Below are 72,089 nucleotides of genomic sequence, written 5' to 3'. Positions count from 1 at the left end.
AATCTCCCAGCAACTCTAAAGAGAGCTATATTGCTCACATACATTTTGTGGGGGGGAAAAATGAAACTTCTGTTCAAAAGGGTATTTTATCTAATGCTTTTTATTTATTCATTTCAGGGAGCTCTGGAATGAAATGAAAGCAAGGTTGTTCTTTTTCGGTTTCTAGGTTGAACTCATAGAAGCTAAAGCAAAACTTGAAATAAAACTTTCAGAAGAAATAAGAAGAAAGAGACAATTTGGGGTACTTACAATCATTTTTGCTGAATAGTTGGTGAGTAGTTACATATTGCAGAATTCTTAACTGAACAAATCTCCTTGTATTTGGTTACATTAGTGACACTCCTTGGAACATTACTAGAGAAAGAAATTCAGTCTCACTGAATGTTAGAATACTTTATGAATTGCACTGATATTGATACAAAAGAATTCCTGTCCCAAATTACTGCCATTTTTTTTCTATTTTTCTTCTATTTGAGTAACTTCTACTCTCATAGGAGACTCAGTATAACACAACCCAAAACAACTGCATGTAGGATTGGATACACTGGTGGAGTCTCCTTTTAACAGACTGTTTCTTAGACCTTCAAAAACTGACTGATGAGGGCTGGGAAGGTGGCTCAGTGGTAGAGTGCTTGCCTTGCATGCCTGAGGCCCTGGGTTCGATTCCTCAGTACCACATAAGCAAAAAGAAAAAAGCAGGAAGTGGCGCTGTGGCTCAAGTGGTAGAGCGCTAGCCTTGAGCTGAAGAGCTGAGGGACAGTGACCAGGCCCAGAGTTCAGGCCCCACGACCGGACACACACACAAAAAAAGAACTGACTGATGATGTGGACTGTGGAGGAAAGGATGGAAAAACTGAGTGCTGTTCACAAAAGTTAGTGTCAGATCAGGGAGAGGTACTCACATGCCTACATGGTTTGTTTGGAGAGGACAGAGCCAGTCTAATAGTGAGGACATTGAATTAGACAGGACTCCTGGCTTGCTGGACACTTCCTTTACCTCAGTGTAACACAGGGACTGAAGGCATGGTTCAAGTGGTGGAATGCCTACCTAGCAAGTTCAAAGCCCTGAGTTCAAACCCCCAGCGCTGCCAAACAAGAAAGAAAAAGGGAGAAAGAGGGAGGGAGAGAGAGAGAGAGAGAGAGCAAGAGAGAGAGAGAGAGAGAGAGGGAGAGAGAAGGAGAGAGAATCTAGGTCATATCAAGCTGGTGGTTTTGGGCGATCCACATCTTAAGCTTCTCAGGGATGTAAGAGGATAAAAGGTGGTGAGGAAGAGCAGAAAGCTGACGTGGGCCAGGGCTTCCCATTGTGCAGATCACAGGCACGTTTCATGAAGATCGTGTGATCCATCTGATCTATATGATCTATCTGAAGTCAAAGCTATATGTCAGACGAGAACATTATTACATCTGAGGTTCAAAAGGTAACGTGTTCTCAATGAGTCTGTTAAGCCCATATTAATGTTTTCAACAAAACTGGCCTCTTTCACATAGCCTATTTTCAACCAAAACTCCCACGGGGGTCAATATTTAATGAGAATGTCATGCCAAATTTGGCCTTTGGTGCTTTTGATTTATCCTAGCTTTTACGGGCATCTTCTCAACAGTGACTATAGTGGCAAAATCTGGTCTACATAAGCGTCTTAGAACCAGGGTCCAGAAGAATTTCTGGATAAAGGTCAAAGAAAATATGCAGCCTTGATATTTGTCCTACTTCCTTCTAGGAGGGACAAAAGAAAATGAATGTCTCCTTTTGCAGTTAAAAAAAAAACCTGGCTTCAGGTAACATCAAACCTAGGGCTATAAATAAACCCAGCTGAGGAAAAATGAATCCTCGGAGAGTCTGTGTCTCGTCAGGTACATCTGAATGTCATAGAATAGTTCCCCAATTATAATCATCAGTGCAAAGGAAGTCAGAGATCCAAACAGCTGAGTTTAAGAGGGAAAAAAAATAAAAGGAACTGAAGAGAATATGAACTGTGAAGAGACTAGAAAAAGAAGGGGCGGTCGAAGGCATGGGGATGAGCTCTGTGTAAGTTTTAGTTAATGACTCATAGTAACTATAATAAGAACATCCAGAAAGGAAAGTTGAGCAGATCTTACAAATATCACACATACCATCCTAGACCCTTTCTGAGCACAGATTGTATCAAAATGCCATGATGGAAATTGATGGTTTAATCTGACTTCAGGGGTAGAAGGAAATGGAGAAGAATATCAGAGAAAAAAATTATGTGCAAGCATAAAATTCTTTTCCCCTCTCCGGATGGTAGGGACCAAACCTCTATACTCATAAATGCTAGGTAAGTGCTCTACCACTGACCCACACTCCAACTCCACAAACATAAAATCAATCAAGGATAACCCAGATAAATTACAGACTTTGAGGGAGGGAGGGTAACATAGTGCTTGAGGACAAGATAAGGTTCAAAGTCCTTGGTCCACATAAACCATGGGCAGCTTCACAGAGACTGAAGTTGTTTGTTAAGACAGAACCCTGGAAGTTAAATGACCAAAAAAGCAGGGAAGAGAAAGACTCACAGGCAAAAGACCCGACTTTGACACTGCAGCAAACTGTGTAGCCCACTTAGGCCAGCTCACTCTCACTCTGCTAAGAACTCATTAGGACTGAGCCTAGCCTGGAAGCCTGGAAGCGCTAAGTCTGAGCAAGGGGTGTGAGACATTTCCTTTCATTCCAAAGATCTGAGCTCTCGAGATGGCAAAGTATTACCCTAGTCAGGGCTTCCAAACATTTGTGGATGCTTTTGGTCTTTAATTCAATAGACACTGTTATTGGCATAGCTTGAGAAGAAGGATGGTTGTGCAGTCACAGTCAGAGGATGGAGGAGACACTTTGGTTATTGACCTTGATCTCTATCCTTGACACAAGAAAAGAGGACCACTTAAAAGCCAACCAGTGCCCATGATTGTCATGTAAGCGAAGGCCTACTGCCAAGACAGCTGAGAACAAACTGACAGGATATATTGGTTTTATCATCACTGTGATCAAATACCTGACAGAAACAACTTAAGGGAAGAAAGATGTATTTGGCTCAAGATTTCAGAGAGGTCAGGCAGAGAGTAGCAGGACAGAATAGTTCATATCATGGCATCCAAGAAGCAACATAAAAATATGCATGCAGGAAGGGACCAGTATAAGCTATACCTCATAGGACCCACATCTAGTGACCTACTTCCTCTAAGTAGACTCCATTTCCTATCTTTCACTACCTTCCTATAAGGATATCATATTATGAAATAATCAAAGGATGCATTCATCCTCAGCATCTAATTGTCTCTGGAAGTGTTATCAGAGACATATCGAGAGATGTGATTTACTAATCCCTTAAATATCCCTCCATTTACTCAAGTTGACGATGAACATTAATCATCACAGAGGTGCATCTAGAAACTTCATGGACCCCCAGTATCTTCATGGACCCCCCAGTACCTGTCTTTTCCCCAAATATTCCATGAAATACTGAAACAGGTGAGAATTAGCTACCTGGTCTGAAGCCATGGTCCATATTCTGTTTTCCTTAGATACACTCAAGGAGATGCTTTTGGAAATGAGGTGTTGTAAATCTTTTTTTTTTTTTTGACAGTTGTAGGGCCCAAACTCTGGGCCTGGGCACTGTCCCTCAGCTCTTCAGCTCAAGGCTAGTGTTCTACACCTTGAGCCACAGCACCACTTCTGTCTTTTTGCGCTAATGTGGTACTGAGGAATTGAACCCAGAGCCTCATGCATGCAAGGCAAGGAATCTACCACTGAGCCACCTTCCCAGCCCATGAGGTGTTGTAATTCTTTATTCTATCATAGTACATTTTTTCCTATGGATTTGATTGCTTAGAGAAGTCTAGGAAAACTATTTTTATAATAGGTCAGGTAGGGAGTATTTTCAGGTTTGTGGGACAGATGGTCTCTGGTCCAAGCATTCAGTTGTAGCTCTGCAATTGTAAATCAAAACAACTATTGACAATAAAGAAATCAAATGTAAGTGATAGGATTTGGTACGGAGGCCCTGGTTTGCTCATCCTGGTAATAAGTATCTAGTGATATTCTATTATTTTCTTCTTCCAATAGTCCACTCCTTGGAACTCAGTTACATCAAACTTTGCCACATATGCTCAACTTACAGATTTTGTCTGACTAAATCTTGGCCAGAAGAATATTATTAAACTTCTCATTTCTAAGTAAAATATTTTTTTCATGTCTTCTGAAAGTAGGGTTTCAAACTCAGATATGGTATTTAGTTAGCAATATTACCTTTTTCATCATTTCAGATTGAAGCATATGTATTCCAAATGAAATACAGTCTTATATTTCTATGTTGTAGATGAGTAATTTTGGAAGAAAACTATGACCTATTAAGATAATTGTTAATTTAAAACCATTAGCTTTTCAGAGGTTTAATTAAGTTTTTATTATCTTTAAGTAATTGTACAAAGGAGTTGCCATTTAACAAAGCCATTTATGAATACAATGCATCTTGATCAATGTCACCCTATTCAACATTCTAACCTATCCCTCCCTTACTCATCCCTTCCCTTTTCTTAATTTTGTAAGATATACTATGAATTCTTGACTACAGTTCATGATTCTTCTCCTCTTCATTCATATACCCTTTTCCTTTAACTTCACCCATTCCTTTTGTTGAACTTTGATTTTTTCCTTTCTAATGATAAGAAATGCTGGTCAGGATCCTGCCTAAAGGGAATCCCATTGGTGGGAATGTAAACTTGTTTGACCACTCTGGAAAGCTGAATGGTAGTTCCTTAAATAAACATAGAACTACATTATGCTCGCAATTCTATTCCTGAGCATTTATCTGAAAGATTACAAACCATGAGACAGTAAATCCACCTGCACAACTATGTTTGTTGCAGCATTATTCACCATAGCTAGAATTTTTTAATTTAATGCTTTATTTTTGCTGTTTTTATGTCATTTTCACATTTAAGAAACAAAAGGAGGAAATTCTTACCATATTGTCTTCAGTCTTGAGTGATTTCTTCTTTGAAAACTAGAAGGAGTTTTCATTCAGAAGATTTCTTGCTTCTGTTGACCATGTAGCAAGCATTCTCCAGAACTGAATGGTTTCCATTGCACATAACAATTTTTACTTGTCTACAGGCACTCATTAAGATTCATAGGCAACTGAGAAAACTAGCATTTGAAACCATCACTTTGATGTAGTAGAATGTATGTTTGTACACAGGATTTTGACACTAAGCTAGGATGTTTTTGTCTTCCTGTGTAGTAAGTCAACTGTTGTAAAAACAGTAACTTCTCCAAAGGAAGACAAAGAAATATCTTAAAACTAGTGATGCTGAATATGAGGATCACCACAGGAGTTTGCAAGGGTGGTTGACATGGAATTTGCAGACTGAGTGCTTAAACGACACAAATTAATTTCCTTACAGTTCTGGAGATGATAAATCTGAGATGAAGGAGTTGGCAGGTTTGATTTCTCCTGAGGCTTCTGTCCTTGACTTGCAGACAGATGGCCGCCTTCTTGCTGTGTCCCCACATGATCTTTCATCTATGTGCACACGTCCCTTGTATCTTTCTCATCTTATGAGGACACCAGTGTTATTGGATTAGAGTTATAACAGCCTCATTTTATCTCAAATGCCTTTTTACACACCCTGTTTCCAAATGCCACTGTACCCTGAGGGGACAAGTCTTCAACGTCTGACTTTGGGGGGTATATAATTTAGCCCTTAGCTGTCCAATTTATGTTCTTTCAGGCCTACAGAATCCTCTCTGAGATCTAAACAAAAGCTCAGCACCTAAGGATAGATATGAAAGTCCAGCCTGAGCTCATGGAGTCTTGTGAGAGGAGGTGGTACTAACTTTGGATTATAAAACCAGAACATTTCCTATATATTTTAAATACTGCTTCCAAAATCTTTTCCCCATAAGAGAAAAGGCAACCATGAAAAATGAGTGAGCCCCACTGTGACCCAGTTGCAAACTCTGATAATATTTCTACTTAACCTGCAACCTGTGTCCTGTCCAGATTACTTTAGACAGATCAGACACAGACTCCAGGACAATTCAATGGGGACTTCTCATTCATTGTTGGTTGGGTGGTTTGTGCAAGTACTGGAGCTTGAATTTAGGACCTTACACTCTTGCTCAGTTTTTTCAGTCATAGCTGGTACTCTATCACTTGAGTCACACCTCTAATTCTAGATTTTTTCTGATTGACTGGAGACAAGAGTCTTGCAGATTTCTTAGTCTGAGTTGATTTCCAAGTTTGATTCTCAGATCTCAGCCTCATGAATAACTATAGTTATAGGTATAAGCTATCTATACCCAACTTGGATTCTCATTCTTACCTACGCAAACATACTTTGCTGTTTTCTGTTATAGACTTTGTGGAGAATCCCTCCCTTTTCTTTTCTGGCTTGCCTGTCCAGCTCAAAAGACCCCATTTTATAGGAGGAGTTTAATGGGATGTGTGTTAGAGCAGTTAAACTGTCCTGGTGAACCACCACCAAACCATGATGAGTTAAAACAATAACGTTGATTTATATTCAAGTGAACGACTATTCAGAATCATTCCAAAAACCATGTTCCTTTCATTTTGTGATGACACAGATAGTTAAGAAATCACAGGCTCACACAAGTAAAAAGTTGTGTGGCCAAGACTTGAAATGGTCTACTTCGCTAGGACTCCAGGCAATCAGCCAGAATTCTATCACAGGGTCTCAAACCATCTGCAAGAGTGTTGAGAAATGCAAATTATCATAGGTTCCCTCAGGTTTTTCATTGCTTTCCTGAACACACAACTATTGTCTGTTTCTGTCACTTTACAGATACAGTTTCAGCATAGTGTTTTATTCTTACAAAGAACATTAAGATTATTTAATAACCCATACTAATTGGTTTTCTCAAACTCTTATAGAGAGATAACCATACTGTTGTAGGAGAGGAACAATCTACAGGCAATTAGAACATTGAGATCCAGTAGTTGCTCCTACTTTGGTAGCCCTTTCTTGCCTTGTTTGGACACTTTTTTTTTTTTTTACCGTTGAAAGTAGTATAAGAGAATTCTACCTTTATCATTATGCACTTTCAGAAATCCGAATATTTTCTCTAGACAATCTTTTAGGGAATTTCAGATGAGGATAGGACTCCTCTACAGGAACCTTGAAAAAGGGTTCCAACTTTCTTGGGGGGGGCATGATGGAGAGATTAGTATAGAAATCTGACTTAATCCAACATGGTGACTATAGATCCATTGTCCTCAGCATACACCCTCTCTTTTTAATGTTTAAATACAAATCAGATCCTCCTATGGGGAGGTGCAAAGTCTTCAATAGGTAGGGTCTGAGATGAGAGGGAAATCTGGCTGTGACATGTCACCCCATTGATTGCCAGAGTTGATTCAGCTGATCTGACTAATGAGGCAGGTGTCCCCTTCTTCCCCCACCGCCCTCTGTGCATCCCTCCCAAAGTGGTGCACTCAGTGGAAGAGGACCACAATCCCTGATAGAGGAGGACTCATCTTCAATTAAGGGTGGACAAGTAGCTGTGCTCCCCTGCTAGAACCTCCACACAAGCTCTCGAGAGATATGGACTAGTAGATGCAATTAGGTCAATAGCAATATGTTGCTCAAGGGAAACTGGGATCCTGGCTCTCTCATACCACTTCCCAGCTGCCATGAGGTGAGCAGCTCATCCATCACGCACTCTCTCCATAATGTACTGTGCTAATACAAGCTGGAAGCAATGGGATCAAGTGCTCCAAAAGCCCTCTGAAAATGTGAGCCAAACTAAAGCTTTTCTCCTTCTAAGTTGATTTATCTCTGGTATATGTTACTATGATAAAAAGCTAAGGCAGAAAGTATTAATTTTTTTAAAAAAATAATCACTCCTTAGAGCTAAATGTCAGTGACTAATACCTGTAATCATAGCTACTTTGAGGAGGCTAAGAATGGACTAATCACACTAAAATGTTTAGAAGACTGTTTCCCAACTGATAGCTAAGTAGAGTGGGTTCTTCTGTCATTCCAAGCTAGATGGAAGACAGATTGAGAAGATCACAGTTTCAGGCTAGCTGGGGCAGAGAAGTCCACTGGACTCTGTCTCCATGGAGGGGAGCTGGAAGAGTGTTATATATCTGTCATTGTAGTAATGATGGGAAGTCTGTATCCATATGCAGATTTTGGCTCAAATCCATGGCTGACCCCAAGGGAAACTCTATCCTAAAAATAACCAGTGGAAAAACAAGGGTGGAAGCATGGCTCAATGGTACCATACCAGCTTAGCAAGCATGAGGTCTTGAGTTCAAACCCCCAGTACCTCTCAAATAAAAAAAGTTACTCCTTCTTACCAGGTGTAACTACACATAACAATGTGATTCAGAAGCCTTGAAAATTTGTTTATGGGAGGAGTTTTTAAAAGTTCAGAAAAACAGGCTAGAGAAATTGTAGATTGTTTTAAGGATTGCTTAGCTGGTGATTCCACGGAGGGCAATGAACAGTTAACATACCGATGAAGTTTCAGATGGGAATGAGAACTCTACTCTAAATTGTAATACAAGCCATTCTCTTTACAATGTGACAAAGAACTTGAGTGCATTTTGTCTATGCTCTGAGACTTTGTGAGGCTGAATTTAAAAGGTGATACTCTAATTATCCTGGTGAAAGAAACTTCAAAGTAGCATGGAATTAGCTATGGGATTTGTTTTACTAGCTGTTTTAGCCAGACTTACAATAAAATTAAGAGCAAAAATGAGAGCTGAAATATTTTAAAGCTTGGTGTTTAGCCAGAAATGTGGCATGAATAAATTATAACCAACAAGGATGCAGTTGCTAGATTAGCACTATTATAAAGTTATTGAGTACTTTCTACCAGAAAATGCCCTACTGTATCTTGAGAATAATTGAGACTCCAACCATTGTAAGCTCATGTCCAGGCACCCAGAAGCAACAACAGCTATGGTTCCTATGACTCAGGCATGGCTTGCACCTGTAACAGACCTTGAGATCATCCAGATGATACTAGGTTTTTAGATATGTAGAATGTAAGAGATGTGGAGTTTATGGAGGTTTCCACTGTGAGTTCAAAAGAAAGCCTGGAAAGATAGTTAGTTAGTGGCAGGGTTCAAGTCCCATCAAGCAGCCAAATATGTGATGAAAACATCAGGAAGATAAAAATATGGAATACACTCCAATACATTCCAAGAAAAGTTGGAGAGCCAGACCACAACAATGGTTATGTAGGCAATAGCCAACAAGACCATAGAGGAAGGACTATCTAATCCATATACAGATTAAATTATGCTATTATGGGTCCTATGTGCATGGCAGAGAATTATAGAACTTAATATTTTTCCAGTTTGGGTTTTTAATTTTGAGACTTTTTAATCTTGCTTTGATCTGGTCTCCCTAATTATTTTCCAAGTCTTCCCTTTTGAAATGAGAACATTTACTCAATACAATTTTGTCTTGGAAGTGTGTGACCTATTTAGTACTTTGTTTCTTCTTAAGTTTTACAGGAGTTCACATATAAGAGTGTCAGAGGAGATTTTGTAGTTGGACTTTTGAGAAAGCCTGGGAGTCTTAAGATTATTGGGACTCTTGGAGGTGACAAAAATGCATTTTGGATAGTGAAATGGATATAAACCTTTTAGGACCAGATGTGGAATGCTATAGCTTGAAGGGATCCCTCAAAAGACTATAAGTTAAAGCACTGGACACTAGCTGGTGGTACTATTTAGAGATGGTATAATGTTTAGGAAGTGGAGCCTAGCAGAGGAAAGTGGGAAAGTTGATGCAATGCCCTAGATAGACAAATAGGCAGATAGATAGATGGTATAAGTAGATACATAAACATAAAAAAAAGTTATAGAAATAGTTCATTGAGGTTTTTAGCAACTCCACTGTGTTTTCCCACCATAACGAACCATTCCACCATAGGAACCAGATGAAGTGAACATGAACTCAAACCACAGAAGCTGAGAGACCAAATAATCCTTTCTTCCTTATAATTGACTTTTCTCAGATAACTGGTTTTGAAATGATCTTTAAAGTCGTACAGAGCGGTTCCAATTTAACATGTTAATTTTTGAGTATAATGCATCTTGTTCAATGTCACCCCTTCTCCCATCCTTCTTCTGACTTTTCTCAAGTATTTGCTACAGCAATGGAAAGCTAACACAAATCAATTTGTTAACTACTTAGAATTTTCTTTTCTTTGTTTTAGTTTTCTTTTTCTTCTTAATATACATATTTTTATTGTAAAGATCCTGTATGGGGGGGGGTTAGAGTTACATGAGCAAGGTAATGAGTACATTTCCTATGGAGCATTGTTACCCCCTCTTTTATTCTTTAATTTTAATTTTTTTCCCTTTCCCTAAGGTATTGTGAACACTTTTATTAGTTTGGATATGTGGTATTTTCTGCCTGATTATTATTCTAAAATCAGGAGGAAACATCACTATTCTTGTGACTTCCTGCTGTCTAGTCTGGATTCGGAAGCTAGGAGTAGAATTGAGGCTATGAGGCTAAAAAAGACAGAAGGGGACCTCAGGAGATGAAACTCCAGCCTTGCTCAAAAAGGCAGCACCACCAACCAAATGCCTGGGCCTGCTTGCATCAAATGAAGGTTTTCAAACTCTAACATGGCATGTAGATGGAAATGCATCTTCATCCATTAGCAACTTAAACAACAGATTCAACTGGACAATAATGCTAAGGGCAACAAATCTCATTCTTCTAGAAAGCAGGAATATGTTTATGTTCTCATAACATTAGGTTCAGAGTTTGTGTGCCAGGGAAGTACATCCCACATTAAACTCAGAAGGGTCTAGGCTCTAAGCTCATCTTTTGTCTTGCAGGAGCTTCAAGTGCAGCTGGCACACATCTGAACAATGATCTGAAGGAACAGGTGACCCTGGTTGAGCAGAGCAAGTCTCTTCTTCAGTCTGAACTAGAGGAACTGAGGTCCTTGCAAGGACAGACGGAGTATGAGCACAGGCTTCCAGAAAAATTGTTCCCAGAGGTCACAGAATCAATATTTTCTACAGCCAGGTAGGGCCTCTAAACTCCCTTCATTAGTTGACTAAATAGTTCCCAAATCGGATCAGGCTTAGGGCGTGCAGGGTTGCCATGTCAAGTCTTGAATGAGACACAAAGCACAGGGAGTGCTTATGCAGCAGAAGAGTGATCTTATTCAGAAATACATTAGATCCCAGGGCCGCAATGAAAAAGTACCATAAACTAGGTGGCTTTAAACAACAGGGGGTTTCTTCATAGCCCTGTCTATTGCACATCCAAAACCAAGGTTAAACTCTGTATGAAACCTATGGGATAATCTCTGTTTGCCTGTTCCTACCTTTTGGCAGTCTTCGGTGTTCCAGGGCTTGTCAATGCATCACTTGAATCCCTTATCGTTATGTGACATTTCCACTGTGCTCACATCATCTTCCATGAGTGACAAGCTCTATCCAAATTTCCCCTTTTCATAAGGATGCCACACTATTGAAATCATTTTAACTTGATTACATCTTTCAAGGCCCTATTTAGAAACATGATCACATTCTGAGATGCTAAAGCTACAATGTTTGTTTTTGGAGGGAGATACAAATTGACCTATAACATTAAGCTTTCCGCCAGAAAAATAGACCGTCAAGACATCCACTGGGAAAGAGATGAACATTTGTCCAATTCTAGAATAACTTGCCTGCTTCACCTGCCCTTTCTACTCTATGTGCTCTCAGACGATTTTTAAAAGAAATACTCCTTCCTCAAAACCAAGAGATATCTTATCTAGCAATTTTGAATGGTTACTGATCTGATGGATTGATCTGTCAGAACTCTGGCTTCTCATGTGTGAGTATGTAAGAAACAAAATTTTTAAATCTTTCATCATTGTCCTAGAATCAGGAGAAGCCATAGAGGCTTAGACAAATACTTATAGTGAATAGTGAATGGTTCACATACTTAGCAATTTTAGGTCTACTATAACTTGGATTTGTAATCCAGTAGTGATATACGTCTGCTTTTTTCTAAAACAGATGTAGGGCACTGTTGAGTATTGTGATGGAGGAAGTGCCCCTTCACATAACCTTTATTGACAATCTTAGAATTGGGTAGGTGTAGACCATTCTTTGTCTGAGTTATTATACATGGAAGGAGTCAGCCAGCTAAACAGAAGCTTCAGGGAAGAGACCTGGTAGAAGAAAAACTGGGATCCTTAAGGGACATTCAGACACTAGAGCATAGAGTGGGTAAGAGTAATGAGCAGGAATGATGCTAAAGACAAGTAAGGCCAAGTCAGCAGAGACTTTGAGTCTGAAACTGATGGGGTTTGAATATTTCTGTGCAGATAATGAGGATCCAGTGAAGAATTTTGAGTAGCTGAGAGTGAGGTTATCAGATTCACACTTTAGGTATTTTACTATGCTGATTGCTGTGAAGGATATATTAGAGCAACTAGAGACAGACTGCCACAGTAGGGTATGGAACAGCATCTGTGGGGACATTTTGCTTGCTACAGTGACTGGAAAGTGCCACTGATGTTTAGTAGGCATAGTCCAGAAATATTACAACATCTTCAAGGTGCCAAATAATCCCATATCACAAAGAATTGCAGGTTGTCCCCTACCTATAAAGACTGCATCAAAGAAAGTAGAAACCTGAAATGTACCTAAGGAAAGATGCTGTCATTAGTTTGTGTCTACAGTTTGACTTTTGTGTCCATGTGCACACTATGCTATTCCTTTTGTGCACCATGGAAAGTAGAACAAATAGGCTATCAGCTGTGCTTAATCCCCTAGGCAAAAACACAAGACCCAGTGCAAAAATAAGCAAAAAGGGCTAGGTTCAAATGACAGAGCAACTACCTAGTAAGCAAGAGGGCCTGAGTTCAAACCCCAGTACTTAGTGCCAATACAGAGAAGAGGGAGGAAGTAACTTTCGATGACAAAGCACTTGCCGTATGTCATAACTAGTAATACAGAAACCACTGAGGCATAAGGGAGCTAGAGACAGACAGACAGACAGAGAATGAGAGACACAGGAAGATTACAACAACCAAAGGAAATGCAAGTACAGAAACAACAACAACAACAACAAAATTTAAGAACAAATAAAATAATTAAAATTAGGCTCTGGAGACCTGATTCCTAGGGCAGATTTTCCTGTAGCATAATGTTTAAACGTCTTTAAGCATTCTTAATGTTAAAAGTCTTTAGTCTCACCACGTACTTATGAAATTGTAAGCTGTGGTAAGACTCAGGAATCCAACAAGTTACCTACTCCTGGCCCCAAGACATTCTTTGACCAGTGCTGGTCTATGTGACCTCTTGCATTGAGCCAGCACATGCAGCCAAACTTATCTTTGGCTAGTGGCATGAACTTCCTTTTCAAACCTGAAACGTGACCCTCTGCATGAAACTCTTGGCCTGCATACAAAAAAAAGTACCCATCACAGAGCTATTCAGCTTGCAAAGGTTTTAAATACTATCTCAGTGGCAGATTTTGATTGGAAACATAATTCCAATGCTTATACCTGTGCCTTCCTTTACAAAGAGTTCCTATTGAATTATGGGCAGTGAATTCATAAAACACTTCATGTAAATACACTTACCTCCTCTAGTCCATGCCCAGGGGGCGGGGATCCTGGCTCTCCACAGGACAGAGGGGAGCAGTCTTGATGATCTTTCATGCCACAGAGGGGGCAAGCAGAGTCAGTGAGGCTGGCATGTCTTTCTCTCTGCTTCCAAGCCTTAATCCTGCCCCTGAGAGAGGCTCTAGTTAGAGGAAAGGGAAAGCATAATATGGAGGATGAAATGAAAGAAGAAATAAAAGCTAGAAAGCTGTGCCTTTTATACACATGCTCTGTGCTAAGGCTTCACACCCTCAGAAAAGCTGTGCTTCAAACACTGCCCAGATGCAGCAAAGGGAGCTTTGGCCTCCAGTGTCAAACTCAAAAAGGAAAGAATTAGGGCATCCCCAGCTGCAGTGCACAAAGCATCCTCCACTTAATAGGGTCCTTAGGGCTGGGGGATGGGGCTTTTGTGAGCTGCTTTTCCCACCTCCTCCTCACTGCAGGGTAAGCAGGAAGGCAGAGGGATAAAGAAGAGAAATTGGTTTTCTCTCTGGAGCAGCATGCTGGAACTGTGACTTTTGTTCTCAAACCTCTTGTTCCCCAGGGGGCTGCAGGTGACCCCAACTTCCTCTTGGAGACGCTTGTTTCTAGCCCGTTGAAAAGCAGGAAAACATTCCTCAAGAAGTTAAAAAAATCAAACCCTTGTATGGGCAATAGGTTATCTGGGACCTGTTTCTCCTTTCTGACTCAGGCTGCCATGTCTTTCATTCTGATCCTCTAAATAGACAAAATCCCTTCCATTCACACATGCCATTGACATCAAAAGCCATCTGGGGTTGGAAGTCTTGCTTAAGTGAACATGACTGATAAAATTGTTCCTGTAAGAACTACCTTCATTGCAAAGCCTGAACAGACTAGCTTGCATTTTGCATTGCAGATCTCAAGTTGTCTGACAGCAAGACTGCTTTTCCTTAGAATATAAGTATCCTCAGCCAGAAGAAGAAACTGGAGGATGATGTTGCTCAGATACAGAAAGAAGCTGAAGAGATGAAGCAGGGATGTCAAAGAGCCAAGAGGGAGCAGCTGCGGAGGTGGATGTGTTGACTACCTGCTCTATCCTGCCTTCCAGAGTTTATAGGAGCAGAAGCCTAAAGGCAGGAGTCCATTTGCTGCCCCCAAAGATTCCATTGATTCCCCATATGATCAGCAGGAGGCTAGCTGACCTCTGTGCCCTACTCTGCTCAGCCTGAACAATTAGGCCAATTAGCTCCTCCCTCCCAACCTACCAGGGCAATGGAAAGGGGCCAATGGAAAGAAGCAGTTGAATTGCTATAAGCAAAATCTTGCAGAAACAACAGTTTCTCCCTTATGTTTTAAATCAATATATCTAATGTCTAGAAACAATTCTTCCTGTGTTTCTTTACAAATATCCTTTTTGCTGAGGCCTATAATGGTTTTATGATAGTGATCTGCAACAAGTACTTGAAGTCACTTATGTTTTACACTCCATTATTACATTTGAGTAGCAAGATCAGAACTAGTGGATCCTGTTTTATTTGAACATTTAAAGTTGTTGATGGCTGTGCTATCCCTAAGTGACACTAAGCATAGGCTGGCTTGCAGCAAAGTATCCTTATGGGAAACTGGAAAACAGCAACCCCTTTGTGCATCTCCTGTAGACAGACACAGCCTACAGAGAAGAGAGTAAGATTCAGGTGCCACTGAACCTGAATGGAGAGAGGGTGTAGGGTAGAATCCATGTGAAGGACCCAGAACTGAAGGTTTCAACTTTCAGTCTAGGTTTACAATTCCCACTGAATGACTTTCGTGCTATCCTTCAGATAATGCAACCAGGTGCAGCAGCCCCAGCCCTGCTGTGTGAAGAGAGGCTGATCCACTGGTTAAAAAGAGCACAGAAGGTGCAAAGACAGGACCACATTTTAAACTCATTTTGAATTCAAAAGAGGTATGGAGCTAGTGTCTATATTTGCCTACATTACTTAGCACTTGGGTGATACCAAAAGCTTTTGCATCAAAATTCAGCCACAAGCCCAGGTCATGATAGAACCCCTCCTTCTCTGGCAGTGGAGAAGCATGTATGATCTCTCAGCTATTTCTCATCAAGGCAGCCTGATAGAAATGAGGTGTGATGTTTGAAGACCAATAGGGACAATTGTAGGCATGACCTTTATGTAAAGCTACATAAGAAGAAAGGAATAGAGCAGTTTTTACTCCTGTTTGCTGTTATATCATGCATTATGAAGAAACAATCTGCATAACCTTGCTTTTCTAAGATATTCTTTTTTAATTCAATTTTTTATTGTAAAGGTCATGTACAGAGGGGTTAGTTACATAAGTGAGGTAATGAGGAGTATATTTATTGTTGAACATTGCTACCCCTCCCTCATTTTTCTCCCACTTTCCCTCTTCCTCGACTTCCCCCTCCCTAAGTGTAAAGTTCATTTCCACCACAGTTTCTTGTGAGCATTGCTGTTGCATTAGTTCACCCTTTGTCCTTTGTTTCACCATTTTGTTATTTCTCTTCCCTTCCCCAAGCCAGATAAATGAATATACAAGACACAGGGTACCAAAATCAAAAACAGTTATGACAGGGGATAAACCAAAGGAAAAAATAAAGAAAACATAATTGCACACAGTCCATTAAAAACAACAACAACAACAACAACAACAAACCACTTGTTTCCATATCTTGGAGTTTATTTCAATTAGCCTCATTTTATTTGGTCATATGTACATAGCTATTGAGCTGTTGTGGTCCTTTGCTAGGACTATCCTAGACATACACTAATTATTACAAATGACGGAAACCATGGAGCCTATGTTTCTTTGGGTCTGGCCTACTTCATTTAATATGATTTTTCCCAAGTCTTTCCATTTCCTTACAAATAAGGCAATGTCATTCTTTCTGATGGAAACATAGAATCCATTGTGTATATATACCACATTTTCTTGATCCATTCATCTACTGAAGGACATTTGGGTTGGTTCCATCTCTTAGTTATGATAAATAATGGTATAATTAACATAGTTGTGCTCATATCTTTAGTGTGGCCTTGTTTGTGATTGTATGGGTAAATGCCCAGAAGTGGAATTGGTGGATCATCAGGAAGCTCTATGTTTAGTCTTTTGAGGAACCTCCATACTGCTTTCCATAATAGTTGAACCAGTTTACATTCCCACCAACAGTGTAGTAGTGTTCCTTTTTGGCCACATCCCCACCAGCATCTACTATTATTTGTTTCCTTTATAATGGCCATTCTAACTAGGGCGAGGTGCAATCTTTTTTTTTGGGGGGGGGGCGGTCCGGTCCTGGAGCCTGAACTCTGGGCCTGGGCGCTGTCCCTCAGCTCTTCAGCTCAAGGCTAGCACTCTACCACTTGAGCCACAGTGCCACTTCCGGCTTTTTTCTTTTTGCTTATGTGGTGCTGAGGAATCGAACCCAGGGCCTCAGGCATGCAAGGCAAGCACTCTACCACTGAGCCACCTTCCCAGACCCTGAGGTGCAATCTTGATGTAGTTTTGATTTGCATTTCTTTTATGGATGGAGTCTATTATGGATGTGTCTATTGGCCATTCTTATTTCCTCTTCAGAGAAGTATCTTTTTAATTCTTTATCCCACTTATTAATTAGGTGGTTGTTTCTTTGAGGGTTTTTTATTGGGGGATTTAATTGTCTAAGCTCTCAGTGTATTTTTGATATGAAACCCTTGTCAGTTGCATAGCTTGTGGAGATGTTCTCTGAATCTGTGGGTTTTCTATTTATGTTGCTAGCTATGTACTTTGCCATGCAGAAGCTCTACAGTTTAATGTGATCCTATTTATCTAGCCTTTCTTTGATTTGCTGTGTTTCTGGATCTTTATTTAAGAAGTTTTGCCCTGTGCCAAGAAGCCCTCACATACCCCCTCTCCATTCCTGTAATGTTTTCAGGGCATCTAAGATACTCTTAATGATAAATGTGTTAAAGGTGAATCCACTGTCTTTTCCCATCCTCCCTTTTTACATCAGTGTTGCTCTGAGTTCCAACTCCACATATCAGATCTTGCAATTCATTCTTTAACGGCTACACCAAAATCTCCTGTTTTAAACAGATGGTTGGTAACTGGATAGAGAAGTTTTGGGTAGAAAGACAGTGTTATAAAATTAAATGCGCTAAGCGATTCATGAAATAGTTCTTTGAAATTGCAGCAATACTCCAAACCTTTGTATACATAGCCAAAGCCAGAAGCAGCCTTCATGGTTAACCTTCCTCATTCCACAGTCCTGGCAGTGAGAAAAACAGAGGTTGCCAAACTCCTGGAGCCTAAATGTGTTTCCAATAGTGAATCCCAGAGCTATAGAAGTGAGATGGGAAAATAGTGTGTGTAGCATGCTTCCTGCCATTCCCGGGACCCCCATGTGACATCAGCTACTTTATTCAATAATACATGATGTCCCAGTGTTTTATTTAATTAAAAGCCATTGCTTCATCTGGTCATCGCTCTTTGCCATACAGATGTTGTATCATAATGTTTGTCTGGTACTTCATCTTTGGTCCGTTTCTACCCTCATTTTTGTCTCTGCTGTTTTCTATATCATCTCATTTTACAAAGCTGGAGGGTGGCTGACTTGTTAGGTGGAGAAGGGTGGGAAGAGATGACATGTACAGAGACAAGTCATGGCAGCCTGTCAGGCCCAGAACAGTAGCTCATCATCAGAAAGGTGAATGACAGATTGGCTACGGGGCTAGCTCTGTGCCTTTCCTTCTTCGAGGCCATACACCTCTCAGAAGCACTGACCTGCATGCTTGGAGAGGATGGGGAAAAAGATGGAGCAGACAATGGAAGACTTGCAGAAAAGAACGGATGAAACAGAACAGACTTTCCTGCTGGGGAACAGAAGGCAAATCCAGAAATGTAAATATGAAAGCATAAGAACCCCCCCAATTCAAAGTCCTATTGTCCTGCAGTGTCACAGTATATGACATCTCTGCTCTTCACTTTTGCTAATAGCACTGCCAGATCTCCAAGGGTGTCTAATCTCAATAAATCCATTCATCCTTGCTTCAATTTAGGTCAGTGAGTACGACTTTTATCACTCTGAATCAGCTGGGCCTTCTCTCGTTCTCCTGTTCTGTACTAGTTCTTGTTCTCAACAGGTAGCATGACCCACTAACTCCAATGCAACCTTGAAGTTTTGCTTCTGTGCCTCTACTCCTGTCATTTACTCTGCTGAGAATGCCATTTCCTAACAGCTGAAGAAAAGCAAAACCAATCCATGATTTACAAAGACTTAGTGCAGCTAAAACAAAAGCTGACAGTAATGATGTAAAATCTATTATATAAAGCTTTTAAACACATAGAAATACCTATGGTTAAAAAGTATTAAATTCTTTTCCCTTTTTTTTTGTCAGTTGTAGGACTTGAACTCTGGGCCTGGGTGCTGTCCCTCAGCTCTTCAGCTCAAGATGAGCACTCTACCACTTGAGCCACACAGTGCCACTTCTAGTTTTCCAAGTGGTTTATTGGAAATAAGAGTCTCACAGACTTTCCTTGCCTGGGCTGGCTTTGAACTATGATCCTCAGATCTCAGCCTCCTGAGTAGCTAAGATTACAGCATGAGCCACCAGCACCCAGCAAATTCTTTTCCTTTTTAAGGAGGAAGGGGCTTGTCAATACCATAAGCTGTCAATACCATATCATATGAGCCATGTCTGACCCCTTTTAAGCTTCAGTTTTCTTTTTATAGGTAAAGTCGTATGCTTGTGCTAGGCCAGCCACAGAATTCAATCTTTCTACTTCTCTCTGGGCAGCTTTCAGGCTATCTAGACATGGTCTAATATACCTAGTCTAAGTTATTAAACCAATTTCAGTGACTATGTACACAGCTTATGATACACACTACAAAGAAGGAAAGAATAGTTTGTTTGTTTTTTCAAACCAGGCCCAGCAAGAATTAGATAGTTCAAAAGGGCCTTTGAAAAATAATGCATCAGCCAAGTGCTGGTGGCTCACGTCTGTAATCCTAACTACTAAGGAGGCTGAGATCTGAGGATCGGGGTTCAAGCCAGTCAGGACAATAAAGTCTATGAGACTCTTATCTCCAATTAATCACAGAAAAAGAAGTGGTGTTATGGCTCAAGTGGTAGAACACTAGTCTTGAACAAAAGGAGCTCAGGGACAGTGCCTTGGCCCAGAGTTCAAGCCCTAGCACTGGCAAAAATAATAATTAAAAAATAATGTATCATTTTTATACACTTATGCTACATCCATATACTGGACTACCAATGTGTGGTTTTGATACGTGCAAACAGTGAAATATCAGCACACATTTGCAGACATTCCTATAACAATGCTATAGGGTAGAAATGAAAATGTGTGCTAGCTTAGGTCCTGCAGGTCTTACACACACACATAGTCTCTAACAATGTGATAGTAAATTGCAAAGCAATGTGATAGTAAATTGCAAAGCACTGTGAAGGCACATACTCTTTTATGCAATAAAAAATTTAAAAGTTAAAAATATGTACATAGTATCTTATGTTTTCAATAATAAATATAAAACTATGTTTATAAATATGAATATTTGTATATCATTTATAGTTTAATATAAAATCTAATAAATTACATATCAATGTATTTTATTAATTACAAATTGAACAATAATTCTATCATAAATTATAATAGTACTTATAAGCAAAACTGTATGAATAGTTTATTCATTATAATATTTATTTATGTAAATCTATTTAGAATCCATAAAAATCCAATAAAAATACTATTCTTAGGAGAACAGAGATGAAAGTTTGACTTTCTGAATGCCTCATATTTGGTTGTTTTGATGGCATAGTAAAATAAGTCATTTACATGCTTCAAATTTTCAAAAGAAGTTTAAGTCAAAGATCAAAATACTAGAAATCGTTCCAATTTTAATCCCAACTGAAGCCTGTGAAGCTGCCTATGTACCAAAGCAAGGGCATAGAACATATACAAACAGAAATTACTCCCAGCGGCTTCTGAGCACAGGCTTTGGTCTACATATCCCTCATGAGATACATCTTAAGGACAAAAAAAAAAAAGCAAATTTTACTTATATTTCAAAATATCATTATTTGGTAAGACTATGTAATTATTTTAAATTCTCCGAAAAGAACTTTAACTCTTTTTATTTTAATTCCTATCTTAAAGGCATCTTTTTGTTTTGGTTTTTAAAGTGACTAACGTACTTCCAGGTGCAAAACTGCTTCATTAAAGCAAATCCTTGAGGTCAAATAATTCCACCTGAAAATGCTTTTTGACAGGAAAATAGAATTGAAACCGCTTAAACAATTTAATTCTCAAATGCATATATATGCGCATGATATGTAGAAGGGGCAGGCTTTGGGAATTAAGATGCGGTCATGCAGGTGAGGCCCTCACCATGGCTTTGGTGGCTTAGTACCCTCACCCTGTCTCACCCATGAAACCCTCCATCACATACGATACCACAGCCCCCAGTCTTACCCAACTAACTTCCTGGCCCCCATCCTGTCAATTGTTCTTCATAGCATATGTCAGGGTGTAAGGAAGAGGTTTCTGTCTGTTTTGGTCCATGGCTCGATCTCTAGATTTGGCTTATCGCACACAGCAGCAGGCACCTGGCTGAATGAATGCTAGGCTGATCCTATCGGTTTAACTCTGTATAGTCACAGGCCGTTCCAGCCTATAACTCTTCCTCTTCCACAAAGTGGGGCTGTATAGCTGTGTGTGATGGACGCCTTAGGTCTGATTTCTTTAGAGTCTGAGTTGAATATGGAAGAAGCTTAAGATCAAGGAGTGGACTGGGTAAATACTCAGGACTGCTGCATGCAGCCAGTCTCCAGGAGTATGGGCCCATGTGACTATACACCCATTTGAGTGTGGGACATTCTTCAGATTCTTAGCAGTTCTTTTATGAGCTCATAGAGTTCAGCCAACTCACTGGAGTGAGGGAGTCTTCTCAAAGTTTGCCTTGTTCTGTTCCCAGTGGGAAAAAAGACAGACACATCTTCCTTGGATTGTTTCAGTCTATTTCAAATCATCGTCCATTTCACAGCTAACAGCGCAGCCTTGTCATTTGTGTGTGGTCTGACATCATGGCTTGTTTGCAGGTGCATGCACTGGAAGGTAAATTGAACAGCAAGCCCCATTGCAATGATGAGGTCTAGAAAGAAATTCACAGACTGGAGTGAAGCATCAAAGAGCTGACCTTTCAGGTACTCCCGGAAATCACCCCTGTGTGCATGACTGGGCTCTACCTGTGGCAGCTCCATCCTTCCAGCCTGAAAGGGCCTCTGAGGTGCTCTGAAGCGTAGATCACCCTCAGCAGTAGACTCTGACTCACCTCCCAGGGCTCTGTGCTGTCAGAGAGTGAGGCCTGTCCCTTTACAGATCTAGTAGAGAACAAAATGTGAGCTGGCAAGTGCAATTAGAAGTGGAAAGCTATTTATACCTTCCTTAGTTTTTCACACATAGTATTTGCAGTGCTTTCAGAAAGATGGCTTCCTGAGAGGCTGAGTGAGAATGACATGTAAATGAAGTGAGTGTTGTAGAGACTTAGGTTGGCCACCTCCAGAAGATTACACAGAAGCTGACTCCCTAGTCCAGAGAATCTTCCCACTGTGTTTCCTGATTGTACACAGACCCAGGGTCACTGAGAACTCTATTCCTGGTGACAGGTGGAAACAATTACTAAAGGGAAGCTTCTGAGGTTTGTCTGGATATAACCTGTGGACTGACATTGGTCTCAGTAATGTAACTGGTTGGTAAACTCAGGGTCTGGGTGCTGTCCCTGAGTTTCTTTTGCTCGTGGCTAGCACTCTACCACTGGAGCCACAGCTCCCCTTCTGGCTTTTTTCTTAGTTTTTGTGGAGATAACAGTCTTGCAGGCTGTTCCACCCTGGAGGACTTTAAACCATGATCCTTAGAGCTTAGCATCCGGAATAACTATGATTATAGGCATGAGCCACCAGTGTCCAGCTAGACTTTTTATATGTAATAAAGAACCTCTTTAAAAAAAGTCAAAATCATCATCAGTGCTTCGACTTTATAGCCTTTCTTCTTTGTTCTTTCTAGTGAAGCACACAGATCCCCTAACATCAATACTGTCCACACACTAAAGCTCAGTGCCGTCTTACACACAGTGGACACACAGGTTTGAGTTGCTGAACATAGCTGCCAAGAGTCCCTTTCTAGCCCTCTTATGGTGAACCAATACAGCTTATTCCAGTGCAAAGACAGGCTTGTTTTAGGTGTCCAATTTCACAGCTCCTTTGACAACACTAATGCAGGATCTGTGGTCCTGATTCTGGTTTGCAGAGCTGAGCTGTTAGAAACATCAATGTCTTCCTCCTTACAGCAGGAGGCATGGTGTTGATAAGAAAGCAGAGTGCTTCAGACACATCACTGCAGGCTAATTAAGATGAAATGAGCTACTTGCACAGCTTTTATTGCAGACTAAGTGGTTCTTTCTTTCGAAGATGAGTTTGTCTGATACTTCTTTAGACCACGTGAGGTATATCAAAACCACTGAAGAGAGAGAGCACAGTAAGTAAACACTTTAGGAGCAGGAAAGTTTGCTATTCTGCTCTTTTTCTTGAGGAGAGTGGGGAAACTCCTCATAAGGTAGTAAAATGCCATTTAATACTAATGTTTAGGGGATTCGTTTAATTTTCCTATCGCTTCTCCTTGTTTTCTCTTTCATGATAGAATTATAGGAACAAATGAATTCTAGAAATTACAAATTCTACACTTCTTTGATTTTCATTGTCCCAAGGAAGTAATTATTTTTTTAATTGTGAAATACTGTACAGAGGGGTTACAATTACATGGGCTAGATAATGAGTACATTTCTTATCAAGCATTGTAGCCTCCTCCTTTGTTTCCTTTTCCCATCCCTTCCCATCCTCCATGGGGGGGGGGGTTAATTTTTTGAGTCCAAGGAAGTAATTATTGTTGTATTATGTCTTCCCTTTGTTTCTTCATTGCAATGACCTTAATATTTCTCGTGTACTATTGTAGAGGGGCATTACTCAGTGCCTTCCACGTGTGTTCACAATGCTTTGAGTAGATCTGATCAACTACACGATGATTTTCAACTCCAGAATTAGATAATATCTAATTCTGTGAGACTAAATCCTCTAAATTGAAAGAAACATTAGAAGGTACCATAATTCTTTATATTAATACCTAGTTTAGAAATATTAAAGGTTCATACTAAATCAATTCAGTTCATCTTCCTTTACCATCAAGATGATCAAACCATCAAACCTTCAATAGACCATCACAGATGCCTTTCTTTTCCTAGAAAAATCTTTTGGGAAGAATAGAACTATACGTTGGAAAGGGAATCAAGTATGACCTCACCCTAAAATAGTTTTATGACTTCTTCCACTGCATATTTATCTCCATATTTACAGCTTTCTAGATCCTAGAAACTGAATCTTATTTTCTCCCCTAGAAAAATATGACATAAAGAAAGATACAAGATTAGAAACTTTGACACCTATGTGATGTCTCTTGCCTATAATCCTAGCTAATTGAGAGGCCAAGATCAGGAAGATCATGATTTCAGGACAGCCAGGGCAAAAAAGTTTGCAAAACTCCATCTAAACCTATAGTTAGGCATAGAAGTACCTGCCATTGCTCTTGCTATAGTGAGGAGTTAAAATAGAATTGTGGCCCAGTCCAGCCTGGGTGCAAATTGAGGTACTATCTCAGAAATAAGCAGAGCTAAAAGGTCTGAAGATGTGGATCAATTAGTAAAGCACCTACCTAGCAAGCCCATGCCCTAACATTAATCCCCAATACAGCAAAAATAAAGACAATTTTGGTGATCATAAAGGTGAAGACAGTTTCTATGACCCCCGACTCTCCACTCAGCTGCTTCATTTTACTGTTAGATGCTTCCAATATCTGAGAATCCATGTGTAAGTTGATGCCTATTGACACATCACAAAATATGGTGTCTTTACTTTTAGGGATAGGGACACAAAATTTGGTCAATCAATTGTGTTTAGTGGATTGTCTTGGAACAGAATTCCAGGAAGGAATTAGGACAAGAGAGGTAACACCTTGAAAGGTAAGGGAATTGCAAGTAGGATGGAACAGTAAAAGCTCAGGCTGAAGTTCAAGTCTGACACCAGGGAAAAGAACAGGTGAGGGGAAAGGGAAGTGGATAGAAGTCACCCTGGCCGGCAGGGCAGAATTAAGCATTTCATCTCTAGCACAAAGACTGCTGAAAAAGAAGTTCTCTATTGGGTAGAATTGACCAGTAACTGTGCTGTGCCCAGGTTTTGCATGAAGGCAGCCTGGGGGCTTGTGTGGGCTCAGGGCCAACTACAGCAGCTCTCACAGACACTACAAAGATGGCTATGAGATAATGCACATCTTATAGCTGAATGGCAAGTTCTCTGGAAAGGGCATCTATTGCACAGCCATAGTTACCACAATGACTAATGCAGAGATCTGAACCTAGGTCTAACAGCACGTAAGAAGAACACATCAGCAAGCACCTCTAGCTTTCCTCAGTTTTCTTCTGTGTATCCTCCTTATCACCCCTCTCTCTAGTTAGGTTACTTTTAGAATTTAATATAAGTACATAGTGGTACAGATTTTCACACTTTCTAAGCCAGAAAGATCGAGGGAGAAGCAAGTAACAACAGGCACTTTGAATGGGAGAAAGTGTCAAGTGCCAGAAAAAAAGAACTGGACAGAACACTCATTTGCTGCCTCTACTTCCTTTTTACTTAGGAGTCCATTTGCCTTTGAATGCTTTCTCTTTGATCTCATGCAGCCAATGGGGCCAATATTGGCACCCCTGGTTTCCAGGGTTGGTGAGTCAGCTCTTTGGGGACCAACCTGGTCTGTGCTGGGTTTGATGATGTCAATCCTAGTTGCAGTGGGAACTCTTAAGAGCCACTAAAAGGCAAGGAGGCTAGTGGCCAGTATCAAGTGCATGGAATAGTCGACACTGGATCCTCTCTTGACTGCCACTACTACCCCAAACCCCATTGTCTCTGCCAGGGCCTCCAACTACACTGATTGCATTAATTCAGTCATTACAAATAACAAACCCAAGAAGTCTCTGGGACTGTCAGACTTGAGTGGACTTTGGCTGAAGGAACATAATAAAATGATAACTCCACAAAACTAAAAGCAGAGAAGGAATTTTCTTTAAAAATGCAGTCTGAGCTCCATGATCTGGTTAATCCTTATGTATTCATCCTTGCCTCAGTAGTAAGCTTAAAATTAGCAACTAATTGTATGCTGTCAGGCTGAACATTAAGGTGGAGGGGGCTTTAAAGTAATGGAAATACCTTGGCTAACCCTACAGAGGAGAGAATCAGCAGGGAACTATGCAGACATAGGAAGAGATGATCCGGCTAGTGGGAGGGTGAAAGGAGTGGGTAGGTTATAGGTGAGGTGAGTGAGGGTGCAAATTGTTGGCACTTGATGGAAGGGATAAAATAAAATGCTATAGTTCAGACTTTAAATGTCTCCCAAAGGCTTATGGACTAAGGCTTGGGGAGATGTTAGAATGTTTAAGAAGAGGAACCTAGTAGAAGGACGTCTCCTCATTAGAGGTGTCCTATTTAAGAGGTTATCAAAACCTTGACATGTCTTTGTTTCCCAGTTGCCCTGAGGTGATCAGCTTTCTCTGCCTTGTGTTCCACTGGAAGAGATCTTGAGGTCCTGCCTGCCACAATTTGTTTCCAAGCTGCTATGCTGTCTAAGAAGCTTCCTCACTTAATCTCTTTTTTTACAATATGCTACCTCCCCACCACAAGCCTTCATGCATCAGAACCAATTGTCCCAGCTCTAAAACTTCTGAAAGTATGAAGTATGGGCCAAACGTGTTTTGATTATCTTAGGTATCTTTTAGTAGTAAGAGAAAGCCCATGGCATGGAAAAATTGCTACCAAGCAATGGGGTCATTGCTGTGACTGTACCTAATGATGTGGCTCAGAAACCTTCGGAATTGGTTTGTGGAAGAAGCTTGGAAATGTTTGGAGAAATAAACTAGAAGTGCCCTAGAAGACTGTCAGTAGATCTGAATGGGCTATTCTGGCTAGGGCTGGGGAGACCAGAATGCTGATGATAGCAATTCAGAAAATAAAGATTATGCTCCTGAGGTTTCCGGTGAAAATAAGGACTCTTGGGAATCAAATTAGAAGACTTCCACGTGCATCATGGCAAAGAATGTGGCTTCCCTTGTCCATGTCCCAACTATATGTGAGGCTGAGTTGAAAGATAATAGACTAGTTGATCTGTCAGAGGAAATCTCAAGGCAGCACAGCATTCAGGAAGTTGCAGGAGGGCTTTTGGCTGCTTTTTGCAAGTTTACAATAAGAATTGGGACCAAAAACCAGAGAAGGAAGATTTGTAGTTTGTTCAGATAGAGGGCAATTTTAGAGAAGATGTTTCCTAATTCTTCCCCAAAGCATGAAGATCTTTTCATTTCTCATTAAATGGCTATTTTGATCCATCACTAACCTAAATTTATGGGAACATGGCAGGATGACAAAGAACTTTAAGCTGAATGTTTGGCTGGGGAAGGAGAGGTTCTGTTTCCATATTGAGATTTTTTTCCTCATAGCTTTTAAATGAGGTCTGGCTCTGGGAGAAATGAGTTAAAAGGGATTGAATAATGTAATATTAGCCACCCCCTTATAGGATGCCTATGAAGCAAGCACTTAAAAGAATAGTTCCTATATGGCAAACAGGACTCAAGAAATAAAGGTCAGCCACCCATTTTGTCATATCATTGCTAAATGACTCCATGTTCTAGACCATATATATGGTAGATCTATGCACACAACAGAGGGAAGCCAGGAGGAGGAACAGAATAAGTGGGAACAGCCCACACTAAGCCAAAGGAAAGAATTGTAAACATCACCTGATGTGGAAAAATAACTTGTAATGTCAAAGCTCATAGAATTCACACACTGTATAGACCACGATAATGACAATTAGCCTTGTGAAAGGAAAAATGTGTTTGTGACTCTAAGTATCACTATTCCACAATATTGTGAAATATGTGAAATTTATGTAATCACCTAATCTCAATTAAAGAAAAAGAGTGAGGGAAGGGATGGGTTAAGAGAGATGGGTGACAATGTTGTCAGACACTTTGTACTCATATACTGTTTTATAGAATAGGAACTTCTTTGTACAACTACTTAAAGATAATAAAAAAATTTTAAAAAGCTGTTCACAAACAGTTCTTGTAAGTTGGTGTGAGATAGAATATCACTAATTGTATGATAATTAATAGTGATGTCTGTGTTCTACATCAAAAACATTATATAATTAAAAATAATAGTTCCTGGCACAGACAGACATCATCCTTTCATTATTAAAACTGGGTGCATACAGGCTGTATTTTCTTATTTATGCCAAATGAAATCTGTGTAGTTCTGTAAGGTAAGTTGATCAGGTCACCAACAATAAACATTACCTTAGGGGAGGTTACAAAGATCTCTTTTGAAGGAGAGACTAAAAGTTGCTTATACTCAATATACTTAGAACTGAACATGAGAAGCATGAATTGTTAGTAGCTCCAGAGTTTTCTTATTTATGCTGAAATAGCTGTTTCAGGGCTAAGTCCAGTTAAGTGGTTTCAATGCTAGCCACAATTTAAGAAATGTCATGACACTGGATTTAGGGTCTTTGGTACAGGGTCTGCCCAGCAATGCCATGAAATGTTCTTATTTAGGAATGTGCCCTTGTGTGCTCTCCTAACACTCAGGTATATGAGATTGTTAGGCCTCCAAAAAAAAAGCCATGAATTTGGCTTTATCACAGTATTTCTTCACAAAAATAAAATGAAGCTGAAACTGCTTGGGGGAGACTAGGGATGAATAGGAAAACTTTCTTGGCAATGCAATGACTACTTATTTTCCATTCACTAAAGAAAAACCTGAAGATCGTTCAACTGCCATAGCACAAGGACAAGGTTTTCTGATAGAATTGTGTGCCAGGGTTGTGGTCATATGGCTGCAGAATCTTTTCCTTCAGTGGGGAAGGGAGGCAGGAAATGGAGAGTGACCCAGCATGTTCTTGGTATGAATGATCAGGGCCTGCCCTCTGTAATACAGATAATTGCTTGAATTCCCTCCCTCCCTTTGAAACTAATGAGGAGTTGGCTGTGGCCTGCTTACCTCTGGAAAGAACTTGGCATGGGTGTGATGTGTGTTCCTCTGGTGAAAGTCAAGGTGATTTCAGAAAAACACTGACATATTTCAGGTTCATAAAGAGTAAGCACTTTCTTATAAAAGACAATGTTAGAAGGAGCAAAAGGAAGGTTCTAATTTATGAGCTAAAATTTTGTTTATTTGAAAAAATACATAAGTACATCTATAAACATATATACAAATATAGTGGAGTTAAACACAGTTTAGACATAGCAATTAGCAAAATGCAGCCAATTGTTCTGGTTTTTGTCCTGTTAACCTTGTCATAAGTTGGTTTCTATTCATAACTGCTGCCAGTCATTATCAGTTGATCAGATTTTGAATTGCTGCTAGTAGTATATTTCTTCTGAGTTCTTGGTGGAAATGTGGTAGAGTCTTCTTGGCTGACTACACCAGTGATGGATGAATGAAGTGATAATTCTTTATGTTGACCTGGAATCTGGTATGTAGGCATTTGTCATCTTAATATAGGTAGCAGGTCAGTGAGAGAGGCTTTATGTCTTGAAGAATGAATGTAATAATGTAATATTGAATGTCTCCATCTGGTTTTTGCACTGTTGTAATAGAATACATTGGGTAATTTGTAAGAAAACAAAACGAATTACCTCCTGACTGCATTATATGAGACCCCCACCTCATTAACGACTTTATCAGCAATTTATTACAAACTATAGCAATGGAAAAGAGAATGGATAAGTTTCTATTGTGGTAGAACTGTCAGGTCTGGCAATGCAGAAAAGTGAGATGCCATCAGTGGATGTTGAGGTTTGTCTTCATTTCCTAGCATGTGGCCTGTCTGCAAGAGACTACAAACAAGAAAGGGGACTATAAGTCTGTTGTTCAGTAGAAGGTGCGTTTGAGGAAGTTCAAGCTATCACTTGCAATCTTTGTACCCAAAGATCCAGGAAACAGTTATAAAATAAATTGCACCACATTCTAAGTTTTATCAGTCAACTTTAATCTGCATGCTAGGTTTTCTTGGGAGTTTGCAATGGAAAACAAGTTTATCCTGTTTCTAGCTCTTATTTATATGATGATAAGGTTTACAGCTAAAATGAAATATGCAATCAACCTATGATTTGAATGTGAATTCTCTATCACCAAAGGACCTAGAAATAACTGGAAAAATACAGAATCTCAGTGGTGAGTAGTCTGGGTAGAAGTTGCGGTCGGCTTTGCTCCATTTTATCTATTTCTTTGTTCTTCTTACTTCAGTAAAATGCCATCGTTCATGATTTTATCTGAAAAATATGTATATTACAGCACCCTCACATGCACATTGGCAATTACTATTTTCTCTGTAAATAACAGTAGGAGACTAGAGGAACAACCATTTATTTAAGCATGAAGAGTCTATTAATTACAGGTAGTGAGAAAGCTTAATTGTATTTTTTTCTTCTAATTGTCCTTCAATTCCCCTGCCTTTTAAAAAATTCTATGTCTTGTGTGGTGATAGGAAAATTAGTCAGAACTTCAATTGCATATATATATATATATATATACAGAGAAGAGAGAAGAGAGAGCGCCAGTCCTGGGGCTTGAACTCAGGGCCTGGGCACTATTCCTGAGGTTCTTTTGCTCAAAGCTAGTCCTCTACCACTTGAGCCACAGTACCACTTCTGGATTTTTCTCTTTATGTGATACTGAGGAATCAAACCCAAGGCTTCATACATTCTAGCCAAGCACTTTCTAAGCCACATTCCCAGAGCTTCAGTTCCCTTCTGAGGTAGCATCCTCATGTTGTAAATAGTTAGCTACATTACCATGCTTTCCTCTGTGGTGTCATTGCTCTCACCATTAGAGACTAGAATAGATAAAAGAGAAAAAATAATTTTTCTTGCAAAAATTCAATTTCTCCCTTTTTCCTGACTCATTGCAATTGTGAGAATCGACTTGTTTAATTCCCTTTTCATCTGGCTCTTTGTTTTTACTAGCATGAGTTAATTGTATGAAGCAGATCCACTGTGGTATTTGCACATTATAGACCACTGGTGTCTGTGAATGCATGGTGCCAAGGAGACTACTATTGGGAAGAAGTGGTAAATGTCCAGGATGTGTAAAGTTCAGTACTGCACTGTGGCGCTTGATTTATTTTCCCCATAACACTGCCCAGATTCTGGTAAAGATGTGCTGCTTTTGTACAGCTCTCAAAATTTCCCTTTGGCCCTTAAATAAAGCAAACTAAGTTTTACCCTGAGGCACAATTTGCTTTTTGAGAGGTGTGTTTTCACAAAATTTTGAGTGGCAAAACTCTCAGCAAATTACACAATTATTTAAACACAACTGACAATAGTGCAAAGCTGACTAAGACTTTCTCCAACACTGTGTTGCATAAACTGCCTATGTAAATTTAAAATTTGGGTGTTTATTTATTCTTGGTCAAAATCACATGCATTAAATTTATGAATAAAATGAGCTTTCTGTACAAGCATATAGTGTACATTGAATAAATTCATCACCCCTTTTTCTGTTTCTTTTCTGAGTTGGACTGAAGGCCTTGAACTTGGCAAACAATAACAGCATTTGTTGTTATTTATTTCCTTGATGATGGCCATTCTGACTGAGGTGAGACAGAATCTCAGTGCCCTTTTCATTTTCACTGTGACTAAGGATGTTAAACATTTCTTCATGTATTAACAATCGATGTTTCTTTTCAGAGCTTTCTGTTCAACTCACTTGTCTACTTAATTGAATTACTGCTTTTGATTATCAATTATTTTGAGCTTTTTTTATATATTCTGGAAACCTCCAATAAATACCTTTTAAAAATATTTCCTATTTAATAGAATGTCTCTTCCATATGGTAATAATGTGTAAAAGCTTTGATGCACTCCCATATGTCCATTCTTGCTCTTATTTCCTGAGAAATTGGGAATTCTATTCAGAAAGTTGTTGCCTATGCCTATATCTTCAAGTGTTTTCCCTTTGTTTACCTATAGTAGTTTCAAAAGTTCAGGTCTTACTTTAAGATCACTGATTGATTTTGAGTGGATTTCTGGACTTATATTTTTACTTAATTCTAGGAATTTTTTTAAATTTCCCCCCTTTATTTCTTTAATGATCCCCCTTATTAGTCAACAGATTGAATGTTGTTCCATCTCCATGTTTAGATTATTTTCTGCAGTTTCTTTTGCTATTTATTCCTTATTTAGCTTCTACTGTGATAGGTTAAAAAAGAGAATGTTATTTCAAGTCTCTTATAATTGTTTCCATTTGCTTTATAGCCTGAAATATGGTCTATTTAGGGAAAAATTCCATGAGCTGTGGAGGTGAATGTATATTCTGTTGCTATTGGTGGAATATTTGGTAGATATTAGTCCATGTGATGGAAACTACCAGTAATTCCAGAGTTCCTTCATTATTTTTGTATATATGATATGAGAACAGAGTACTAATGTCACCAACTATTATTGTATTAGCATCTATTTGCTTTCATATTCATATTTGCTTTATGAATTGGAGTGCCCTAGTATTCAATGTATAAATGTTAACATCTGGTATATCCTCTTGATAACTTGTCCATTCATCTATATTAAAGAACCTATGTAGTGTGTAATTTTTGTTTGAAGTCTTTTGTTGGACATACACATAGATAATCTTTTTTAAAGGCAATATTTTCTTGGAATATCATTTCTCAGCCTTTACTTTGCCTTTGCCTATGGATTTATTTCTTGCAAACAATAAATGTCTGGGTCTGATTTCTTTTTTTTTAATACTTTTTTTTTTATTGTGAAAATACCGTACAAAGGGGTTACAATTACATGAGCAAGGAAATGAGTATATTTCTTATCAAGCATTGTTGCCTTCTCCTTTGTTTCCCCTTACCATCCCTGCCCTCTCTTCTCCCCCTCCCCTGGACAAAGTTGTAAAGTTCCTTTTTCTTTTTTTTTCCTTTTTTTCTAGTGAAAATACCGTACAGAGAGGTTACAATCACATGGGCTAGGTAATGAGTACATTTCTTATTAAGCATGGTTGCCTCCTCCTTTGTTTCCCCTTCCCATCCCTTCCCATCTCCCCCTCCTCCCAAAGTTGTAAAGTTCGTTTTTTGACATAACATCTTTGTACATCTCATTGTTGCAATGGGTCCGCCTGTATCCCTATTTAAACAATTTGTTTTTTCCCTTCCCTTCCACAAATTATACCAACATCAAATACAGTCAAAACAGGGTTATACCATGCGGGAGGGACATACAAAGCAACAAAGAATCATCTGATAAATATGTTAGACACAATAGCAAGAAAGGCAAACAATTTGAGTCCTTATCTTGGGGTTCATTTCGCCTAATATCAACTTATCTGACCTTTTCTGCTTGACATATACTAGCTATTGCAAATAAGGGAAACCATGGGACCTAAAAAAATATGGAACACTTCACGAATTTGCCTGGCATCCTTGTGCAGGGGCCATGCTAATCTTCTCTGTATCGTTCCAATTTTAGTATATGTGCTGCCAAAGCGAACACTGGGTCTGGTCTGATTTCTTAATCCAACATGCCAGTCAGAATCTTTTGATGGGAGCATTGATACTACTCCTGAGCATTTTCTTGGCTTTTTTTTTTCAGGCAGGAAAAGTTTATTTACTGAACTGCTGTCCCGCTGTGCATGGTGGAGAGGCGTGGATGAAAAAGGTAGGGGCTGACCCACCCCTGGGCCAGGACTTATCTAGGGCAGGGACAGGAAGAGGTGTGGCTAGGTGAGGGAAAGGTGTGGCCATACTCCATCCAGATTTGACCTCAGGGTGTAGGACCCTTCTTAGACAGCCCAGGATGTGACCTAGAAGGAGGGGAAGGTGACTGCTTCCAAGTGTGCCAGTTACCTAGGTAACAGATACTGGGTGGAAACTTAGCCAAGAGGTAGGTAGGTGTCCCTGTGTAGACCTTACATTCAAGCCTTTTGATAATTTTTTTAAAAAAAAAAAAGAAAGAAATGAAATCAGGGGCAGCCGAATCTTTTGAAATCCCACACTATAGAACATTTAATTTTGGAAGCACAGTTACAATTAAGAAATATAATTATGAAGATTTCTGATCCTTGTCAGTTCTTGCTGGCGGTGCGTAGGATCTGTTCATGCAATGACATCATCCCATTTGTTAGGAAATGGAAAGACTTGGGAAAAATTATATTAAGTGAAGTAAGCCAGGCCCAAAGAAACATAGGTCCTATGGTTTCCCTTATTTGCAATAAGTAGTATATGTCTGGGACAAGCAGAAAAGGTCAAAAGCTATATACATATGACCAGATAAGATGATGTTAAGTGAAATCAACCCCAAGATAGGGACACAAGTGTTTTATTTTTCTTTCTTGCTATTGTTCTTAACATGTTGTATGTTCCTCCCCCACAGTTGTAGAGTTGGGAAGGAAGGGATGGTAGGGGAAAAACAAAGGAAGAGGCAACAATACTTGGTAGGCAATGTACTCGTTACCTTGCTCATGTAATTGTAACCCCTCTGTACAGTATTTTTACAATAAAAAACTTTAAAAAAAGAACAAAAAGGAAAAAGGGTGAAGATTCTTTCTGGCTACTTCCTGCTGGCAAGGTGCGTGGACAGTAGGGGTTAAAGGCTGAGATGTGGTCCCCTCTGGGAGAAGGTAGCAGGCAGCAGCTGTCACTTGGTGGACGTGAGTCCTTAGATGAAGCCTGGAGGAAGTTTCATGAGGTATTGAGGGGCTGGAAAAAAATACTAGAGAGCAAATAAATGGCAAGAGGAAGGACTTGGGGCTAAAAATTAAAAATTGGATGACTTGGCTAGAATGGCTAGTTCTTATCTCCTGCATTCCAGGCTGTCCTAGAGTTGGTAGAAATGTCCCTAGCTACTTCTAACATCTGGCGACTAGATAGAGAGAAAGTCAGGTAACAAAGGCAAAAATGTAAATTCCTGTCCAGTTAAAAGGTAGACAGGTTGGACATTAGATGGGCAGGCTTCTTACTTCTATTGACTTCCCGGCTCTGGTTAATTTTGGAAGGGTAGGCACAAAGTGGCTGATGTGATATCATCTCCTCTTACTCCTCTTCATGGTCCCTTGTCCCCCAGACTGGCTGAGTCCCAGGGGTTCAAGTGCTCATTGCTGGGATGACTCGTCCCAGTTGTTATTCATAGAAGTTTGAACTTAAGGCCTGGACACTGTTCCTGAACACTTCTGCTCGAGGCTAGTGCTCTACCACTTTGAGTTGTAGTACCACGTTCAGTGTTTGGCTGGTTAATTAGAGGTAAGTGTCTCTAAGAATGCCTCCAGCCTGGCTCTTTGCAGGTTAGTTGGGAGCTGGAGTCTCAGGGATTTTTCAGACCGGACTGGCTTTCCACTGGAATCTTTGCCACAAAACCCTTTATTATTTATTTTGTTGTTTATGTAATGGTTGATACCTTCCTAATTTCTCATTCACTTAATCGACTTATCTAGTGCAATTATTCTTTTCTATATTTTCATGGTTATACTCATCTTCCTCTGTGTGTGGAAATCTTTTAAGTATCCCATTAGGTTCTGGTTTCATGGTTATGAATTGTTTTAGATTTTGTTTGTCATGAAATGTTTCTTTATGTCTTTTTCAATTGTGAAGGAGAGGGGCTGGGAAGGTGGCTCAGTGGTACAGTGCTTGCCTTGCATGTATGAGGCCCTGGGTTCGATTCCTTAGTACCACATAAGCAGAAAAAGCTGGAAGTGGCACTATGGCTCAAGTGGTAGAGCACTAGCAGTAGAGTTTTTCTGGGTACATCACCTAGGTTGACAATTATTATCTTTCCAAGCTTGAAATACATCATTTTTATATAATCAATTATTGTTCTACAGAGTTTGCATTTATATGTAACTTAGATTTCCTCTCTTTTATTTTTCAATAATGTTAACTGGTTCTATTTACTCAGATTTTTAATGACAATATGATAGATGGTTTTGTACTCTCATGTGTTTTTGTCCTAAAAGCTTATCATACTTGGAAAGCTAGTTTTTTCCTAAAAGTTGGGAAATTTCTGCTGCTATTTTATTATATATGTTTTCTATGTGTTTAGCTGGCATTTTTACTCTTCTATGTCCATGGTTCATTGTCTTAGTCATTTATTTATTTATTTATTATTTTATTTTGTCAGTCCTGGGGCTTTAACTCAGGGCCTGGGCACTGTCCCAAAAGAAGCTTTAGCTTCTTTTCCTCATGGCTAGCACTCTACCACTTGAGCCACAGCACTACTTCTGGCTTTTTTCTGAGTAGTTTATTAGAGAAAAAAATATCTTGGGCTTCCAACCACAATCCTCGGATCTTAGCCTCCTGAGTTGCTAGGATTACAGGCATGAGCCACCAACACCCTGCTTGTTACTTAGTCTTTTAATTATGTCTCAAAGGTCTTACATGTTCTGGGTATATTTCTCCAGATTTTTCTTTTTTTATAAAATCTCTATCTGAATATTCTGATACATTACTTTGTCTTCATGCACTGATATTCTGTATTCATTTTGATCCAGTCTACTAAGATGTCTTAAAATGGGGTTTTATTTGACTTTTTGAACTTTTCCAGAATATCAATTTGATTTCTTCAGAACTTTTATATCTTAATTAATTCCTATTTCATATGTATTATCTTCCTTATTTCATTCAAGTGTTAATTATACTCTTTTGGAATTCAGTCATCTGTTTTCATGTTCTTTGAATTCATTTAGGTGTTGATATATTTCTTCTTTAATTTAATTGATTATTCTTAAAATAATTTTTCTGAATTTTTTGTCTGGAATTCCATACACTTTAGCATCTTTAGTTTTATTTATTTATTTTTTAATGTGAGGTTATTGACTTTTGAAGGAATCATGCTGCCTTGTTTTTCCATATTTTTCTTTTTTTCCTTATGCATTGGGATTTGTGCTGTGGCAACAGGCAACTTCTGGAGGTCAATCTCTCTACTAACCGTGGATTTGGTACTGTTTCTTCTGTAATTCTCAGGCAATAGAGTCTGCTTTAGCCAGAGAGGCTAGGCCTACAAATCACAGCACTCTTCAGTTAGCAGATTAAGCTCCTGACTGTTAAGCTTCTCATTGGTTCTACATCATATTTACTCTCACTCCATAACTGTTGTGTGTAGGCATTTCTCTCTAAGATTCTGCTGATGGAAACCTAAGACTTCCTGGGCTGCAATGGTTCCTTGTCTACAAGCCCCCAGAGTAGTCTCAGATGTCACTTGGCAGCAAACCCTCACGACCACATGGAAGTTCTTGAAATTGAGCCATTCCACTAGTCACAGGCTCAGTGATTACAGTGATTCTCAGGCAATAGGACTTTCTCTTACCAGGGAACACACATCCACTAATGATCAAACCATTTGCTGGCCGAGCTCTCAGCTGTTTAAGTTCTCTTGGGTCTACATTAGACCTTCTCCCTCTTTACGACCACCTTTCTCAAATAAAATATGATTTATTCACAAATTCGCATGTCATACTTGCACAAAGGCCATACTAATTTTCTCTTTATCATTTCCATTTCAGCATATGTACTGTTAAAGTGAGCATTTTTTGTGTTTTTTTTTATTGTAAAAATAATGTAAGAGGGGTTACAGTTACACGAGTAAGGTATTGAGTACATTTCCTATCGAGCATTGTTACCTCCTCCTTTGTTTTTCCCCTACCATCCCTTCCTTCCCAACCTCCCCCCTCCCACCAAAGTTGTAGAGTTTGTTTTCAACATAGTGTCTTGTACATCTCGTTGTTACAATGGGTCAACCTGTATCCTTGTTTCAGCACTTTGTTATTTCCCTTCTACTCCCTTAATTAGAAAACTGTATATACAAGATGCAGGTTGCCAACATCAAATACAATGAAAACAGGGGTTATACTTTGGGGGAAGAACATACAAGAGAAACAAAAAAAATCACATAGTACATTTTTAGATACATTAAAAACAATAGCAAGAAAGAAAATGCAAGTTGTGACCTTATCTTGCCCCATTTGTTAGGAAATGGTAAAACTTGGAAAAATTATATTAAGTGAAGTAAGCCAGGCCCAAAGAAACATAGGTCCCATGGTTTTGCATGGTTATTTGCAATAACTAGTATATGTCGAGGACAAGCAGAAAAGGTCAAAAACTATGTACATATAACCATAAAGATAATGTTATGTGAAGTGAACATTTTTTATGTCTTTATTCCAATGAACAACATTTATTCTAATGAACCTTAGTGTGCTATTATGGCATGAAAAATAGTATCTGATTCTTATAATTAATTCAGGTGCTGCAGAGGGGAAATATAAATACAAGTTAAGACTATCTGCATTTGCATCTCTAGAGCTGTTAACCACATTTCTACCAACCATCAGTAAGGGAGATACCATGGTGAAGGAGGGGTTATGAGTGAGGGTTACAGAATATCAAGGAAGGCTTTTCTGCTGATCCTTTCAAAGTCTGGTTCTTTGATATATCTCCTAGACAAAGGGAATGTTATGTAATTGAGAAGATAAACACAAAAATTATGAACTATCGCATATAAAACTATACCCAGGGTCATGGAGATAGGATAAGATAGGTTTTGTGAGACAGTTTATTTTCAGCCCATCTATCCCTAATACTACAAAAATTCTTTTTAAAATTATGTAAAAAAAAAGAAAAAAGTGATTAAGTCTCTAATCCCATGAGATAGTCTCTGTTGTAGCCCTCTGATTTCTTCTTTTGAATCAGAATCTATGATTTTCTCTGTCAGGGGAACTTGATTCTGTAAATCAGGATGTCTGTTACTTGGGCCCCTAGTTGAGTTGGAGATTAGAGAAAGGAAAAAGTTAAATCACATATTTATTCTCTCAGCATCTTCTTCATAAAGTATCCCTGGCTTTGCTATCCTCCCTCATGGAACATCACTCTCCTGGATGACACTGATTTTTATGTGATGTCCTCCTTGGAATTCCTTTCCAAGTTCTAGAAACTACTCTCTCTCCTTGCCTCCTCAGGTTTAGGTTTGATAGTGATATGGGGGTAGGGAGTTCCAAGGGACATGTATTAACTATTTTCTGGTTTTGAGTACTTTATGTGTTTCTCATTGGGACAAGCCTTAGGCAGATTTCTGAAAAGGGAACTCATTATGGAGTGCCCCATCTCTCATGATTTGATTCTAATCTAATAACAAACATCAAAATATTTGGTCAGAGATTGCATATAGGCCAAGGGAGAATACTTACGACTACGTAGACTATTTAATCTGGACAGTTAAGGGACAGAAGTAACGATTAAAGTAGACCAGCCTGCCAATAGCACAAATGATTGTGATGTCAAGATCGATGACACTCTTCCTCATCATCACTATTAAAACTACTCTCAATAATACTTGTTTTTCTGTAACCAAAATTCCCTCACTTTAGTGAGAGCAAAAGGCAAATATCAACTTAAGGGACACATGGACAGGACAGATGATCCATCTCAACCTCTCAGAAATGCAGAAGAGCCGGGCACCAGTGGCTCACGCCTGTAATCCTAGCTACTCGGGAGACTGAGATCTGAGCATGGTGGTTCAGAGCCAGCCCAGGCAGGAAACCCGGGAGACTCTTATCTCCAATAAACCACCCAGAAAACTGGAAGTGGCGCTGTGGATCAAATGGTAGAGCACTAGCTTTGAGCTGAAGAGCTGAGGGACAGTGCCCAGGCCCAGAGTTCAAGCCCCACTACCGAAAAAAAAATACAGAACCTTCTTAGGAAGGTGATTAATTGAGAGAGAAATGTAGAGCCTCTGCCTGCCACTGCTACTAGTTTCAAGAGAGATGTTAGACGGTGAGTGTAAGCTTTCTTGCTGTACATGCTTGTTTGATCCTCTAATGAACTACCGAAATTCTGTTTCTTCAGCGGTGAAAATAAAATGTGGAGATAAGTTTGATTTTGATTTTGATTTTGTACACATTTCCATCAAATTCTGTTTAATAATGAGTTTCATAACCATAGTGCTCAGGCATCCTCTTAAATCACTGGACAAGTTTGTCATATAAAATTTAGGTGGAAAATGTTGTTGTTATTGTTGCTTTAACTTAGCAAGAAATTAAAATAAAATGGTCCATAAGGATTCTGCATTTTGGAAGAAATAAAGAACAAGCTCAGAGAACAATAACAAAGCCAAGGACTGAAAGAAGCATTTGGGTAGGATGTAAGGATGAGGAAATTCGTGGCCTGATCACTCCAGAAAATAAATGTCAAAACTTCCCTTTATTTCCTTTCAGATAATTTTAAGAATCAGATGACTGGATCGCCCTCTTTATAACTTGCAGCCAAATTAATTTTTAAATTACCTGGGATTTTTAATTAATTAAACCAATTTCTACTACTAGTGATTTTAAGTACTAGGAAAAGAGGAAAAGTAACAGCTATGGTGAAAAGCTGACATGTATTGTGGTATGCTTCTAGTTTCTTGCTCAGGATACATTTTTAGAAGTAGGCTAGGTAAAAATATAAGAACATTTTGATTAATTTTATAAATGAATTTCTAGAAAATTAGGATCAATTTACATTTGCGGTAGTGTACATGTTTCTGCATCATCTTTAGTACAAAGGACATGGAACAAGCAAGGGCAGAACCAACCCCCTCATATTACCTTGGCTGTATTGAAGTCTCTTCTCAATTCTTATAAACAGGATGTTATCAATAGTACCTCCAAAATCACAAAAATCAGTACCGCCAAAATTGGAACATTATTTTTTTTCTGGAAGTTGTTCTTTGGACCGGTTCTAAATAAGATAGAGAAATAAAGCCTGTGAATTGGAAGGAAAACTGCCAAATAAGAAAACAAACAATGTGTATAGGTGGGTAGAGTAGAATATGTTTAATATTTTAAGTGCTTATTTCTAAATTGCAGACAGGAAGCAGAATTCTTATTAAAAAACATGAGGCATAATGTAAAGTCCCTTTAAAACAAAGCAAGTATACAGGCTGGATAGGAGAGTTTGGCATAAGCATAAATATTTCTAATTTCTTGGTATCTCCTTTAAGGGAACTGGGACTAGAGATGGTAAAGATCAGGGGGGAAAGTCTGAGAGGCACTGGGTCTATTATGCATTTTAAACTTTTATTGTCTAATATTGTAAAAGGGGGATTACTTGTTTTTACAAAGTGATAACTAGAACTACAGATTAGCCTCAGCTCAGTATTGTATGTGGACTACAAGGGAAGAGATCATTTCACCTTTGGCATGGAGAATATAGTATCCTAGGAAAATAGTAATTAGAGATGTCATGAGAGTAATGAGAGATGTAACAAGTGGCTATAGGTTCATAGGTAGTGCTTAGAGCACCTTAACATGAACAAGATGGACCTGAGCTTCTAGCACCCTGTTCTGAACTGAAATTGTAGTTAGTATTAAAAGAATTGAGAATTCCTGGAGACAGACCTTTGAAGACCTTAGATTACTAAAGTTAAACCTGCTAATCTTGTGACCTGTGTTCTGCCAAATAGTAGGAAATATTAGAGCATAGAGGTTAATTTAAAATGGAATATGTTTATGGGTTGTTCTTTAAAAATAAGTATCTATTTACATAGTAGACATCAGGTTTTAAACAATTTTATTTAGTGGTTTTTGTGAACATCCTCTTACTTAATAAAGTAAATAATGCTTTATAACCAATAAAACATTCATCTCTTCACATATTTGTGTTACTCTGAAAGTCTGTAAAGAGGGAGAAATTAAGTAGAGATGTTAAACTGACTTTCTAGGCTTGTTAACAATGTATTTTGCCCTCCTGAAGAAAATATTGCATGGTATAGCTACCTCTTATTTTATCTGTGATCCTCAGTTCCTGCAGCAGCAATGCAATCTCCCCAAAGTCACATATTGATTCAGAAGAAAAATTTAGAAAGGATTACTTACACTATTTAGTTCAGTGCAGTTTCTACTGAGCAGATATAGACTTGAGGAATACTAAGCAGCCTCTCTTTCAAATCTGAGCTTCCTTTCTTATGGGGAAGCATCTCCCAGGCAAAGCAGCAAATGGAAAATTGCAATGCAGAGCAGGAAACTAAGTTTCCTCGAAAGGCTGATGTTTAGTTTCACAACCATTTACTCCCTTCTCTGCCTTGCTGGGATGCCTCCTGCTGTGGGCCTCTTGGTCAGGGTTTACTTGGGAATGAGAGGTTTTGAAAAGTCCTTTTTCATTAACAGAGATAGAATCATCCTGATGCTTCACTTCATGTGAACTGAAAATTAGATTTCTGGTTAGGAAGAAGGGCCATATGTGGTCTTCAGACACATTCTTCCTGATTATTTTACTACACTCTAAAATGAATCCAACATGCAGAAACAGTTTTATAAATAGAATGCAGGCTTCACTGTATTTTGCATAAAATTGACACTTATTTTGGAGAAATACTGGGGCTTTGAATGTATCCTCGGTGTTCCATCCTTTACCATCCAAATGGCAGTTCTTCAAAGACAGTGTTATCATTACTATCTAGAAGCTTCTTTTTTGGGGGGAGGGGTCCGGTTGTGGGGCCTGAACTCTGGGCCTGGGCGCTGTCCCTCAGCTCTTCAGCTCAAGGCTAGCACTCTACCACTTGAGCCACAGCGCCACTTCCGGCTTTTTTCTTTTTGCTTATGTGGTGCTGAGGAATTGAACCCAGGGGCTCAGGCATGCAAGGCAAGCGCTCTACCACTGAGCCACCTTCCCAGCCCTACTATCTAGAAGCTTCTATATGAAGACTACCTAACCCAAAGACAAGCCTGTGCCCTTATCTCCAATCAATACACAGAATCACCAAAACCTTTAAATCTATTTCTCCTAATTTGTATTACTGAAATGATTTTTTAATCCTGTATATAATACATTATGTGTTGCATTAATTTAAATATCCTAACTATGGCAAGAAAGATTGCTGCTGTGGTTTCCTAACTAGATTACTAAGAGAGCCTGCTTTATGGTATACATTCCACGGCTCTCTGGTTTATGGACTAGCAACATTATAAATATTGAATTTTGGCAGTTAAACGTGGCAAAAATGAGTATATTAAGTATTCTGTGGTGATTATTCCCACCAAGTTAACAGAATCCAGAGGGATCCCCAAATTCAGAGAGATCCCAATTCTTTCTATGATTGTAGTCACAAGTCCTAAACCTTAACCCTAAAGTACATATTCTGCAGATCAGTAAAGGAACTGAAGAGATTCAGCCTATTACCAAAACATATGGGTCAACCTCTTCTGAAACCATGAAACTATGATAAAGAAATTGTAGAGGAGCAAGTTTTTAGTACAGGACTTTTTGGTGGTCAAAAGAGGGAAGGTATTTCCACCTTTCTGACAAGCATTTTACCTGTAGATGATATTCAGAGAAATATGTGTGTGTGTGTGTGTGTGTGTGTAAAATTTCCCTTTTGAATATTCATAACTCACTAGCCAACTCTACTTGCAACTGCAACTGATCTACATGCAGTTAGTAGACAGGGAGTAAAGTTCGTTCACTTGAAAAAATGTTGCATAAATATTTTCCACTGTCTGAAGGACTAAGATCTCTTAAAGTCATTTATCAGTTTTTTGTTCCACGAGAATCAAGATTCATTAATAGTAGCAGTTTGTGAAGAGCTCCAATAGCAAACCAAGATAAAGGAATTCCTATTTTCTATTCTGCACCAAGTAACATTGAAGTTTTGATTAGGTGGAAAAAGACTTCTGACAATTTCATATGAGAGTGAAATGTGTTCACCTTGCAGCTTATGAAGGTTCTCTAACAGAACACAAAAGCACACATCAATAAAGACAAAATTTTCAAATTAATATTCTAATTTACACTAGGGAGAATATGAAAACTATAATACTAATATCTATGGAAATAACTTTTGGACAGTGATTAGATAGTTGTACAGCAGAGTTTTATAATTTAAAAAAGCTGTATGGAAATCATTTCAAAGTTTTCTTCCAAGATTAGGCCTCTAAGAAAGGTTAAACCAGGACTTTCTTATGAGATAATGCATCTTTTATTTTTATTTATTTAATTTTATTGTAAAGGTGATGAACAAAGCAGTTATAGTCATATAAGTCAGGTAATGAGTATATTTTTTGAACAATGTCACCCCTTCCCTCATATTTTCCCAGTTTTTCCCTCCTGAGCCCCCTCCCCAAGCTGTATAGTTCATTTTCAACACAGTGTCTAGACAGTATCACTACTACATTTGTTCACCCTTTGCCTCACCATTTCTGTGTTCCCCCTTTACTCTCCCCCAAAAAGATAAACGTACATATCTGGCCTTAGATTGGGGTCTTTGATCTATTTGGAATTGATTCTGGTACAGGGTAATATGTAAGAATCTAGCTTCAGTTTTCTGCACCTAGTGAATTTTGCCAGCACCATTTGTGTAAGAGGCTGTCTCTCTTACAACCTGTACTTTTGGCTCCTTTACCAAGTATCTATTGGCTATAGGTCTGTGGGTTCATTTCTAAGTCTTATATTCTCTTCCATCGGTCTTCAGGCCTATTCTGTGGCATCAGGGTGCCATACAACAGAACTCTTGAATACATTCCATGTTACTAACTGTGTGTGTGTGTGTGTGTGTGTGTGTGTGTGTGTGCACGTGTTTGTTTGGGGGTTTTTTGCTTATGGTCGCTCTACCACTTGAGCCAGACCTCCAGTTCTGTAGCTTTTCAAACATATTCTCCCATTGATCTTCACATGCTGCTGCTCCCTAGGGTGACCTTGTTAGTCAACCTACCCCACAACTGTTCTTGTATGTTACTTTTATAGTCTCAAAGACTTCTTGTCACTTTACTTAGATAAGTTCCTTTTTCCTATACAGGTCATATACTTCAAACAGTATGTAGAGTAATGCTCCACTAGCCTGAGTTTCTTTTAGAGGAGGAACTCTGAGAGATATTCTCAATTTGTTTCTTCAGCTCCAGCTCTAGGTCCATCTTGCCCTTCTTTTCCTGTACTTATTTGTGATCTCCCATCTTTGTTTTCTGCTTTGTTCAAAACTATCTGCAGGAGAGTATGTCACACTAAAACTTCTAATACATAAATCCACCATCTCTCTAATGCTTCTTCTACTCATTCGAATGCTTTCTTTTGCTCCATCCTTTATCCAAAATCCACTTCAATTTCTTAGAAAAGTGTGAGTTTTTCATCTGTGTTTCTTTTTCCTTTTTACCTCTTTTTTGTTATTTCATTCTTACCTTGTACTTGCATAACTCTTGGTAATTTTTCTCCTCTGTCCTTTTACGTGTACTATACTTTCTTATATTCTCCTGGAATATCGTATTAGTCTTAAAATTTTTTGTCCTTATAAAAATTCTGTAAATATACATTCTATAATAATTCCATTCATGCTACCACTGGATAGGAAAATTATGCCTTCACAGTTTAGACTTACTATGTTTTTTTTCAAGATATTATTGGTAAAGAAATGAGTAGTGTGAGTCTACAATAAATTGATATTTGTTGTCTGATAGTAACAAAGCTTAGTTTATAGATTTCCAAACAGTACAAGACAAAACAGTATACTAAATTTAAGGAGCTCTTTGTGCTTCAGTATATAAATTGTAAGAAAGTTGAGTAATGGCTAGTTTTCAAAGAAAATATTTACAATAGTGACATTTTCAATACTTTTTCATATTTCTATTGCTGCCTAATGATGGAAATGTCCATCAAGTAACCTTGTCTTGAAAATAGTAGAATCAGGGCTGGGAAGGTGGCTCAGTGGTAGAGTGCTTGCCTTGAATGCCTGAGGCCCTGGGTTCGATTCCTCAGCACCCCATAAGCAAAAAGAAAAAAGCCAGAAGTGGCGCTGTGGCTCAAGTGGTAGAGTGCTAGCCTTGAGCTGAAGAGCTGAGGGACAGCGCCCAGGCCCAGAGGTCAGGCCCCATGACTGGACCCCAAAAAAAAAGAAAATAGTAGAATCAGGTAGAGGTGGGGAATCATCACTTCAGAATTTTCAGACTATGAAACCCTGTGGAAGGGAAGACTGACATGACTAGATAATCTCAACTTTACATTATAAGGAAAATTTACAGAGATGTTTCACTCTACGTCTAATAAATTAAGACAATAATCCCACTTGAAAGCAAATAAGGGGATATCAACTTATCTTCTATTTAATATTTTCTTAAATAAGTTAGATTTCTTAAATAAGTTAGAGAAAGATTGATCAGGATTTGAGTTTGTTCAACTAATTGAAAATGAGGAGGCATTGGAAAAATGATCAGTGAAATAAAGAAATAAAACCACAGCAATAATAATTGTGTTCGTTAATATTTTATTGTGAGACAAGTTGTCCTTTCTTGACTCTAAAGTGCAATGCAGGTAGAAAATCTTGTTTGGAGGTTGAGCCATAGAGAAATACCATAACACGCAACAATAGATTTGCCACTTTCTATTTCACAATATTTTCACTCATTGAATAAACACATATATAGATACAAATTACTTTTATCAATGCGTAACTAATGTTCAGAATTTAAAATGATTGCTTTTAAGGTACCATAGGCAGTGAGGATATTCTGTCACAACTGTTTTTCTTTTCTCTCCTTTTCTTTTCTTGTAGATCAGAACTCATTACTATTTAACCTCTAATACAGCTTTGAATAAACAAAGTTGTATGGAGCCTACCTTTCAGTATCCATCGCCCTATCCATGTTTGCTTTAAAAATGAGCTTTCAATACTACATTCATAAGATGAGTTTGATCCTGTAATGTTCACCATACTGTTGATATAGAATGAATCCAAATAATGAAATCCTCCTTTAGGGATTTAGGGACAAAAGCATTTCCATGTGATATGTGGAAGAGGATAAACATGAAACACACAACACTTCAGGAAGCTGCTTGTGTTTCTATTTTCATACTTCATTACAGGTATGTGGAAAGCTATGCAAGAAACAAAGGCACATAAAGGATTATCATCATTAGTTTCTTTGTAGACCATCTGCTCAGAATACTTCTTAATACTGTTGAAATGAAAAGCTAAGTGTTGTAAGTACAACTTGGAAATAATTTTTTTTAAAGCAAAGCGAAACAAAATTCCTGTCAAAATTTAAGACAGGGAACTGTTATCCAGGAAAAATAAAATTGCGCATGCAGGGACACACAGAAAATAGCACTCTTTATCCTCTCGAAATAGCTGACTAATCAAATGGCCTCACTGAACATCGCAGCCTATGGAGTTCATGCAGCACTCTGTGCTATTCAAGCATTGACTTAGCCTATTTGACTCTGTTTGAAAATTATACTTCAGTTCAGACTCCAGATGTAAAGCAGCTGAGTAAAGAAGCTGAAGAAACAAGTACTAGCAAAAAAATTCATCATAAAGTACACTGCCAAATATATATTATAGAGAATGTTATATCATTACATATTTAGGTATGTAATACTTCAAAAATATGTCTAAGGTTTCTAACATTTATCTGAACCAAAGGTGTATAATCTTTTTTATGTCAAGAGAGTTTTACCTCAACATTAATGACTACTGAATGACAAGAGTGGTAAGTACTGGAAGGTTGGGTGACTGGCAATTTCTTAGCATAAGACTATAGTGAAGATTGCTGCATCAGATTGTTCTACTTTTCGTGAAAATGTTCTGTATGCCATATGATGTTTTTTATAGCATTTTACCCATAATAAAAGTTCTTAGAGTCAATCCTTTTACACCTGCCACTGCTTGATCTACTCAGTTTCTGTAACACTCTAAATCCTTTGTTGTCACTTCACAGTATCTTCACCATGAGCAGATTCCATCTCAAGAAACTAGCTTTTCTTGCTTATGTATAAAGAGCAACTCCACAGCTATTAAAGTGTTATTATGAGGTGGGAATAATCCATTTTGAAACTCCATTTCTAATTTCGTTCTCTTGCTATTTTGCTGGTCTATAGTTATATCAACCACTGAAGATTTAAATGCCTCAAGATCATCCATTAGAGTTGAAACCCACTTCTTCCAAACTGCTATTAATGTCAATATTTTGACGTTTCCTCATGAATCACATGTGTAGAATGGCAACTCTTTTCCAGAATGTTTTCACTGTAATTCTCCCAGAATTACTAGCTATAGTACCTATTGCCTTAACAAAACGCATATTTACAAATAATAAGACTTGAAAGTTTGAATTATTCCCTGATGCATTTTGTGAGACTGCCAAATGGATGGTGTGTAGCTGGCATGAAAATATTAATGTCATGCTACTTTTCCATTGGGCCTTTTGGGTGACAGTCAATGAACAGTAATAATTTGAAAGAATCTTATTTTCTGAGCAGTTCTTGACAATATACTTAAAATATTCAACAAACCAGGTTGTAAACATGTCCTGTCATCCTTGTTTGGATGCTCCCTCTGTACAGCATGAAAGAGTAGACTTAGTAAAATTCTTAAGGGTCCTTGTATTTTTGGAATGATAAGTGAGAATTGCCTTCACCTCAAGTCTTTAACAGTTTTAATCCCTAATAAGAGAAAGGATCAAACCCATGCATTGATTTCTCTCTAGCTGTGAAAATCTAAGATGTCGTCTTCTTCCAATAAGAATCTATTTTATCTAAGCTGAAAACCTGTTGGTTAATATACCCATCTTTATCAATTAGCTGGATCATGTGGGTAACTTGCAGCATCTACACCATCATTTGCTGCTTCATCTTAACACTTACATTATGAAGACCACTTCAGACCTGTACTTCATGAAACAACTTCTTTGGCTTCAAACATCCTCTGAAGCTTCCTTGGTTTTTTCAGCCTTCACAGACTTCACAGAAATTAGCACCTTACCTTATTCTGGTCTGGGCTTGCTTAAGGGAAGGTTGTAGCTCATTTGACCTACCATCAACCTCTAAAGCTTTCTCCATATCATCAATAAGGTGGTTTTTCTTTCCTATTGTTTATATATTCAGTGTAATGGATTTTTAATTTCCCTGGACAATTTTTTCTTTGCATTCACAACCTGGCTGTGTGGCACAAGAAGTCAAGCCTATGGCTTATCTTACTTTTGACATTCGTTCTTGCTAATTATTTCTAATTAAAGATTTAAAGTGAGAACCATGCACTTTTCCTTTCAATTGACTGGTGTCCAAGGTGGAATAATTAATTTGCCTACTTTTAAGATTGCTGCCCTAGGTTGGAGGGGAGGGAAAGTAGGAGAAAATTGAGGGAAGGGGTAACAAGTTTGACATGAAATGTACTCATTACCTTACTTATGTAACTGTAACCCCTCTGTACATCACCTTGACCAAAAAAAAAAAAAAAGATTGCTGTCATAGATAATAGGGAGGGAAAGACATGGGAATGGCCTGTGGTTAGGGCAGTCAGAACATGCATTTACTTATTAGGCTTATTTACTTATATGGACAGTTTCTAGCATCCTCAAAGCAATTGCAATAGTAACATTGAAAATTACTGATCATAGAGCACCATAAAATAGATAATAAGGAAAAAGTTTGAAATTCTATTAGAATTACCAAAAATGTGCTACAGAAACACAAAGTGAACACATCCTGTTAAAAATGATTAATAGTCTTAATACAGTGTTTCCATAAATCTTCCATCTGTAAAAACAACACAATATCGGCTAATTGTAATACAGTGAAGTGCAATATGTGCTATATACCAATAATTATACTAAAGTAATGATCTGTAACCTGATCATTAACTGACTGTATTATCAAGAGTTCATGGAAAAAACAAATTATTTAAATAAGGATACAGATTGTCCCATTGCAACAATGAGATGTATAAGACTCTATATTGAAGAATGAACTTTACAATTTAGGCAGGGGGTGGGGGGAAAGGGATAGGAGGGGAAAAACAAAGGTGGAGGCAACAATGCTGGATAAGAAATGTACTAATAGCCGGGCGCTGGTGGCTCACGCCTGTAATCCTAGCTACTCAGCAGGCTGAGATCTGAGGATCGCGGTTCAAAGCCAGCCCGGGCAGGAGAGACCGTGAGACTCCTATCTCCAATAAACCACCAGAAAACCGGAAGTGGCGCGGTAGTTCAAATGGTAGAGCGCTCGCCTTGAGCTGAAGAGCTGAGGGACAACGCCCAGGCCCAGAGTTCAAGCCCCACGACTGACAAAAAAAAAAAAAAAAAGAAATGTACTAATTACCTTGTTCATGTAACTGTAACCCCTCTGTACAGTATTTTCACAATAAAAAACTTAATTAAAAAAAAAGAGTTTGGGGCTGGGAAGGTGGCTCAGTGGTAGAGCGGTTGGCTTGCATACATGAGGCCCTGGGTTCGATTCCCCAGCAACCCATAAGCAAAAAGAAAAAAGCCAGAAGTGGCGCTGTGGTTCAAGTGGTAGAGCACTAGTCTTGAGCTGAAGAGCTGAGGGACAGCGCCCAGGCCCAGAGTTCAGGCCCCACAACCGGACCCCCCCCAAAAAAAGGAGTTCATGGGGGTCTGGTGAATTAGAAATATGCCATCTCTAATCCTGAGTGGCTTAAACTGATTGATGAGAATTGACAAGAGTCACTACATTAACTAGTTATAGGTTAGTAGCATATGGTTATTACAGATAACAAAAAAACATTATAAGAAGTAATTTTATGTTTATTACAGAGAAAATAAATAAAAATGTTGAAACTTTTAGTCATATTGGTAGAAAATTTAGAATATTTAGTGCTGATAGGACTGAAATGAAAAGGGCCACTCATATTTCTATCATTACCATATAATATTAACTCTGATCATTTAGTTAGGCAAATTTTCCAGCATCAAATGCAAGTACAAAAGTATTCACCACAACATAATAAAAAGCACTGGGAATGTCTGAATATTTGTAATCAGTGGAATGATAGTAACAGATACATTGTATGTCCATACTATGAGATATTGTGCTTTAAAAAATAATGAGGCATATTTTTGAAATTGCTTTGAAGGGAGATGCTAAAATATTAGGAAGAAGAAATTTCAGAAATAACATCAAATGATACCACAAAGTCTACTAAAACTTACTTGCACACTTACTCCCACCTTTAGCACCACTCTGTGTGTGTGTGTGTGTGTGTGTGTGTGTGTGTGTGTGTGTGTGTGTGTGTGTTGTTTCCAGCTGTGGTCAACCCATAACACTCATAAATCCCTTCATCCAGAAGATTTAATACAAGTAGAGAGGCATTCTCATTGTGAAGCCCACTGTGGATAAGGGACATCCTGACTCTGTATTTGAAATACTGGTATTTCAGCTGGTCTCTCTAGTTGTAGTAACTGTGGACATTGTTGTTGTTGTTTTGTTCATGTTCCAGTGAATCACAATGTCAAGTCCACTTTTAATGAGCAAAGGAGAATTAGATCCTCATTCAGCCTTTCAATGACAATTTGCCCATCCATATTAATATGGTCATTAGAAATGAAAAAAACTGTTTCTAAAAGAACAGAGATGTTACAAAGAGGATTAGTGTTGGGTGTTTGTCAAGGATTATTTAGGGACTACCTGGAAGAGCCTGCCTATCTCAGCTGCCTGACTGATTTTAAAGATTATATCATAAATAATCTTACACTGTCTAATTAGAATCAAGCCATGAAACTCTGCTTGAGTTTGTTCCATGTTAACTGAGTATCTATGAGAACTGGCAACAGTCCAAAATAGGGGTAGGGATTCTTTTTCTGCCAAGAGCTGTTTGGATATTTATAACATAATTGGAGGTCTATACAAAATTCGCTATAGAGGAGCACAGGCCATGGCAGCTGAAGAGAAGCATACATGTCTGTCATGTACCAAATGATTCTGAGGGTCTAATATGGCCCTTGGGCCCAGCATTCCCCACCTCTAAAAAGCATAGATGATGCACTACTTTCCTATTCCCTGGATCAAGTCTGCCTTTCAATTTTGTCCCATAGAGGTCCTGTTGATTCCCATTGCTAGAACACATTTATTTTTAAAGCTCACAATAATAATAATAATAATAACAACTAATTTAGCTAGTTAGAGATAGAAAACAAAAAATTAATATAGCAGCATGATTGGGTCAGGAAATACTTGGGCCATGTAGCAAGAAATTCTGGGTGTAATAATCTGTCAGGAATATATGCTAGTCTGAAGCAGGAGAAGACATGAAGTACAGTCCAAATGAAAAAATGAAATGACTTGTTTACTTTGATTTTAGAACTACTTTTAAAGTATTCTATGAATCAGTCAAAGCAGATTTATGCCATGTTATTTTGGATTAAAATATGTAATTCAAATCCTATTAATTTCCTTCATTCTATTGTTAGTTTCAAAAGTTGATTTCAAAAAGAAAATGAATTCAACACAGTGAAGGTTTTCGTAAAAAACAAAAAACAACCTTCTCCACAAAATCTAGCCACTTCATGGCACTAAAAATAGTACACAGATTCTTTGGTTCATTCACAAAAGAATTTTAAGTGTATCTTATGTTTTTTCTGTGGATTCCAAGATATTAAAATGAGAAAGGGCCTTGGACAGTGGAGTAAGTTCCTGTGGACCTTTGCCATGTTCTACTTCTCTTCCTTAGAGATTTAGTTTTTGTCTGAGAGCTAGAGGAATATGGAATTACACTAAGAGAAAATCATGGAAATGTGAGCAGAAAAAGGAGTAATTGTTATCTCCCTAACTGCTCTATCATAGAAAGTAACAAAGTTAATAATGCCTCCTTCATGTGTTAGTTTCCACTTAAAACAACCAATCAATCTTTCTAATGATGTTATTTCTAGTAAGAAATAACTTATTAATGAGAGTGGTAGGAAGAAAACATGATTTTCAATTTTTACCCAGATTTTCAGAGTGTTTCTAATAAATTAAAAATTTAGGAAAATTTACAATAATACTAAGGTTGTGGAGGAAATACATATTGAATTTTCCTTATCTAAAAAATGCATCAGAACAGAAATGTGAACTTTTTTCAGATTTAGAATATCTACATTAAAATTATAAAATAATTTGGAGATCAGACCCAAGTATTTTCAATGGGCCCATATTTTTATTCTATCTGTCATATGAAGTCAGCTGTACAATTTTCCATTTGTGGCATCATGTCAAAACTCAAAGTATTTTGGATTTTGGAGCATTTTGGATTTCAGATTAGAGATGCACAATAGTCCTATTTCTATCCAATTATCCAATTTTGTATTACAAAAGGAATTGCCTTGAAATCCATTGAGAGACCGTATTATGATGAGGCAAAGAAAATAGCACTGACTATGCCTTCATGTCTGGTGGTGGTCATATGAGTTGTCAGAAGAAAGGAATGCATGCTATGGATTTAAAATGCAAAAAATGGAATTTAAGTGAATTACATTATCTGACTCCCAGAGTTCAAACAATTGCAGAGTCAAACAACTAGTTCTTCAGTAGCCATTAAATATAATATCATAAAAGTTCAATGATAGATGTTCTTAGTATGTTAAAGGACAGAAATCAGATTATAATACAACCTTTATATATCATGGGTCCTTTAAAAACACATACATAGTTTTTGCACACAGGACACTAGCAGTGTCTATCTCTATATGTACACTAGGAGGTTCATTCTGAAGAGCAGTTTCTCATCTACAGCAATACCTGCTATATGATAGATGCTAAAAAATGACTATTGAATAAAGATTTGACACTGATTCCATAGTGGTTTATAGGATGATCATTTCTGTTCTTTATAAAGCTTTCTACAAAGGACACATATTACTCTCACTAAAACAATTTCAATTCACTATTAAGTATCAATGATTTGAATGCTGGTGTTTTTTATAATCACACAGGAAAATCAGCTGAAACCTGGGAATATAATCATAAATATCCAGCAGTAGTGAACGCTATAAGGTAGCCATGAAAAACATGCTTTACAAGAGCTGGGGTTTTTTGTTGTTCTTTTTTTTAAAAAAAATCTTTAAGTTGTACAAAGGAGTCGCCATTTACCAAAGCAGTCTACGAATCAAATGCATCTTAATCAATGTCATTTCCCTCAATATTCTCACTCACCTCTCCCCTACCCATTCCTTCCCTCACTTCTCTTTATTTTGAAGGATATTCATTTAATTGCTGACTCTTCTCCTTTGCATTTATCTACCTCTACCTCTTGGCCCCACCCCACCCCTTTAAAGTACCCACTTCCTGGCATTTATTTTGTTGGACTTAGACAGTTACAGACAAAGATGTAACCAAAAAGGAATTCTATTACATTGGTTGGTAGGAATGTAAACCTGTTTAACCACTCTAAGCAGTAGTATGGAGGTTGAAACCAGGATACAGTAAAGCCACCAGCATAACTTTGTTCATTGCAGTATTATTCACCATAACCAAGGTATGGAATGGGCCCAGATAGTCCCCAATGGATGAATGAATCAAGAAAATGTGGAATGGAATTTGACTCATCCATTAGAAAGAACAATACTGTACCATTTGTAAAGGGATGGAGAGACCTGGAAAAACTTAAATTAAGTGAAGTAAGTCAGGCCCAGAGAGACAAAAAAATGAATGTCTTCCTTTATATATAGAATCTAGGTTTAGATTATAAACTTAAAAACAAATATGTTGGATTGTATGCAACTATGTAGAAATGTATTCACTGAAGAGCTTCTTTGTTTTCTTTCTGTATTTGGATGTGTTGTAGTTTCAGTTTAGCCCTATGCTTGCTAGAAATCACTCTACCACTTGAGCCATGGCCTCAGAAGTGATCTTGTCTGGCTATTTGGAGATAAGAGTTTGCAGTATTTTCCTGCTAAGGCAGAACTGGAATCTCAATCCTCTAGATCTCAAATTTTCTAGGTAGCTAGGATTACAGGTATGAGTCACTGCTTTCTGGCTGCCAAAAGCTATATAACAAACCAAAAAAAGAGACCAAATAGAGATGACCAACCATGTAAATACAGCATAGTTTCAGGTAAAATACAACTGATTTTCCTAGATGGTAGGATAGTAGTTCATTTTTCTCTTTTAGAGCTTGTTGAATGAATAGTTTAAAATTTGTTTTAAAAAATCACTGAAAGATTTTAAGAAATCTGTGTGGAAGATTGAAAAAATATATTTTAAATGTATTGTGAGAAATGAAATTTTAGAATAATTAGAACTATATTAAAAACTTGTCAGAGACCATTATCAATATAAATCTTGATATATTAATAATTTATAGTTTCTTTTCATATTTTAAATATTAGAAGAAAATAATTGAATATACAATGAAAAGGGGCTTTTCTACCTGACTATACATGTCCTAGTATACATATATACATAATAATTGGAAAATTATATTAAATATACAATATTAAAATATACATAAAATATTTGAAAGCTATTATAAAACAATATTAGTTAAAAATAAAACCTTTATATTCCTTCTTAGAAATACACTTGCATGTAAAATGTATGAAAGATTATGTATCATATATGAAAATATATGTATCACAATTATTATCTACAAATTTTATTTCTACTATTATATAAATATTTAAAATATTTTTGTCTCAATAGGCCAAATAAAAACTTAAATTTTATCTCAACATCTTTCTAAACAAAAGTAACTGAAAGCTATCTTGTTTAATATAACTTTGGGACACTTCTTCAAACTCTTACTGTGGGTTTACCTCCTGGCTCTGCAGAATGACTCCAATGGTTGCTATCAAATTTCCAGCATCTCCTTTTCCAATTTCCCTTCCAGTCTTGCTTCATTAATTAGTGTTGATTGGTTATAGATGCTCTCTCATTCTCTCACCAGCAATTCAACCAACCTATTAACACCTGTCTACCCTTTCTTCTTCCCCTTCTGCTCTTACCCAAGCCCAAATCCTTCACTGTATTCTGCACTTCTCACATTTTGCATTAGGAAATTTGTCCCTGCAAATATATATCCTCTCTGTATTCATCGTAAAATCCTCTCTCTTTCCTAGATCAATTCCATAAACATAAATGGTCCATTGTTGCCCATCTTCAGTACATGAGTGAAAAAACAAAATTCCCCTCTGATTCTCAATTAGCTATTTGCCTCTTTCTAGCCCCATTAATTCTTAAACTAATGGTCTAAATAGCTATTCTCATTCCTTCTTTTACAATCACCCCTATATGGCATCAAAAACTGCCATTGTCACTGCAACTGAAGAACAGTGACATCATTTATTGCTGTATTCAACTTTACCCCAGAGTTCAACACAATTGATTGCTTACTTCCTCTTGTAAGATCCTGCTCTTGGTTTTGGAATACCACATTTATCCTACTCATTGCTTACTCCTTGTTACTCCTGGTAAGTCCATTACAGGTTCTCTTCTACTTGCTCTGTTTATGTGGATATGGGCTGCTTTATTTATACTCTCTCCATTATTCTCTAGGTGAGTTCTTTTATTCCATGGCCTCAGGACTAGTTATTTATATGCCAAGGAATCTCAAACTGATCTGTTGAATTAAGGTCATTCATTCAATTTATCACTTGACATGTATTTCTCTACAGATATCCCAAAGTTTGATATGAGTCTTTGACCATGGACTCAGTCTATGTCTCAATGTTCAGTGGGAAACAAAACAAAACAGCAAAAGTACTGTATTCCTCCAACAGGAAACAATTGGTACCACATTCTTGCAATTGTTTAAGCCAGAAACAACCTTGTTTCTACCATTCCCTCAGGCTCCATATCAAATCCACTTGTCCATTTCTTTCCAACTCTACTGTTAGCATTCTACTCCAGAGTCATTGTCATCGCCTACATGGGTATCTAAAAATAGACATTTACCTGATTATGCTTTCTCAACCCTTGCCTCCTTACTATCCACCATCAACCTCACAATCAAGAGTCATTTTAAAGCATACAAGTCATTCTATGACACTACTCTAATTAAACCCCTGCAGTGGTTTCCCATCACGCTCAGTAAGATCCAAATTCTTTGCCCTAACATACAATACTCCGGCTGCTTGCTTCTTCAACCTCTCCCACAGAGACCCACAAAACATATTCCTAAAGACTCATGGATGAAAGAGCTCCACTTATGGGTCAGCGTGAGCATGAGCTGAAAATTGGATACTTGAGACTATTTAATTCATGTATTTTGAATAAAATGACAAATTACAGTAACCCATTTATCATCTCTAAGATAAAGTACTATGAACTAAAAAAAAATTCAACCTCTTCTATATAAAGACTTAATTTAGTGCTGTAGAAATAATTTCAGTATTCAGCTAAGTGAGGCATTTAATGAGTATTTGGCCCTATTTTTATGCCTAAGTTTTATTTTTAGACATTTTTTTTTCCTCTCAGAAGTAGCAGAAAGCGTCTACCTTGGATTAAACTGAAGCTATCCAAGTTGCAATCAGAGTGCTTACAAAAGGGTTCAAATGTTAGAATCATCTTGCTTGGCACACTTTGGCTAGATTCCAGATGTAAGGGAGAACAGACAAAGAGAGAATGGTCTCTAATGAACATATCAAAAGAGAAATCCAGATGTTAAAACTAATCAGAAAAAGAGAAAACTTAGACCAATTCTACAAGTATAAAATAAGGATAATGTGACGGTAAACCCTACATCCATTTTAATAGCTATAGACCAACTAAGAGGAACCATCAGTACCAATTATGACAATGACAAATATCATTTGTGGTTGTGGCAGGCTAAAGAACCTTCACATCAGTAACACAAGACTTGTCCTACTCTAATAGCTGCTGGTTTCTAACTGGCCAGAGTCATAGAACAAGTCTAAGTGCCTTTTAGGTTAAAAGAAAATTCACATCTTTATGCCAGTTCATTGTTTTGAATTCCTTAGAGTAAAAGCAGATTTCAGGGTGCTATGTTCTCGTCTGCACTGGCTTTAAATTCATTGTCTTTCCACAGTGTTCGTGGCACCAATCCAATTTGTAAAAAAAAAAAAAAAATGGAAACAGAAGGAAAATGCTGTGTAGCATCCTGGGGATTTCTCCTTAGCATCCACTTAGATTTTAATAGGATTGACTTTGTTTAGACAGAAAAAGAACAAAAGAACACTGCTAGGATTATTTTCTCTATACTCAAAATATCTCCCCTGATGTTTTATAGCAAAATTGCACCACTTAGAGGACTCTTATATTGGGTGAAAGTTTGAATGTTTCAGGATGCCATATTTACCTTGGGATCCTTTTAGTTTATTTTTTTTCTTTTGTTTTAGAAGGCAGGCCAGGAGTATGTGCTGATACATTCTGGAGGAGGAAGGAGAGGTAAAAACACAGGACAGTGAAAGAAAAATAAACTGAAACAAAAAAACAGAAAGAGGATAGAGATGATGGTCGTCTGCTAACAATTAGAACAGAATAAAACAGGCTCTAGCCTAGCCAATGCTCTAAGAACCACAGCACCTCAAAGCAATCCCCTACAAGAAGGGACCCAAAGGAATTCTACCTTCAGGTTACTTTCATTGGTCAGAATGTTCTGTGGTCAAAATAACTCCTTGTATTTCTTCCTAGGTGTGGCCCCTTATAGAAGCCAATGGGGAAGTGATATGCCAGGGCCTATTATATGGCTTTTTCACTGTATGTTACTTCATATTTGAAAATATCTGAAAATACAGACGGCAAAAGCCAAGGTATCTGTGAATCTCTTTGGATAATGCTCAGACTCTGCAGATGCTCAAGCTCCCACTGTGGAATGTCCAATGGAGGACAGGCTAAAACAGGGCTTCCCAGAAGAATTGAGGTCAGCCTCTGATTCTGGAAATGTGGAAATAACCCTGGGCCAGGGCAACCTCCACCCCAGCCCTTTAGAGGCTTTGGAAAACAACAGGTAAGGCCAAGGACATCTAGAGTGGTTCATTAACTGGGCTCAATAAAACAAGCTGCTTAAAAAAAATGTCACTCACTGAATTTCTGATACTTTGCTAATTAGCAGTTAGTGGATCACCTGCCCAGATCTCCTGCAATTGCTTTAATCAGTTCAATTTTCACGCCTGTAGCTGCTGCTACCTGCTTACATAACGGAAGCCTTCTTCTAAGACTGTGCTGGAGTGATGGGAGCTACAGTTTTAGGAATTAAACTCACTCACCACTGCCTGCCACCGTGGTGGCTTAAAGGCTTGAAATAGTCTATGATTTAGAGTGCCTTTGAGTTCAAGCTAAAGCCATAATTGAAAGCCACATCCTCACTTAGCTTCTATGTCTGCTCCACCCTGCTGCCTGCATTTCCTTACAGGTTTCCTACAGATAAGGAGAACATTATCTCATTACTTGTTCACAGATTCTCACCTCAGGTGGGACTGGTCTTTGAGACCACGTTGCACAGAAAAATCCAGGGCATTGCTCATGGCTTTAAGTTATCGTTTTCCAGCTCAGACTCCAATCATAAAAATTTTCCTTTTCCAAAAAGGGTAGATTATATAATTCTCCTCAGTAATGCTCTATAGGAGAAGGAATAGAGCCAGGGAATGGGTTTTGTTTTCGTTTTTAGCAAGAATATTGCAAAGCTGAAAGAAAAAAAATAGACAAAAGACATTAGCATAGTTAAGAAGGCGGATAGCAGGCACTTCATTGAGCTCATAAAATGGAGCAAGAGCTGGGAGGTGATGCCTTTGCCTCTATTCCTAGTTATTCTGGAAGCTGAGATCTGGAGGATAAAGGTTAGAAGCCAGTTCAGGTAGAAATATGAGATTCTGTCTCCAAACAAATCATCCAACAGCAGCCAAGCAAGCACAAGGCCTCAACTTCAAACCCCAGTACCATAAAAAGTACAAGATTCTATTAAGAGAAGTGTTGAGAATGTGCAGATGTAAGACCAAGGTTTTCTCAACAATAGTCACCTCTCCTTTTTTAAAACATACTGATAATTCCCATGACATAGCAGATGTCTCCAGGAAGCTAGAGTGTCACACTGTGCACGCTTTGACTACCACCACTTCAGAGTGTTAACGCCATTAAAGAAGCTAACAAAATGTATGCTACTTAAATAAATAACAAACTTGCTGTCTCTGCAAAAGTAAATTGAACAGGATGGATGCACATTGGGAAGGTTAAATTTTTTAAAAGTCATAAAATAAATGGGGAAAATCTGTTGTATCTGGTGTGAGAGTAGTAATGGTGAAAAATTGAGAGTGGTCAATAAAAGCCCAGGGGATCAACTGTTTGGGAACAATTTGAATACATTTTCAAGAAACAAAATAATAGAAAGATGTGATAGTATTTTATGGGTTTAAGTAGAATGATAAAGATAATTTAATACATCAAATAGTGGATTCAGTCATAGAACAAGGCCTTGATTTTGCCTTTGCCAGAAACCTAGAAAATGGATGCATTTGTGTGTGTGTGTGTGTGTGTGTGTGTGTGTGTGTGTGTGTGTGTGTGTGTGTGAATCCTGGGGCTTGAATTCATTGCCTGGGTTGCTCTCTGAGCTTTTTTGCTTAGGCTAGTGCTCTACCACTGAGCCACAGCACCACTTCCTTTTTTTTTTTTTTTTTTTTTTTGGTAGTTAACTGGAGAGAAGAGGTGTCACAGCTTTTTCTGTGTAGGCTAGCTTCAGGTTGAGATCCTCAGATTTCATTCTCCTGACTAGCTAGTATTATAAGCAGAAGCCACCAGCTCTGAGCTTGGATGATTCTTTTTAAATTTACAAAATTCAATTTACATACTTAACTTTTTAAATAAGACAAACCACTGAGCCTAACTGTGTCAAAGAGAAGGACAGGAACTAAAATAATGAGAGGTCTGAAATGATATTGTGAACTCTTGGGCTACACTGAAATAAATACGAAGCTTCCTACTTGTGTTAGTTTAGGTTTATTACATCATTCTGGCATAAGAATTCCATCTTGAGCTGGTCAACATTGTTACATTTTAATATGCTTATTGAATGGCAAATGATATATCCACTGTTTTTTCATTCTCCAGTATGAAATTAATCACTCCAATTCAATCCTTATATCATTTTTTCAAACCCAGAAGAATTTCTTCCTGTATCTATATATCAAGGTATCAAGGTTTGGGGTGGGTAACATGGTACTGAATATGATCATCAAGGAAGTAGTATGAGGAATCTTTATGTATTCATTCTTAGTTGTGTACAACATTAAAGAACTTTTATTAAATGACACTTGATAATAAGCCACTTTCTAGAAAGTACATCTGCCTATAGGTACCTGAATTAGTGGCTTGCTATCTTTAGAATTAAAAGCTGTTTCTAACCTGACTGGATAGTTAATAAGAAAGGAACACTGCTAGCCTAGCTCAGTCAGTCATTTCTAAATTACAGTGGTTAGCATGGTGTTGTATAAGTGAGAGTCAGGGAAGATCAGAGTCAAGTCTACCACACACGTTTTGTTTAGATAGCTCATTGCTTCAGACTTGTCATCTACACACAATCAAATCCTGAGTCAGAAAGGTTTGAGTTCTGTGAAACAAGAGAGGGAAAAAAGAGAAATATCTTAAGTTTATCCTGACCTCCTAGGAAACAGGACTCAATTTTTCTTGTAGGGTGTCCCACACTTTCATCCAGCAAACTTAGTATCTTTTCTGCCATTAAAAATACACAATCTGAGCTGGGAAGGTGGCTCAGTGATAGAGTGCTTGCCTTGCATGCATGAGGCCTGGGTTCAATTCCTCAGCACCATATAAGCAGAAAAGGCTGGAAGTGGTGCTGTGGCTCAAGTAGTAGAGCACTAGCCTTGAGCTGAAGAGCTGAGTGACAGCACGCAGGCCCACTGTTCAGGCCCCAGGACCAACAAAAACAAACAAACAAACACACACAGACACACACACACACACACACACACATACACACACACAATCTGAGCATCACCTACGGGTCATAAACTCTACAGGAATGAGTCAGACAGTTCTTTATCTCTAAAAGCCCAGTCTAGTACCAAAAGGCAGGTGGATTATGTAAACAAATAAATCAGGATACAGAGACACCAGCAGAAATAAGGGCTCCCATAAGGTATTACTGAATGGCAGAGAAGAAATGCTAGAGACAGGGGCAGGCAGGATGCTTAGTGATGCTTTTCAAAGTTGCAACTCTGAAGGGCAGTGAGAAATTGCCCACAAGGAACATTTGAGGGAAATGGAAGAGGGGAAGTATTCTGAACAGAAAATAGGACAAAGATGCAGCCATAGGAGAACATAAATCCAGTGTGGCATAACACCAAGCAGGCTGCATAGAAGAGAAAGTCCTGGGAAGATCTACAAGGTATGGGTAATAATCCTCCTTGAAAGCTACACTAAGGAGAATGTGGCCAGCCTCTTTTACTGCTTTGTCTCTTTTTTTTTTTTCTTGGTCCAGTCGTGGGGCCTGAACTCTGGGCCTGGTCACTGTCCCTCAGCTCTTCAGCTCAAAGCTAGTGCTCTACCACTTGAGCCACAGTGCCACTTCCGGCTTTTTTCTTTTTGCTTATGTGATGCTGAGGAATTGAACCCAGGGCCTCATGCATGCAAGGCAAGCGCTCTACCACTGAGCCACCTTCCCAGCCCTGCTTTGTCTCTTAAATAAGCTACCAATCAAACTGAAAAAAAAATTGCTTGACATTGTTGAACAATGGGCATAAATGGTGCCTGTTGGGAAGATGTCTGTGGAAACTTGTTTTCTCGTAAGACAGACACTAGGCAGGACTTGATGGCCAAGCCCTTTGTCTCTAGTTTCTGGGCATTGGTTTGATGCCTGTTACAAGCATCTTACAGATGGTTGTATTTATCTTTTTTTTTTTTTTTTTTTGGGTCCGGTCGTGGGGCCTGAACTCTGGGCCTGGGCGCTGTCCCTCAGCTCTTTAGCTCAAGGCTAGCGCTCTACCACTTGAGCCACAGCGCCACTTCCGGCTTTTTTTCTTTTTTTTTTTTGCTGGTTGTAGGGCCTGAACTCTGGGCCTGGGCGCTGTCCCTCAGCTCTTCAGCTCAAGGCTAGCGCTATACCACTTGAGCCACAGCTCCACTTCCGGCTTTTTTCTTATGTGGTGCTGAGAAATCGAACCCAGGGCCTCGAGCATGCAAGGCAAGTGCTCTACCACTGAGCCACCTTCCCAGACCCGGTTGTATTTATCTTACATACATATATATATATATATGGTTCAAAAAGCCAACATGGTAAGGATAATAGCAGAAACGAGTAAGGAATCAAGATTTGTTATGACTTTATTATTGAGTTCCTGCTCCTAACTGTTCTGGTTCCTCTTACCCCTACATGGTTAATTAAGGAATACATATAACTTACTTTAGTTATTTGAAGAAATAACTCCAAACATTCCAAAATAATACAAAATGAAAATAAATGATGAATAAAAATAGCTGATAAAGAACTAGGTTCTATTTTTTGCACACATATATGCAATATGTATCATATATATATATATATATCACAGGAACAAAAAGTAATTCTCTTTTCTGCCACACACAAAATGTCAAAATGCTAAAAAAAAAAAAAAAAAAAAAGAAGAAGAAAAAGAAGGTGTGTTTTCTTTTAATAGAGTAAAGAGGACTGCATATGCTTGGTAAGAGTGGCAATAACATTTTATTTCAAAGCTACAAACATTAGTTATGAGCGATTGAAATTTTGTAGTTAGTTTAATGTGCCTTATGTTTTGTATTGTTAGCTCCTAACAAGGAAACCACATTTACCTTAACATTCCTATTTTCTTTTAGTATCAACATTAAAATGAAAACATTGACTTTCAACTGAAGCATCATTTTGCAATATATATATATATGTTTTCTGATAATATTTTACATTTTTTATTAACATAAATTAATTGTGAGAAAAAGAGGCTTCATTGTGAAATTCACAAAATCTATGTAATGTACTTTGGCCAAAATTATCTCTCTATACTGATCTTTTTTTAGTATCTTTCACTGCTATCCCCTCCTTTTGTAACAATTTTGGTGAGATTTATTATGTTATTTTCACATATACATACACACAAACACACATACATATATTCATACATTACTTTTATAATATTCAATACTCTATCATCTTTTCCTGTTCCCACTCACTTAATACCGGTATACAAATAGTTAGGCTAGCTAAGTGACACTTGTTTCCTTATTTCTTTCCAAGAACAAAATGAATAAATCCTTGTGTGCAAGGGAATATAAAAAATAAGTAACTTCACAGAATATAGCTAGGATCTGACTTTTATAGAAAGAATGAATATATGACATCTCATATAATTATGTCTATTTCAATACCATAAATTTAGCTTTGCATTTATAAAGTTCAGACTATCGAAAGGACAATATAAAAGCTTTGAGTTGGTGTGTAAACTTTTCAAATTCAAAAACCATAAGTCTGATTCATTTGGACATTGAAGTATATTGGTTTGTTCACACAAACTTCACCCCATTCTATTTGTTTCTAAAGTTAGAGATTCTATGGAATCATCTTAGTTTAACAAAGGCACTGAAAAAGTCTGGCAGAAAGACATTGTGGAAAGGAGAGAGATCAACTAATAGTGATATACAGGATAATAAGATTTTTATAAGTGAAGAGTCTGTCTATGACTCTGTATGTTCAGGCAGTGAGGTCCAGGTTTGGTAGGATACACTGCTGAACTATGATCTTCCTTCTCCATACATCGATTCCCGTAACAGTATTAACAAAAAGCACTTACCTTTTTGGTGGTGTTGTTGTTGGTCGTGGGGCTTGAACTCTGGGCTTGGGCACTTTCCCTCAGCTCTTCAGCACAAGGCGCTCTAACTCTTGAGCCACAGTGCCACTTCCAGTTTTCTAGTGTTTTATTAGAGTAAGAGTCTCACAGACTTTCCTGCCCAGCCTGGCTTTGAATCTTGATCTTCAGATCTCAGCCTCCTGAGTAGCTAGGATTACAGGTGTAAGCCACTAGCACCCGGCTTAGCACTTACCATCTTATTAGAAAACTATGAAGTGGTTTTTTTTTTCCAATCCAATCTATCTTCTGATCGTTCTCTCTGTCTCAAATCTGTACCTTCCTATCTACCTTTAGCTCTTAGCCCAGATTCTCCCAAAACCCACCTCACTGAAAGAATGTTTTGAATGTTTGAAAACACATTGAATAATATCCCATGACCCTGTTGACCTTTCTAGTTACGATCCTAATTCCAAACATTATCTACTGGACCTTATCGGAGACCTCATATGTTGCCAGTAATCACTACACACTATTCAATATCTTATGGGGAGAGCTTGGTAATGCAAAAGTGATACAGTGGAAATGCCATAGAGCATAGTGACCCATGATGGCATTTTAAGAAGGGAATGAGGTGTCCAGCATCTATCACATCATCTCCCATTGAATGAAAGAGACATTACAAATGATACAACAGAAATACAAAGACATTGCAAGTGATACCGCAGAAATACTCATTAAGGAGTATTATAAAACAAACAAATAAACAACATGAAGCCTGGAGCCAGTGGCTCACGCTTGTAATCCTAGCTACTCAGAAGGCTGAGATCTGAGGATCATGGTTCAAAGCCAGCCAGGACAGGAAAGTCCATGAGACTCTTATCTCCAGTAAACCACCAGAAACCAGAAGTGGCACTGTGGCTCAAATGGTAGAGCACTAGCCTTGAGCTGAATAGCTGAGGGACAGCGCCCAGGCCCAGAGTTCAGGCCCCACGACTGAAAAAAAAAAAAAACTTGAAAAGGAGGGAACTCTTTCAAAGTCATTCAATGAGGCAGTATTATATGGTTTTGGTTTTTTTTTTGTTTTTGTTTTTGTTTTTTTCTTTTTTCAGAATTCTGGGCCTGGGCGCTGTCCCTCATCTCTTCAGCTCAAGGCGAGCGCTCTACCATTGAGCCACAGTGCCACTTCCAGTTTTCAGGTGGTTTACTGGAAATAAGAGTCTCATGGACTTTTCTGCCTGGGCTGGCTTTGAACCAGGATTCTCAGATCTCAGCCTCCTGAGTAGCTAGGATTATAGGTGTGAGCCACCAATGCCCAGTGCAGCAGTATTATCTTGATATCAACATTAAACAAGTATACAACAAAAATAAAATGATATACCAGTAGTCCTGACAAACATGTGGCAGATCAGAAAGCAAAGATGAATGAAAGAACCAGTGTGAACTATTTTCTAGGAAGTTCTATCTGCTTAAAAATCCCTTTTGATAGTATTAACAGCTAATCCTTCAGAGAGCTAAGTAAGTAGTAATCTATGTGTGCATCATATATATATTAAGACTATAATTCTGAGCATGTGGAGTATTATAATTTCCATTTCATATAGGCAAATGACAGGTTTAGAGAGCAACTTGCTCATTGTCATAGTCATCAAATGCAATAAAAACATTTACATCAGGCTAATGGCCTTGAGGTTTTCTATTACTATTAACCATTCTATTGTGAAACTACCATATGAAATGTTGATTTCAGTACCTCAAGGCTATTTCCCTGAGAAGCAGCTAGTGAGGACTAGAAATTACTTCCCCTGTAGATAGAACCTTTCGTGAATCTTGACACTTTTCTGAGTCTTGACTCTGGCGGCAAGAAGTTATATTCTCTTGGAAAGAGACTGCAAAACCATATGTAGTTTTATAACTATAACTACTCTCACACCTAGATCACATCAGAAAAGAGGTTAGGGCAACAATTGCATATAGTGTCTCTGCTGTACTTCATCAGCTCTCAATGACAAGGTAAATGCATATTTCATTGATTATTAATATAGACTCTCATTTCAAAAGTGTCCCAGTTTAGGTGATACATTACACAATCACTGTGGCATACTATTACCATGTTAGTCTTCTTCAACTATTCCTTTGCACATGCAATCCATCTGGTCAGAAATCTAGAGCTTGTGTGTGCAGGGAACGTTTCTGTCTGCACAATGACCTTGCCTTCTGATCTTCCCCATTTCATTTCATTCAGAAGGGACCATTAATTGCTAGTGATCACCATATTCTTCTTTGACAAGAATAGGCTAATATACAAGCTATGGATAATCAAAACAATATATCCAAGGAATGGGGAGAGGGAGGGATTCAGAGAAGGCCAGATCACTGAACATTTAACAGGATCTCTCTTGGTAGCAGCAATTATTCCTACCATGTGATAGAAGGTTCGTGACAGAAAGAGGAAAATGGATGGTGAGGAGTAAGCATTAGAGCTCAGTGTGAGTGTTTGATGGAAAGCAGGCCAGCACCGCAGAGTGAGCGTAAGTGCCTCCCAGTGAGCATGTCCTTATGACAGGGCTGCTACACTGTATTTACTTCCATGAACCACGCAGGTAGCTTTTCATTTTATATATGCTAACAAAATCCTTTCTTAATCCAATTTAAGTTTCATTTCCATGACTTTCACAAAAAAATAGCCTGACACTTTGTGCCCCTAAAAGTTCACCTTCAAATAATATGCACAGATACTTTTAAAATGCAAATAATGTCCCATTTCTAACCTGGAAGAATGTCAATGACATATATAGACATGCCTAGAGATTGAATATCCTTTATCTAAAATATTTCAAACCCTACGTGTTTTGGATTTCAATTTTTTTCCAATTTTGGAATATTAAAATACATGTAATGATCTATCTTGGAGATGGTACCTAAGTCTAAGTATAAATTCCATTTATATTGTGTAAATGTCTTATATACATATTCCAAAACATTTTTATGCAACATTTGTACTAATGTTGTGCCTAAAACAAATTTCTGTGATGTAGAATCTTTTACTTGTGGAGGCATGCTGGTGCTTAAAAAATTCCAGTTTTAGAGCATGTCAGAGTTTTGGATTTGTAATTCTTCAATTCTCCATTTCTTCATTTACATATGCATGGGCATGTGCACATGTGCACACACACACACACAAATACACACACTACATTTAGATAGAATACAATTATTCAGTTTGGGAAAGAAGGCTGGAGATAGTTTTAAAATTGCATTATCTTTTGTATCACTTAGAGCAAGAAATAGATTTTAGGGCTTAAGTATAAAGAAAAATTACTAAAAGACTCTGGAGAGGTCTAGAACTGAAGGAAGAACAGCCCAGTGTCAAAAAGAACAATAGCCTCTACAAATCTAAAGAAGTCAGTAATAGGTCCCTGGAGATTCTGACCTATTCTAAGCCAATCAACTTCTACTTAGATAGAACTACTTTCTATATTTCCTACGGAGACTAAGCTTTACTATGTTCTTCTACTCTTGGGAAAGGTAGCCATAGCTAATGCATCAACTGATCAGATAAGATAGAGAGAAAGTGGCAAGACTAGAAGCTGCAAAATTAGCTGAGTAGCCCTCCCAAAACATATGCTCAAAGAAACAACCACCCCATTAATTAAGTGGACTAAAGACTTGAGAGATTTCTCTGAAGAGGAAATAAGAATGACTAATAGACATATGAAGAAATGTTCAACATCTCTGTCCATAAAAGAAATGCAAATCAAAACAACATTGAGATTCCACCTCACCCCTGTTAGAATGTCTATAATCAAGTAACAGATTCTGGAGTGGATGTGGCCAAAAGGAAACCCTACTTCACTGTTGATAGGAGTGTAAACTTGTTCAACCATGCTGGAAAGCAGTATGGAGGTTCCTCAAAAGACTACACATAGAACTCCCCTATGACCCACCACTCCCACTTCTGGGCATTTACCCAAATGACCACAAAGAAGGCCACACTAAAGCTACCAGCACAACTATGTTTATCACAACATTATTTACCATAGCTAAGATATGGAACCAACCCAGATACCCCTCAGTAGATGAATGGATCAAGAAAATGTGATATATATATATATATATATATATATATATATTACATATATCTAATATATATGGAGAGATATACACTTACATATATATCATATATACACATATATATGAATTCTATGCTTCCATCAGAAATAATGGCACTGCCCAATTTGTAAGGAAATAGAAAGACTTGGGGAAAATATCATATTAAATTAATTAAGCCAGACCCCAAAAAATGTAAGTTCTATGTTTTCCCTTATTTATAATGATTACTATACATCAAGAATAATCTTAGCAGATGAGCAGAATAGCTCAGAATAACTATGTACATATGACCATACAAGATGATGCTAAGTGAAATGAACTCCAAGACATGGATACAAGAGGTTTTCCTTGTTTTTAATGTATTATGTGATTTCTCTTTTTTCCCCCCTATGGTTTATCCCCTCTTGTTATTGTATTTGATTTTGGTACCCTCGGTATTGTATATATGTTTATCTGAATTAGGGAAGGGAAGGGGAACCACAAAATGGTGAAGCAAAGGACAAAGGGAGAACCAATGCAACAGCAATACTCACAAGACAATATGTTGGAAATGATCAATGATCTATCTCTACAACTTGTGGTGGGGGGAGCAGGTAGGGATGAGGGAAAGTGGGAGAAAAAATGAGGGAGGGCTTAACAAGTTAGAAAAGAAATGTATTCACTACCTTTCTTATGTAACTGCAACCCCTCTGTACACCACCTTGACAATAAAATTAAAATAATAAAAAAAAAAATTCACTTTATACATTCACCTTTGGCTGTCCAACACACATAAATGCACATGTGCATGCTCACACACACACACCCCAAATACCATGTGGAAAAGTATTGACAGGCTCACATACTTACTTCATAATAGGAAGCGACCAGAGTTAGATATGGCCACTGTTTCTGGGAGTAAGAACAAATTTCACAAGGCCATTTCTCATCAAGATCAGTGCTTCTCAAACTGTCTATACTAAAAGGAAAGTAAAATTTTGTTCCTAATATGTCATGGACAAGTTTATTGGAGAAATGCAATAAAAATGAATTACTGGAAAACGAAATTAAAAAGAACATTAAAGCCTCAATTTTTTATAATCAGACACAATAAGCAAAGAAAATTTCATATCAATTTGACAGAGTAATTTAAATACTCTTTATTTCTATACTTCTCTTATCGTAAACCACTTATACACTGTCACCAGTCTGCATAACCTCTTCCTGACCATACTAGGCAATATTGCTCTAATTGATCTCTATTCTTGCCCTAATTCTGCCTTAACCAGTGGTTCAGTTCCACCACCAGCATAAAGTATACACAATATGGAGACAAAAGAAGGCATTTTGTTCTAACTTATGATAAAGAAGCAAAGAACTGGTTGTTTATCATCTATTCCTGAACCAAAGTTTGTATTTACACTTTTTCTTTTTTATTGCCAAGGTGATATGCAGAGGGGTTACAGTTACATAAGTAAGCTAATAAGTACTTTTCTTGTCAAACTTGTTGCCCAACATACTGTCTTGTGAATATCACTGTTGCATTGGTTCCCCCTTTGTCCTTTGTCTCATTTTGGGACTCTTGTATTATATATATGTTTATCTGACTTAGGAAAGGGAAGGGGTACACTTCTATTTCCTACAACAGAGTCTACAATCTTATCTTTTGCCAGTCTCTCATCCCATTTCCCCAAATAGTATAAGTAGAACCTCTGTTATTTTTTATTATTTTAAATATAATTTTTGTGGGGCTGGGAAGGTGGTTCAGTGGTAGAGTGCTTGCCTTGCATGCATGAGGCCCTGGGTTCGATTCCTCAGCACCACATAAGCAAAAAGAAAAAAGCTGGAAGTGGCACTGTGGCTCAAGTGGTAGAGCACTAGCCTTGAGCTGAAAAGCTGAGGGACAGTGCCCTCAGAGTTCAGGCCCCACGACTGGACCAAATATATATATATAATTTTTGTTATTATTAAGATGTGGTACAGATAAGTTACCATTTAAGAAGTCAGGTACTGACTGCATTTCTTTTGAGCCTTTATTCTTGAGCTATATCCATTCTTAGTGATCTTGCTGATGAAGGACTATATATCTTCCAATAACTGTTCCCACTGAGTACATTGGGCGAGAAAAGGGAAGCACTCTGTCCCTACCATGTCCCTCCTAGATCCAGTTATACAATAGTGATTCAATCTCCCCTTATGTCAGCCCTCCCAGTAAATACATTATCCCATTTTCTGCCTTTTGTCCCCAACTCTGAAGACCCCAAATGAGCAGTTTTATTTTTCATTGCAGAAGAGTCAAAATTATTTTTTTGATGAAAGCCTTCCCCCCTTGATACCAATAAGAGATGAGTGACACTAAAAGTTACAGTGAGTAAAGACGGGGAGAGTTTGCTAATTCGTTAGGACTCGTGAACACATCAGCCCCTCCTACTTTTTGGTTCCTAGATCCATGTCTTTTAACTATGAGGAAACAGAGATTTAAGTTTGAACCCTGGTTTAAAGGCCACTATATTTTGCAAAGTAGCTACGTCATCAGGTAAATGACACCTGTGATGTACAGCTGAGCCTTCAAAGACGTTTCCTCTAGGCTAAGCATTTCATTAGTAGAGAAGATGAAATAGAGGATTACATTTGTCCATTGGTTTTATTCTTTGCTTTGACAAAGGAACTCTATTCACATAAAAATGTGACCTAGGAAGCATTCTTGGACTTTGCAGTTGGTAGTTGCAGCAAGACCAGGAATTAGGAAAAGGAAATGCTATTCCTATCCATCATGGCTTGTGATACCATATCAGAGCTTTGGGCAGGTCCTGAGGATAACAGATTAAACACTCAGATATGGCATTCGGTGTTGTCTGCTTTGATGAGAGAAAGGCTATGTGGTAGAATCTAAATAGTCTTTATTCTTTCTCCCATGGATGCCTGTTTTGTGTTCCATTTGAGTGTTCATCAGAAAGGCCTTGCTATAAGAGATTCTTACTCAAGTTAATGGATACTAACATAGTCAGGCCATCTCAGCCTCCTTTTCAAGAGGCTCAGTGGCTCCAAGTCTATCCCATGCTCTGGATCTATTCTGAGTGTCCTATGATAACATTTTTTCCTCAATCCTTCAGTCAGCCTTCTGTGGCCTTGACTGACATATTGAAAAACTGCCATACACACTACTTTGGGTCCCATTTTCATCCAAGCATAGTTACAATGAGATGTACCACTCAACATCCTACCTAATTAAGATTTCCATTGTCCTTAAAAACTAGTCCCACTTCTGACTGAAGTATTATCCTGAAAAGCCATTCATATACTCACATACTCAACAATTTCATTTTCTTTTTCTTTATATTTGTGCTCATCCTGGAGCTTAAATTCTGGGCCTGGTCACTGTCCCGGAACTTTTTTTTTCAAAGCTAGCGGTCTACCACTTATGCCATAGCTTCACTTACAGATTTTGGTAGTTTACTGGAGATAAGACTTTCCTGCCCAGGTTGGCTTCAAACCATATTCCTCATATTTCAGCCTCCTGAGTAGCTCACATTACAAGCATGAGCCACCAGAGCTCACTTAGAAATTTCTTTAAAGGACTTTCTAGAAGGACATAAGCACAGGTTGAGAAAGAGGCAGCAATGTGGTAGGCCCCAGAGGCATCAAAGAAATATTTTCACATAATTTATTTCTCCACTGGGGTTTGGTGGAATCTTTCCAGGTACGTTGAGTTTTGCCCTTACTTTGTTGTGAATCCTGAATCCCTGATCATAGGGCTTAAAGATCTTCATGACTTCGCACTATGTAGCTGGTTTCATTAGGTACATTTTTCTTAAAATAGCCACTTGCTAATGGAAGCA

At 38.2% G+C, this 72,089-nt stretch overlaps 1 protein-coding gene and 2 non-coding genes across 3 annotated transcripts; all 3 read right to left on the bottom strand.

The window, feature by feature from the left end:
* Positions 1 to 18,666: 18,666 nt before the first annotated feature.
* On the bottom strand, positions 18,667 to 58,881 carry Hhla2 (HERV-H LTR-associating 2). Its single transcript, XM_042676861.1, is given in 10 exon segments — positions 18,667 to 18,816; positions 24,389 to 24,519; positions 43,102 to 43,229; positions 43,231 to 43,432; positions 46,307 to 46,564; positions 50,643 to 50,699; positions 50,744 to 50,778; positions 52,779 to 52,819; positions 52,821 to 52,890; positions 58,823 to 58,881. Coding segments are annotated over 10 exon segments (1,131 nt in total).
* Positions 33,130 to 33,236, bottom strand: LOC122105709. Its single transcript, XR_006147069.1, has one exon. It is a non-coding gene; the product is annotated as a U6 spliceosomal RNA (small nuclear RNA).
* LOC122105714 lies at positions 37,154 to 37,260 on the bottom strand. The gene has a single exon (XR_006147073.1). It is a non-coding gene; the product is annotated as a U6 spliceosomal RNA (small nuclear RNA).
* Positions 58,882 to 72,089: the final 13,208 nt, after the last annotated feature.

Source organism: Dipodomys spectabilis, unplaced genomic scaffold (genome assembly GCF_019054845.1).
Source record: "Dipodomys spectabilis isolate Male_0828 unplaced genomic scaffold, ASM1905484v1 ptg000032l, whole genome shotgun sequence".
In the NCBI taxonomy this organism is placed as follows: Eukaryota; Metazoa; Chordata; class Mammalia; order Rodentia; family Heteromyidae; genus Dipodomys; species Dipodomys spectabilis.
The sequence above is the reverse complement of the archived record's forward strand: the minus strand, read 5'-3'. Positions and strand labels throughout refer to the sequence as shown.